We start from the raw sequence: 56067 nt of genomic DNA on the forward strand, positions 1-56067 counted from the left end.
TAACTAAAATCACTTATAAGGTGTCCGTTCGGGATGAAACTTTGTCATCTGGTTGTAACCTAGCGCTACCTTTTGGCGGATAATGAGCGTTAAATGATGCGTAGTTTATTTTTGAGGTAAAAAAGACTGTATCTTTTTTTTTTGTGGCTCCTGTACAAGTCTTAATTTGGTGATTTGGTGATTTATGCGCGCAAGTAGTGGTGTGCAAAAATGAAAAAAAGAAGCAAACGGGTACAGTTTGACATTGTATAAAATATAGTGTAAGCACTCACATGTTAAGAATGAAACAGCCCTACATTTTGCACTAGCGTTGAGTGTATCGAAAGTTAAGGGTGCATCAAAAGCTAAAGCTTGTACACATATACTGCTCAGGCCATTATGTTTGAAAGCTCATAGCACTTTATTACCATCAGATTCGGTGTAAGTCCTTTCCTCATTGCTTACAAGAAAAAGAAGGAAACATTCTAAGCTTGGGTTGATAGAAAAACTTCACCTGCTGACAGCTACCAATGATCTCGGCGCCGATTATGAGTATTCACTGCATGCCGACGGTCGCGTGCTTAGAACGAGTTTTTTCCCACGTGATTTCATACAATCACAATTGTTTTTGACAAACAACAATGTTTACTCAGGCAAGCGGGCATATGTGAAGCTTATAATATTTTGTATTGATTGTGGCACACGTGGCAAGTTGCATAGGCTTTTTTACAATCCGCGAAATAGAATGCTCCTGGGTTACCTTGGTCTCTAATGCATGTAGCACACAAAAGAACACGAACTGAATTGCAGTGGGAAACGAAAATAAATTATGATAAACAAGCATGTAGTCACGCGAAAACTGAGGGCATCACACATATACAGGAGATAAGGTTTGTTTCACTAAATACATTACCAGTAAAGTATTTGGTTTTACCCTGCGAGCGAAGCGGAACATACAAGTGCGATTATACTGCCCTGAACTATACTTCCAGTAAACAAACGCACCATCCAAAGCATCGAGTTCGTTTCTATAGCTCTTGGTACGCTCAAACCTTTAAAAACACTATAATAATCAATTCTCTTATTTTAATTATTTTTATTAGGTGCGCCTATATGTTTGTTTGTTTTTTCTTTTTTTTTTTTTTTTTTGTCTGTTGCGTTCACGTGCCATTTTCTTAGATATATAATATTTTTCCAGAAGTCCGACACCTATAGTCTGGTTCATCATAAGGGCCCAGTAATCAAAGATGTAGAAAAAGAAACAAAGAACGCGAACAAGCGAACACACATTAAAATGCAATGTAACGGCATATTCAAAACTAGTCGTCAGTTTTTTAGAGAGCAGCAGTTTCGTGCGGCGACATTGTTACCCGTTGAAGGTTATAAAACGTGCAGTACAACTGTTAGCTCGGGGTCTTTAACGTGCATTACGCATATATATGGTACACGATCGCATGACGGTAGGATGCAGATGGGCGACTGAACCCAGGGTCCCTGCTAAAGCCCCTTGATAAAGGCGTTTTTTACAAGTACCGCCAACCATTGTTGGGGAAACGCGCAAGAAACGTGCCACGAGCGGGTGCTCCGCCGCCATTCGCTTTCAAGGGGCAGTCATTTTAGTGCTGCGCCGCCATTTGCCTCCAAGGGCCACTTGAGACGCGGGCCTCGTGCACTGGCACCTTTGAGGTTATTTGAAAGACCAACGCAAACACATCGAGGGGATTTAGTCCCTACACGTTCCGCCAACGCTGGGTTCCGAAGCGTGAGCTCCGTGCTTTGAGCGGAGCTCGCGCTCGAGCATTTCTCCACGTGCTCTGATCTGCGGTGCCACACCACACTCGACCAACGGTCCCCCGCCGCACTTGGTTTATACTTCGTTTCAGCTTGGGTCCAGACGCAGCCAAAGCTACAAGCGCGAGCTCCGGGCTTTCAGCATCCCTGCCAAGCACGCGCGCTCGTGCAGTTCAAGCACTGTTCTGGGCCACATGCGCGCGCTTGTAGCATCGGCTGCGTCTGGACCGAAGCTGAAACGAAGTATAGCCTGTGAGCTAAACCAAATTAGCTATGCTTAGAGTATCGGCACTTTTTCCCCCAAAATTATTGTGGGTGCCGCCATCTTGGTGGTTAGTAACCAATCAAACGCAACTGCCGATCGTCATGATTCAAAAGTTTCGGTGTCAGGCAGCTCGCGTAATATTGCTTTGCTTTGTCACAAACTGTTTAAACATTTGTGGAAGACGGAAAGGCGTTTCCTCTGATTTCAAAAGCTTCAGATAACTTACAACCATTATTTTAAGCACCAAGATGTCTATGAAGCGCAACTTACTTAGTTGTTCTTGTTTAGCCCGACCGCATAGGCATAGAAAGAGAACAAACAGCTTGACCTTGCGCTCTTGGCGCTGCTTCAGTGGCTTTATCAGCCCGTAGCGTTGGCTGCGTTCTGAACTAAGGTAAAGCAAAGCAAATATTAAGATCTTACGGTTTCACAAGACAAACCAACAAAAATCACTTAACTCACCCCCCCGAAAAAAAAAAAATGCGGGTTTATTTTGACTAATTGGAGATCTTTTGACGTGCAACCGAAATCTCAGATTGTCCTCCTTCGGATTGCGGGCAACAACTATAGATTTATGGGCCAGCGCGTTGGCTCAGAAATGTCAGTCAGAAAACGTTTAATGTCATAAAAGAAAAGAAGTAAAAGAAAAAAAAAAAAGGGAAGAAAAGAGGGAAGGGGGTATGAGGGAGTGCGCCGGTGATATCAAGATCTGGACGCTGGCACTAAGGAAAGGTAACTAAATCTAAATGAATATGTCCAGCTTGGCCTCATAGATAAAATCCAGGAGACCTTTCAAGACTCTTCGTCTGTCACTCTCGGAGCCTGGTGGATGTGTCCACCCCTCCATAGATGCGATGTCTGTTGGTCGATGTCTTGCCCTTACGTCTTTGTACTCTGGACACTCCCACACCAAGTGAAAAATGTCTGCCTTCACGCCCATATTGCACTTGGAGCAAGTTCCGGATCGTTTTCCTTGGCTCCAAGATGCGATGCGCGCTGGTGTTAGTGCGGTGTCCGTCCTCACTCGAGTCAGGAGAACTCTCGCCCGTCTTCCAAAACCCGTGCAAGGGAGCGGATCTGGGTTTTCGGGGAGCTTCTCTTCGAGTTTTGCTAGATAGTCTTCTCTGATCTTGGCCCGAACCTCGCCTGGATCATATTCTTGTGGTTCCCAGTTGGCCTGTGCCCGATCGCGAGCGTGGCCGTACCCGTGGTCATGTTGTGATGCAGGTATGTCGTCTGAACCGCGGGGAAGAATAAGCGACGCGCGGGCCAGGCGATGTACCTGTTCGTTGCCGGGTATGCCCGCGTGACCGGGAACCCATGCAATTCTTGTGGAGGTGCCTCTTGAAGCTAGTTGAGAAGCAAGTTTTTTTATCGAGCGGACTATCCGGCTTGGACTGTTCCTTATTCTACATTCCTTCACCGCCTCTTGCGAATCTGTAAATATCCGGAGATTCGTTGTTAGCGGGTCGGGGAGTGCGAGGACCGTCTCGAGGGCGAGGCGGATTGCTGTGAGTTCTCCTCCTTTGGTCGAGGCGCCTTCGGGAAGCTGCTTGGTAGCGCTGATTTGTAGGGCAGGGATGGCTGCAGCTGCCGTCTTCAGGGTGACGGGGCCGTCTAGCGATGCGGTATCCGTGTAGGCAGCCATGATGCAACTCGGATCCCATGCTTCTACCATCTTAGTGTGCGCCTTGGCTTTACGTGTTAGCTGCTTGGTGTCCCCCTTGCGTGCACTAGGCTTGTTGTCGGTGATCTCCGCGAGGTCTTCCCATGGTGGAAGTTGCTCGGGTAGTTCTGGAAGGTTCTCCGTGGGTCTGTGGAGAAGCTTCATAATCTCTCTGCCTGGTCCAGTAAGCTTGAGGCGCTCACTGTGGGCAACCGTGCGGGCCGTCACTATGTCATGGAGTTTGTTGATACCGGCTTGTTCCCGCAGTTTGCCGAGGGGGGTAAACTTAGGAAGGCCGGTAATTACACGCATTGCTTGATTGTTTAAGGTTTCTAGTTTCTGCCACTGTCCCTTGTTGAGCCAGTAGTGGCGGGCTCCGTAGACTACGCGCGAGGCTACGAGGGCTTTGACCATCTGTTTGGCTACGTTTTCAGTCGCGCCTCCTCTTGCGCTGCATATACGCCTGATTGCGTTGAGCGCGGAGTTGCAGTACTTGATTGTGTCTTGTAACCAGATGTCTCCCTTGCCCGTTTCTTCGATCGTAATCCCTAGGATCCTGACTGAAGGGGAGGGTTTGATTCTTTTACCCGCGAGTACGAGATTAAATCGTTCTGCAATCTTGGCATTTCTGTGTTTTCTTGGTGCCACCACGGTGTAGTGGGTCTTTTCTGCAGAGGCTTGCATTCCTACCCTGGCTAGGTGAGCGTCGACTGTGTCGAGGCCTGCTTGAAGTGTGTCTTGCTGCTTTGCAATGTCTTCTCCTTTCGTCCACATTGTGATGTCATCCGCATACACGGTAAAACCGAGTCCAGGTATTTTGGCGAGCTCATGCGGCAGGGCTGCCATTGCGAGGTTAAATAGTGTTGGTGAGAGGACGGAACCCTGAGGGACCCCAACTCGGTTCATCTTCGGTTCACTGTCGTGTGTGCCGCAGTGGACCGAAAACGTCCTTCCTTCTAGAAAGCTCTTGATGAAGTTCAGCGGCCTTCCAACTATGCCAAATTGTCTGGCTTCGCTGATGATGGAGGTGTGGGGTACAGAGTCGAACGCTTTTTTGATGTCAACCGCCACGACTGTTCTTATCGCCGCGCGGTTGAGTCCAATATTTCTTATGACTTCTGCCGAGATGAGGGCGAGGCTTTCCTGTGTTCCGAGGCAGGATCGGAAACCAGTCTGGGAGGGATGGAAGGTGCCAGAGGATTCTAGGTGCCAGTCAATTCGTGCTAATACCATCCGCTCCATGACCTTACAGGTACATGAAGTTAGCGAGATGGGTCTGTAGTTACTGAGTGATCCCTTGTCTTTTCCGGGTTTTGGAATGGGAACGACAAGTGAATGCTTCCACTGCTCAGGGAGCTTTCCGGTGACCCAGATGTGGTTCACCCATTCGAGGAGCTGTTCTTTTGTGTTTTCTGGAAGGTTCTTAAGCATGGTCATGGTGATTTTATCCGGCCCGGGCGACGATCGGGATTTTCCTTTGTGTAGCGCCCACTCGAGTTCTCCCCTCGTAAACGGTCGGTCCATGCCGTCGTCCGGGGCCAAGATTTCTACGTCGTACAGAGAGGGGCAGTCGTTCACGTCTGGCTGTGGGAAAAAGAGATCCCCCGCCATTCCTGCGAGCTGTTCTTCCGTCTTATTCATCTTGAGAGCGAGCGTGAGCGTCGCTCCTTTTACCTTCTTCTTTCCAAGCAGAGCCCGATTTGTAGCCCATAGCTTTGTAATCGAGGTTTTGTCGGAGAGCGAAGAGCTGTAGTCTAGCCATCGGCGTGTATCTAATTGTTGGGCGTATTCCTTGGCCTCTACCGTAGCTCTTGTTATGGCGTGTCTGCCTTGCGGAGTTTTGCGACCCTTTCGGTACTTTTGTACCACCTGCAGCCGTTTAGCCCAGAGCCGTAATAGGTGGAGGTCGGGATTTGGAGCGTCTTCATCGACGTTTGCAGTAATCGTAGCTCCTTGCAGGGCGCTGTTTAGGAGGCTCTCGAAACTGGACCCTTCAAGGTTACCTTCTTCCAGCGTTGCCCTGAACTTGTCCCAGTGAATGGTTTTAGCCACTCTCCGCTTGGATTTGTCTTTGATCTTCTTTGTAGGCGAGAATTCAAAGAAGATTGGGAAGTGGTCGCTGCCCCAAGAGTCCGGAAGGCACTTCCACTTGTGGTGATATGTGTAGATGTTTGAGGTCCATGTGAGGTCTGGGGTTGTGTCCTTCTGCCTGGCGTCTCCCAGCCTTGTCTTGGTCCCGTGGTTATTGACTAGGATGAGTCTGAAGGTCTGCATCTCACCAAGCAGCTCTTCCGCTCCTGTCGATACGTGGTTGTATCCCCAAGCATGATGTTGGAGGTTGAAGTCTCCACAATAGAGCTTTTGTTCTCTTGGGTACAGATTGTGCAGATGAGCGATCCAACCGTGGTTTCTTTTTGGTGTCTTGCTTTTAAGAGGCCTGTAGTATGCGGATGTAAATACGATGTTTTGCTGCCGGACCGTGGCTCTCACTGCAACGATTTCTTGATTTTCATTACAATAGGGGGTTAGATCTACTTGGTGCTGGGGCCAGTCGCACCTTACATAGACGAGCGCTTTCCCTGGCGGGGAGGCAGATTGCCCCGGCCGTTTACTAGTTATGGACGGGCTTGAGTAGGTAGTGTAACCATTGAAGTTGATGCTTGTAGTATTAGTCTCCTGAAGCAGTAATACATCAGGACGCTCGTCAGGCTTGTCCAACAGACGTACTCGGAGCTCGGCCGCCCGCTTGCGGAGCGCCTGGCAGTTCCATTGGAGCACCCTTATCATTAGTGTTAAAAAATATTCGCTGTAAGTGCCCTCATCTGACTGAGGGTGGACTTGTGGTGGTTGTTCTCTTCTTGCTGGGCTTGGACAATGGCCTTGAGCCTGTCTAGCTCGGCTTTGAAGTAGTTGCAGGTGTTGCGTAGTTCTTGGATCTCCGCCTGTGACGACGGTGATGGTGGTGGAGCGACGATGCCATGTTTGACTCTGTCAGCCCACGAAGTGCCGCTGGGAGGGACCGGGGTCTTGACAGCCCCGGTTGCAGTCTGCTCCTGCTGCTGCTGTTGTTGTTGCTTATGTTGTTCTCGGAATTTTTTTACGTCTTCCCGCATTCGCTTGTTGGTCTCTTGCCATGTGGGGCATTTGCGGTCCGTTCCCAGGTGGCCCTTCTTTCTGCACCCTTGGCAGTAGGGTGTGGAGTCGGGGCATCCGGGTCCCTGGGCAGGATCCGTAGAGGCTAAATGTTGAGTTCCGCAGATGGGGCACACGGCAGCATTTGGGCAGATGTCCGGTTTGTGTCCCAATCGGTGGCAGTTACCGCACGTCACCGCTTTCGGCTTGAACGGGAAGACCCGCATATATCTATTGCCGTACAAAACGGACCTCGGCGTCTTTTCTCCATCAAATGTGAGCATTGCCGTGTTAGACTTTCCCAGTCTACGAGCAGCGACCACCTGGATCTTCTCAGATTCCAATTCAAGGTTCAAGACGTTGTCTTGGGGATCCTCTTCTTTTGAGTAAATGTCGTAGATGACCCCTTTGCAATAGGCGGTTCCGTACGTTCTAAAGACTTGTACAGAAACTGCTTGTCCGCCAATGTCGACCTCGGTTATCTTCTCGAGGGTTTCGGCCAGCTGTTTCGAGACCGTGCGGACTGAAATAGTGTTGGCCTTGTCTAGTAGATGCATTGTGAATGCTGTTGAAACGCTCGAGAGGTGCGTTTTCAGTCTTGGTAGTAGTGGCTTTATCGAGACTTGGGATCGTGTTAGGCGGATCTTGTACTCGAATTGCCAACGCCGGGAGGGCTTGGCCTTCTCATTATTTTGTTGTGTCGGGTCCTCGCGAGCCCGTTTCCTTTTCTTCCTGCTCGTGACGGTGGTGAAGCCGTCCTCTTCTTCCGTTTGTTCTGTAGTAGGTGGCGCGGCGGCCGCAGGCTTTGGTGCCGGTAGTGTCTTAGCAGGCACTGAGCTGTCGCCCTGGCTCCCTGCTGGTTGTGGCGTCTTGCCAGATATAGGTGCAGCGCCGGCTGGCGCTGGCAGAATTGTTGTTGTGCTGCTTTTCAAGGCTTTCTTAGAAGTCGCAGACTTGTTCTTCTTTTTCCCCTTGGTAGTTGGCACGATTTCGTGAGATTCTCCAATGACACTTTTGAAAATATCGATAAGGCTCTCTTTCGATATGCTCGAAAGGAGAGCCCTTAAGACTAGCTCGACAGATTGGGCTGTGTTTGGGACTGTGGAGGGCTCACCAAATTGGAAGACTGTTGAGCACCCCATCGTCGATTTGTTTAGTATCGAGGCTGGAGCAGGTCCTGCTCCCGTCGTGGTAGTGGCGGGACCGGCGTTACTCGCATTCCTCGTGTCCATGGCTTCTGGTTGACCGTGGCTGGTCGATGCGTTGCTCGAAGTCCTGGCCGCATCTTCCGGTTTTACCGAGGGACAATCCCCCGAAGATCCAAAAGGGGGGCCCGAACTTGGCAGCTCGGGGCTGGGCTTAGCGCCGAGCATTTTCGAAAAAGTCGAGAGCTTGAGAAAACACGTCCGAACACATCGGTGGCTTCTTCTTTGGCTCAGAAACACTGAGACGATTTAATGCTTTGTGTTTTGTTTTAATATGATTGCCACTTAAGAGCCACCGAGGTGGTTTTTAAAACAAAATATAGTCAAACCATTCCGACAAGCATAGTTTGATTGCGAAAATGGTGTTTCCACGAGATAAAAACATTAAAATCTTTTTGCATACATGGCGGAATCTGAAATGGCGGAATGCATTTCATGGCGCCCATTTCATTTGGATCGCGTCCGGAATGCGTACCGACGCACAGTAGAACGCGCGCAAAAGTAGCTGTGGTGCACCCGCAGCCTCGCGCTCTCGTTTCTGACATTTCTGGCTCGCTCACTGCGGGCATCCAGGCATCTGACACCGTGACATCTGGCGATTTTTTTGTCTTTCACGAGGCGTTCCAAGCGGCACACGACAGAAGATGCACATCAATCTGTTCTCGAACACGTGTCGCCATCTGTACTTTATATTAAAAAACTACAATTTGCCGTAACTGAATGGGAAAAGTTTGAGGTCTTATAACGTTTTAACGTGTAATATGTCAATATGGAAGTTCTGGAAAACATAATATTGAAGGATGCTTCATAATTTAATGTCTCGTTATTTTGATTAGTCAACGTGATTCCGTTTTTATAGCGCCTTAAAATGATGCCATTTTAAACTTTATTTTTTATTCTAAAATATACACTATCTGTACAGCTCGTTGCTTACTTTTTTTATTTCTTACATGCAACCAAACTCTCACGTAAATTATCGTGGACAATGGGACGTTGTAACTCGAGAGATAATTTTTTCGACATTAGAGACTGCGGTCTATTAAAAGATAAATTATTAACTAACAACTAAAAGTAATCGTAATTTTGAGACATTAAAGGATTGTCGAAAACCAGTTCTTTAATTTGACATTAACTTTATAATTGTAAGTTACATAGAACGAGTTATAAGCCGTCAAAAAAGCACAAAAACGTCCTGCACGGTGGGGTTGCACCTTAAGGCTGAGCTAGCTCACAGGTTCTGCATTGTGTAGTCGTGCCTCTGCAACATGCCAGTGTACTGAAATGCCACTATAATGTCCTAAGTGAAAATAAACTGGAAAAGGCGTCTTCAGTGCCGTTGCACCTGCGAGCATAACACATCCTCAGTCACTTTAAAACCCTTCCCTTCACGTGCACTGAACACACTTTGCGAGATGGGATATATAGTGGAAAGGTGGCAGCGTGCCTGGAAAGTAAATGTGACGACTCAATCTGAAGTAGGGTGCTCCCGATTTCGAATGAGCATGCATACAAGCAATCTTTATTGTGCATTGTTTCTGAAATACCCTTTCTAACAAGTCTAACCTCTTTGGTCCATGTTCACATGCAGTGGTATCCAAGTATCTTGAGTTGCAGATGTTTGACACCGATGAGGGCAGCGTGTACGCTCCGACAGTGAACACGTACGACTTGCTCTGCTGGCGAGTATGTCACTGTTGACGTGCACAAGTTTGTGAATGTGTCATCAGAAAGGACAGGTAAAGCTTCTAGATTGTTTCACCACATGCTACGGTCTGACTTCGGAAAATGACATTGTTGCGTCATTCTTCCAGCGGCCTACACGGTTGATCAACGCGCCAGCACTGCTCTCCGAGTTCGACCTAGCAAAGATGGCCGATCGGATATACGTGCTCAGTGCTGCCAGATGTCCGAGCGATTTCACATATCTCCTTTTCGCCATCTGTCACTCCAGCAGGAAATTCAAACATTGTTTTCTGAAATTGCTTGGCCAGCTTTCTGAAATGCTGATTAAGACATTTGCATCAGTTGCGTTTTTGTGAACCAAATCCACAAGGACACGGCAACAAACGTGACTCATCATTGCCTCACAAAGCTACCTTTTACACTGCTTGTCACATTGTTCACAGTGAACACTTGGCCCAGTGATTCCTCCTCCCCCTGCTCCCCTCTCCTCTCTCTCTCCCTCTCTCTCTCTCTCTCTCTCTCTCTCTCTCTCCCCCCCCCCCCCCCCCCCGTTGTTAATATCGTTTCTTTCTGAAACCATGGCAAAGGCTTGAACCGGACATGTCCATACAATCAATTTCACACCACAAGGAGGCTGCTTCCATGAGTGAACTTTTACACAACTTTCCTACCTCAATTTCTTGACAATGCAGAAAGACATTTGCTGAAAAAATATTTTTTCTGAAGTCAAAAGAATGGACTCCGTGGAGTGAATATGCCGTGGCACATTTGCTTTGAGCACGGCGCACTAACCACTGTCCCCATGCCATGCAGGAAGCAAACACTGCCAGGTGAAATTCGTCACTTTATAGCAGCAAATTTGCTCCATGTAGTCCCACCGTTAATCCCGGAAAAAACATATAATCCAGATTGCCACTGAATATGACAACAGCTAGCACTAAGTAATCAAAGCATAACTGATTGCTCAATGAAAACTTAACATAATTACGAAGACACTCTCGAAAATTAATGACGTGTAGTAAATATGTTTTAATCATGCCCTCATTCCTTTCAACGAACTAATGATGTTGACTTCAGGGTCAAGTGACATGTGTTGCAGCTAAGGGCAGATTTATGTGCCAGGCTTGGGAGGGGGCAGTGGGGAGGGGAGGCGGGCGGGAGAGGGAGGGGAGGGAGGTATGCAGAGATATTTAGTGTCATGGACAGATGTGACATCACGGGCAATGCGTTGCCCATATCCATTTTGTTAACTTAATATTTGCCATCACAAAAAACAAAACATTTCTTGAAAAAAAAAAAAAAAAAAAATCTGTGTGCATTTGAGGAAAGGGGGGGGGGTTGTGAATTTCCCCCTGGTTGCAGTATTCAGAGTAAACCTTCCCTCCAGCACCTCTTTTATGGTGTATCCACGGCGGCGTTCAAATCAAAGCCGTGGAGCGGTTCCGCTCGTTTTTATTATCAGATGAATGCGAAGAATGCATATGATAATACTGACTTCTGCCAAAGCATGCCGGAAGGCAGCCAAAGCATGGCGGAAGACTGGGGGACGTCGGGCATCCAAAAAAGCCATTCTCGTTCAGTCCGCGACCTAGTCTTGGATAGGTCTTGGGTTCAATACCTGGACCAGGCAGAATGTTTTTTTTTTTTTTTCAGTGGCCACCGGACGTTTAGAGGGTGCGAGTTGCACTTAATTTCAGGTGGATGGATGTATATATTCTTACGTAAATCTTCTCCACCTTGGGGACTTCTCCTAAACCATCATACTAATTGACAGCAATCTCTAAACATCTTGAGGTGGAGCACAGAGTAACCCCACAAGAAACAAGGCCTCCTTTTAGAGAAAGACGACCAGTTCGCGCTTTCCACTTTTCGCCCACTTCCTCCTCTTCCTACTTCTAAACTGTTCACCCTTGCCTGTTTTCTCCTCCCTCATGTGTGAGGAGGATCTTCTGCCTTGCAGAATCTTGTGTCTGGTTGTCAGGCTTTAACACAGTCTGTGCCGCTTAGCCGACTCCCTCGACATTTGTGGCGACAGAAGAACACGACACACGGGTACTTTGGAAAAATGATACTTTACTATCGAAACAATATAATAGTTAGGGCACAATGAAAGATGGGGGATAAGAGGAAACACAAGCAGCTGCATTTCTCAGATCAGCAACAAAAACGCACGTACGAGCACAGTCCCGTCCCTTGACAGACGATGGATCGTAGCAGACGACAGATCCTAGCAGACGACGGACCAGAGGTGGCTCGCCAATTTCCCCGGAAACTCGACGCTTTTTTTATCCCACTTCTCGCCTTTGAGCAACAATTCTTCGGATGATGTTCTTTGTCGTTTTTTGACAAGATCTTCCGTTGTTTCACCTCTGCCAAGATTGCGACGAGAAAAACAAAGCGCGCGCAAAACGAGAAGTTATCGCAATTGCTCGTTGTAAAGTCTGAAAATCCACGGAAGGATTCCTCGTGCATTAATACAGAAGTTTGCGCTTGAAAAAAAGGGGTACAAAATAAAAAAAAAATACAAATGTGACGTAACATCAAAACTCAAAAGCAAAAGCTGCCCCTCGGCAGCAAATTGTCGAGAAAAAGAGAGGGCATTCATATCCCAGCTGCAACGGACGCTGACAACAAGCTTCTAAACCTGACCCCGAAAGCGTACGACTGGGCTGCGTATAATAAAAAGAGCTATATATGTAAATTATTGTTTTGCTAAGTAGTAGTCTAAGACATTACGGTGCAACCCCTCGGCTACGTTTCTCGCAAAAAGGAATGTCTTCTCTTCAATGCCCCTTCGGAGCAACGTTCGCCCCGGAGCGCGGCTGCGATCAAATCGCCAACGCGGGACATTAGTGCGAGTCAAAAAAAAAAAAAAAAAGTAAGCAGTCCTCAAACACAAAAAGGCTAGCGTCTCACAGGGCAGCACAGGCCTGTTGCATGCGAGACCCTAAACTCTAGCCGAAAGCGGGACAATAACGAGGGAGTGAGGCATGAACCCGGCTCCTGCAATCCCCGCCGAAAGCTACAAAGAATACAAAAGAAGCTCGAGAGATCAGCAAATTAAACAATGGAAAGAGTTCTCCACCGAGTTGTATGCGTAACCTCCCGGTGTAATCTGAAGCCCATCCCCAAAGAGCAGGTGCCCAATCGTAGATCGGCTCGCCCGAGGAAGCAGACGTCCAACGACCCCCTTCCCCTCCTCCCAAATTTTAAAGTCCGCCCCGTTCTCGCGACTCCCATAAGATGTCACACGCGCTCCGTAGCGGACGCTTTGCAAACAAAAAAAAAGGTTCCAGACGTGGCACACGGAGATAGCCCCAAAGCAAAGCAAGGCACAAATTAGAAAACAAAACGACAGGGCACGAGTCGAGAAAAACCATTCGCTGTGGGACGTCGCGCCTGCTCCCCACCGGTCAGATCAAAGCGTATCTGGGCGGACCGACAGAGAGACAACTCTTCTGCGCGTGGCCCAAGAGCTACGTCTGGGATTATCAGCCGCAAGGCTCTTTTGTCGGGCACTACCCTATGTACAGTGAAATGGGGTCACCTGACCCCCACCCCCCCAAGACCGCTCCCAAAGGTGTTTCCCCCCGCCTGACGTAAAGGCTTCCAATCCAGGTCGTTTCCTTTCTTTTTCGTCTTGCTCTTCCAGACTGCTTCATCCGACTGCACACTGGAATGCTCGGCTGTTCCCTTCCTCTACTATTGCACGACGAGGTGGTTAGTACCTGGAAAGCAATGGGAGCCAATCAGTCAGAAAATTAGTGACTAGCGATGAAACCTGTCCAATCAATTGATCAATCATTGATTTACTGGTGAAACGGAAAAATGGTTTGTCGAGCAATCGTTGCATTCTTGATCAAACACATCAATGAACAATCGCCCAATTCATTAGTCATGATTAGGTTGACTAACAATAAATTGACAGACCAGTGAGCAGTTAAGTAAATTGTTAATGAAACCAGTGAATGAACAGTGGTTGGCTCAACGAGAGCCAATCAAGCAATAAGTCCATCAGTTGTTGACTCGCTATAATAAGACATTTAATTTACCAGTCAATGATTGATTCATAAGTAAGATTATCCCACAATTCAACAAACCAATTATTGATTGCTTGATTGAACCGTTAAGAGAACAAACACTTAATATGAATCAGTCAAATAAACTGACTTACTGAAAATAAATCAATACACCACTGACTGGCTGAAAAGTTTTCATGAAACCAATTATTGCTCGACTAAGACATTCATCCAACCGAGCAATCAAAGCGACCATCAATCAAATGAAAAACTTTCAGCCCAAAGCAAGCACCACGCAACTAACAAATTAATTAATTTAGGGAGGATTCAAAACGATCGATCGAGCAAGCCAAGAGAGTGCAAGAAAGTCTGGGAGGGTTTTAAGAGAGGGACTGTGGAAAAGCATCGAGAATGGCAGAGAAACAAGCCTCTAGGGGACACTCCTGGGGTTAGCAACTCTACAGTGACGAATGCAACAAGAAGCAGTTTTGGTTACAACGGGGCTGTGACAGGGGGTTCTGACAATTAGGTTTCCTATAGGACAATCAACAGGCCTGTTTCCTTGCCAGACACGACGCACTCGGGAAGAGTTGCTGTGCTTGTAGGCTTTTCTTCGCAGATGTTTTGGTCTTCGGTAATAGCATCGAGGCTGAATGCAATGAACAACCATATGTATATGTCCGATTCTTTTGTAACTGAAGTTGTTCTTACATCTGTGAACGTGTGTGTGCTACCAGACAGAGCAGTACTATCATTATTGCTTAACAAATCAATTCATCAAAAATTTCTTTATCTGAGTACCAGCACTGTTCAGTATAAAAAAACGCATGTTTTGCTGCTTTGCAGTTTGTAATACTAATGTGACAATTTTCGAGTAGTCAAATGGCACAAATAGCAGGTTAAAAGCGCTGCATTAAGGGCATTCCACGCATAATCTGCCACAAGCCTGGTATCATTTTGTGAAATGACATGCTGCAAACTTTCCACATGCACTGTGGAAAGTTTACAATTACAAAACCAAGAAAGAATCACAGTGGTCAACTTAGCACAGAGCATCACACCTGCAGTTGAAAGTTTAATGCGAACAAAGTTGGAGCTCTGAAAAAGTCGTAAGCACTTAAATATCAAGCCTCTGCATTACAGGCAAGAGTCATATCCTCTCACATAAATCTAAAATGCTATATGTGCACTAGCCTATATGCTGACCTTATACTCAAAAACACACTCCGTAAGTTGGAGTAACCAGATTTGTCTAACTTGACAAAAAAATAAAGCTTGCTCCAGCAAGAAAAAAGTTACATTCTGTGCAGTGGCCTTAAACAAGGGGGAAAGGTATATCAGAGTATGAAATTGTTTTATAGTCTCAGAGAAGTCCTGCAACAAGCATGCATTGGTAAATGGCCCAGGATATCTTATTTACCCTAATAATTCTTGGACTATTAACAAATGGCCCCTGCATTCGCTTTTTCACAGATTATGCATACAGGCAGGACAACCTCGGAACAATCTCCCAAACGGTCCAATTAAAAAAAGAAGCCAATGACATTAACAAAAAAAAAAAAAATTCAATCTGTACTGCAACACAGATCTTGGCATTTTACACAACAATCCAATGCAGATTACTTTTTAGGAACAAGCAGTTTTTTGGTCGTAGTTTTAGCTGGGCTTATCAGATTGTAACGACCAGCTACACTTTACAGGAAAGCAGAAATGTAAGCCTTTTCTCAACAATGTGTAAATTATTCAGTTGTATGCACGGTAGAATCGATGCCCAAGATCACACCTCAAAATTAGAGAATCTTTTGTGAACAGCCTAGTAGGGCGTATGCTTCTTGAGCTCTTATTAGATCTAGATGCAAAGAAACTGGTTGGTTTTGCTTTGAAGAGTGGCTCCGATTTTGAACTGCCCTAGGTTCATGTCAATATGGGGATACAAGTTTGGAGCTCAACTGCTCTACAAGCTTGTATTTCAACTAAAGTTCCGTGTTTCCGCGATCCGTTTTCTTCGAAACTGAGGGTGTCTTTTCATGGTTGGTTTTTTCCTACAGATTCAGTGTTTCTCGGTGTCTACAGGGTGTCCCAGGCGAACCTCCTGCTGTAAAACAAGCCAGAAAAATCGACGCCTACACATACAAAGCTCAAACTTTCACCGAATGAGCAGCGAGGAGGTCCCTTTTACCATGCAAAATTTCAAGGTGCAGTTCTTTTCCTGTAAAAAATTAGAGCAAAGATCTTGCCAAAGTCAAGGTTGGGCACGTTCGCAGACGACCGACTTAGCGAACGCCATTTACTCGGGGTGCCACCTCCCCATAGGTGCAGCAAGCAGACAACAGTATGCGTCGTCTGCTCACCGCACCCATCAGGAGATGAGGTTACAAGTAAATAGCGTCGCTAACTCGGTCGTGTGCAATCGTACTGAACATTGACCTTGTTGGCAAGGTATTTGCTCTCATTTTTTTACAGGAAGAGAACTGCACTTCAAAATTTCGCACGGTGAAAGTGACTTGCTCAGTGCAGATTCGGAAAAAGTTAGAGCAGTCCATGCACGGGCACCAATTTTTCCAGCTCGTTTTACAGCGGAAGGTCTACCCTGTACACCCTATATTTTCGGGGTTGGAAAAACATTGGCATTTGTCGGGGTTTGTATTGAAGAAAACAGGACATGGGACTCCCCAACCTCCAGGGTATGTGCATGTGACCTAAACACTTAAAAAAGACCTGGTGCCGATAAGAGAAGAAACAAGAGAAGGGGCATGCTTCCCAAAGAAAGCAGCAGCCCTGCGGACACCTTAGTGGGAGTAGCGTTCCAGGTCAACACAAAATACAGTCACAGAAAAAGATTTCTTTCCGTGAAGCTTGGCTTTTTCGTATTAATTAAAGAACAGCTTCTAATCAGGGTTCTCCATTTTTCTTCCCAATTTCGAGAAAACTGCCATAGGGAATTGCTTTCCGGAGTTCATCGGTATGTATACCAAAAACACGGAACCCTAATAATGCCTCAAGGTACGGTTGTAGCTCGAGCGGACGTGCGAGAGGGCTGGGACGGTACCTGTAGTAGTTGGGCTTGAAGGGACCTGCTTTGTTGAGGCCCATGTACTTGGCTTGGTCGTCGGTCAGTTCGGTCAGGTGGGCGTCAAAGGTCGGCAGGTGAAGGCTGGCCACGTACTCGTCTGCAAAAGACGAGAAAACCTCCCCCAGGTCACTTTCGTGCAAACAGTCTTGTCTCGTTAATATGAACCCCATTAATATGGGCACCCGCATAGTATATAAACACAGAGGATGAACTGAGTAAATACAGTATTTACACGATTGTAAGTCGACCCCCCCACATTGCACATCAGCAAAAAAAACAAAAAAATCTTTATATGGGTATTTGACTGCGAACACGTGAGAACGGCAAAATATCCGTTTCGAAAGCAGAGCCTCCAACACGCGATCAATGCCTTCTGGCGTGCTTTGGCTACGCATGCACACGCAAGGTGCATAAGATGCCCAGGCGTTATCGAAATTAGGAAGTTCACACAGGAGACGGGATAGCTGAAGCTGTTCACTGTCATTCTCACTCCGTCCGCGACTTGACTACGACTCGTCCGACTCGTCCACACTGGTGATGTCAGCCCCGTCGTCATCACTGCTACGTTCTCGAAGCACGTCGTCTGCGTTGTCCAACGAAATCTTGCACTTCCCAAATGACAGGATGAACCGTATCTTCCGCGCTTGCTCGGCAATCGCGATGAACGTCACGGGTAGGGACCGATTGCACACTTGCGGCGTACGTTGCAAGCCTGACCTCTAACTCTGGAAGGCACCCTCGCTATCCAGACTTTGGCCTCCGAAAGCCTCTTCGTTTGCCATCACAGTTTAAGATGCCGCACAACTGCAGACTCCACTGGAGCATCACCCGCTCCGACTAGCTCTGACAGGTCGAACTTCCGTCCAACAGCGCAGTTGTTGGTTGCTTCCGAGTGAAGAATAGCCATAAACAAGCACCGAAAACCTAAACTGCCCAGATCACTCGTTTAAATCCAAAACAACGTTTTTAGCGCTCCAGCATTACCTTATCACTCGATCAAACAATGTACGACCGTGAATCGTGCAGAAAACTGCGAAGAGAAGCCGCGGCAGGAGTACGCAGGCATAGCCTTCCCAAGCGAAGCGTACCAGACACGTGATTTGTGACGTATCTCCATTATCTCACGTAGAGATTATTTTCCGCCTGAAAAGCTCTATAGATGGCACTAGCTGTACCCAAACACGCGTGACGCACGCTCGCCCAAACGCGTACTGCTCTATTTTCTTTCTTTTTTTCCTTGCTTCATTTGTCGTTATTTGGAGAGTTGTGAGTACTCGTGTATAGTCATACTTAAAGTGAGCCCATCAAATATATGTTTCAAAAAGAAAAAGTACCTTGTTGTCTTTATTGGCACTTAAAGTGCAACAAAACATATGTACACTGTTTTAGGGCATGTGAAAGTCCTTCAGAACGAACTCTGGTCCTAAAGATTCGGCAAACGAGAACAGAGATCGCTTGCCTTTTTGCCAATTCTTCAAAGAAGTGAATTCTAAAAGCCTCTCTTCCGTAACCACAAAAAAAAAAAGGTGAATTACAAGAGTATGAATTAACGAACAAGTTTCAAATGAAAATAGGTGAAAAAATAAACAACTGTCAAACTATAACGTTTATGAGTGCAAGGTTTCGAAAATCAATTTCTATCTGAGGTAAAAAAAACATTATGCATTTTAACAAATAGGATAGTTCAACTTCAACGGTTAACATGACATCAAAAAGAATTGTGATATGCGTATTCTTTCTGAGACAGTTTCCTTTGGGCTCCCCAGTTAAAAATACCCATTGACTCCAATTGGAATTTCAATTGGTACCAATTGGTATCAGTGGGATCCAATTGGTATATAGACAACCAATTGGCCATTCCAATTAGAATGCATTTTCCCAATTGGTCACACCAATTGGAAATATATATACCAGTTGGTCTTAATCAACCAATTGGTCATTCCAATTGGAACACATTTTGCCAATTGGTCACTCCAATTGGAAATATATATTCTAGTTGGTATTAATCAACCAATTGGCCATTCCATTTGGAATGCATTTTTCCATTTGGTCACTCCAATTGGAAATATTTATTCCAATTGGTACAAAACAACCCATTAACCATTCCAATCATAGAGTTTATGATTCCAATTGGAAATTAATTTTCCAGTTGGTATTAAGCAACCAATTGGGACAGTTTAGACTCTCTAAAAGAAAACTCTGAAAAAACATGTTTTTTTCAAAAATTTGTTTTTCGAAAAAAAAAAAAAAAAATTTCGTGTTTTTTTTATTTCTCTGGACTTAATATATATATATATATATATTATCTATTATTAATTTAATGGCTTTTCGTTTTAGTAATTCTTTTTTTAGTTTTACTAATAGTTTCGATTTCAAGGTTGGAACGCCCCATCGCTAGTGACACCAATAGTAGTTTGTTTTTTCTGAGAGCATGTGTGTGGAATTCGACTAAGGGGGATGTGAAAATGTGACATTTTCATCAAGTTTACCAACATTTGACGTTTTTTTTTGTTTTAATCAATGTGTCCAAGAAAAGCCTGGGGGAACCGCAACATGCTGGGGTTAGCCAGCAACTCCGTTCTGCGGCAGCTGCGGTGAGCGCGATTTTTCTCTTTGTCCTTCGGACTCCTGAAGCAAGTTCTGAATATTTTCACGTGGTCAACCTTGTTTGCTAAAGTGTTCTTTTACCTGCTTTGTTTGCTTTTACCTGCTTTGTTGTTTTACCTGCTTTTATGCTTGGAACTGTTGCCGCACGTCCGCGTTAGGGAAAAAGTTAGCCATGCGGTGCACACATCGCATTGTAAAACGCTTTCCATTGCAGCAAACAGTTTCTAGTGTCTCACTATTTCCTCATTCAGTAATTGAGCCTTCAATATATTTGCTGTTTTTCTTTAGGTTGCTCTTAACACCCTTTTTATTGCCACGTGTTGCTTGCAATATTTGCAAATTATTAAATGCTTCCATTGTGCAGAATGCAGCTAGCATGCTATCATAAATATTCATTTGAATATGGACAGCTGTAAGAATAAAGCTAGCTCTGCTCTCTTTGCAATCAAAGGCATGTGTATCCTCACACATTCAAATAATGACAATTGTATCCTTTCCGAGACCCAGTGTGCACAGAACGAATAGTTCTTTGCAGTCAAAATTGTTGAAACGAATGGTCGCACTGCAAAGCCTTGGCTCCAAGGCAAAGCGCCGGCCTACGGATGCCCAGGTGGCGGGCTCGAATCCCGGCCGAGGTGCCCGCAATTTGATGGATGCTTATTGCAGAAAAGGGTCCGTGTGACCATGCTTTCGGTTACATGTCAAAAGATACTAAGGTGGTCCCATTAATTCTCAAACCTCCACTGGGGCGTGCCAGACGCCCCATTGGTTGGCATGTAAAAACCCCAAATTTGACTGACTGCAAAGCTTTGGATCCCCTCTCAGCTGATAACAGCATAGTAAATTTCTCTCACCAGGTATGTAAAAAGGGACTAATTTTGATGTAGAAGCTCAAGATGGCAGAAAACTACCGAATTGAACAGACAACACACAACTCTCTGCTGCCAGGTGTGTTAGACTTGTGAGCCATTTATCCTTCCAAATTTTTTGACAAGCCTTGGATCACTATCATAATTCAGAAGCCCATACTAACTTATTATCCTTATTATCTAGCTTTCATTGATTTCTATGCTTTCATGTTTTACCCACGTCATGATACCGACTGGCATTCCTGCTAATGTACTCCTTGTTCCATTGTTCATTTCAGAATTTCAAGCCTGAAGAATGCAGCTCTGATTTTAATAGATTAAAATCCAGTTTGTGCCTATTTACAGTGTCTGCAGACCATCCAGGGAACAAGTGTTGTCCAAGAGCATATCTGCATAATAACTGCGGGGGGAACGCTAAACAAATGCTCAAGGACGTCATAATGTCTCTCAGGAATCGTCCTACTCTCGGTAGAAGGAAAAAGAAAACTCCTTTTAATTTTGCTTGTTTCTCATATCTTGCAAAGGTGTTTGGCACCATTTAGTGTGACTGCAAAGAACTCATTAAAAAAAAAAACTAGAAAAGATGTGTTTCTAAAATAATGTGTTATTTCAGAACAAGCTTCAAATGTTTTGTATATAGTAAAACCCTATTTGTTAGGAACATATCAAACTGGCATATCTAGACGTACTTATGTGAGACATGCTCAATTTGAAATTTCATTTGGGAGTTCTACCTTTGGCTGTGTTAATTGCTAATGCATCAGAAAACCAATTTCTCTTGCTAGCTATCTTTCTAATTGGTTATAGTTTGAATTAAAAGTGTATGAACTGGCGGTTTTTCTAAAGGGAATCTCAGACCAATTGGAGAAATACCAATAGGTGACATTCACTTGACGTCACTCGCTAGGTTCGCTGCCATCGCCCACCGCGGTCGCCATCTTCGAGGTCTCTTGCTATCGCGAATGCCATCTGGCCGGACCTTTTGAGCGTGGTTTAGCAGTATTTTACAACCTTAAAGGGTCTTTTTGATCGAAACTAGGGGTTATTCTTATACTTTGGTACTTCTGAAGCGTTGTGGGAGTATGTTTTGTGTGTTTTAGTTTGTTTTTGTCGCAATCGGACTCGTTTACCGCGGCCGCGTTGCTCCCTCGGCTCCATGAAGCGCTCCGTGTCGCCCGCCGTGCCGACGGCGGTAGCTCTTGCAAGAACTAATTTTTCTACTTGGGTGCTTTTGCAGCACGGTGTGATTACTCTTTGTTATGTTTTGCTAGTTTCATTATTGTTTTTCTCTAGCTGATTTTCTGTACTACGGCCGTGTAACCGTGTAGCTCCATCGCCGCTGTGTCGTACATACGTCGTGCCCTCGGTGTTCGTTCCTGTGCAGAAACATACCGTGCGGCTCACAGGGTGCGCAGCTTATAAAAAATGCGGCGCATTTTCATTAGCCCAAGCGATTTAAAAACCGCATGTAAGCGATTTGGCGCGCGGGGAGACAAGCGACGGCGACCCGCTTCGCTGCCGCTCGGTCACTCGCGCGACGAGGCAAACCGCATGAAAGCGACGGGAGGACACGACCAAGGCGAGGAGCGCTAAGTTTTCTAGAAATCCCAAAACCGAGCTACGCGACGAGTGACAGTGAAGGGTGAACCGCATGTAAGCGATTTAGCGAGCGATGGCGACAGCGACGGGAGTCGGCGACGAGCGACGGGGGTCGGCGACGAGCGACGGAGATTTCTCGCGGTCGGTCGTCGCGTCGCTTGGCTTTTGGATTTCTAGAAACGGTCGCTTATCGCCTTGGTTTGCCACGTCGCGCGAGTGACCGAGCGACAGCGAAACGGGTCGTCGTCGCTTGTCTCGTCGCTGTCGCTCGTCTCGTCCCGTCGCTCGCCAAATTGCTTACATGCTGTTCAGCCTTTACACACGGTATACTTGGCGGCAACAAGGAAAACGGCCTCCCCCCCCCCCCCCCCCCCCTCCCCGAGACCAACTTTTCTTCTCTCGTCTGTTCAACGAAGCTTCAACGATAGGAAATTAGCACACACTAGCAGCGGACGACTGCGTAGCGTACCCAAGCCAGTCAAACCGAGACCTCGAAGATGGCGGATCGACGGTGGCGCTCCCTGGCAAAATCGAACCTGCAGGCTCAGTGAATACCACCTATTGGTGTGGTTCCGATTGGAACCATTCTAATCGGAACCACAGCAATTGGTATTTTTCCAATTGGGCGTTCCAAAACACAGTCGGTTATGATTCCAATTGGAAAAAAAGCAATTGGTACATTTCCAATTGGGTGTTCTAAAACACAGTTGGTCATGGTGCCAATTGGAAAAAATCCAATTGGTAATATTGAACCAATTGGCATTTTTTCCAACCGGGCGTTCCAAAACACAACCGGTTTTGGCAATAGGTACCAATTGGAAAATCCAATTGGACCCAATGGGTATTTTTAACTGGGTCGTGAAGATGACCAACTCAAAATGAGCCACACATATCCCCTTCTGCAAATTGTTTTATCCGAGTCTTGAATAGGTAAATCCTGGTGTGCTTCAAGATCCACTGACCACTCCCAGAAACTTGAGCATACATATTCGTACAAGAAATCATCCTTCGGTAATAAGCGCTAAGAGAGAAACTTTAAGAGCTAAATTGGAATCGCCACTCTACTTTGCAGCGCAGTATCTACACAAACCGTTAGAAAGCTCAATCCCATTTCTCCCTAGTTTTAACAGGCAACCAAAACAGTGCGGGCATCGCACGAAGGCCGTTGGTAGGGGCGAGGAGCAGACGAGCAGACGCCAGACGCCCCACGCGCTCTCGCCAGAAGCGGCGGCAGGCATCGGCGCGACCTCAGCGCCTTCGCAGCCTTTTGGTGCGTTGCAGCGGATGCGAGAACCCTTCATGTAAAGATCGAGGGCAGAACCTCCACCAGGGGAGAAATAAGACGCTGTCGGCCTCTAGCGACATTCGTTTGAGCCGTGAGGCTGTTCCAGCGGCCTCCGGAGTGGCTCTTACAAGAAGTGCCGCCACTCTCAGGAGTCAGGCACGCACGGCGCGCCGTGCGCTGTTCATTCGGGTCAATTTGAGAATTGCTATCAATAATACTCGTTCGCGCAAATAAAAAAAAAATTATTTTGTAAAATGAGTGCACAAAATAGCGCAATGCTAGAGGTATACCCGGCTGAACTTGTAAGAAGCCGAGGTGTTCATGATATCGTGATTGTTTCGTTTTTGCCAGCGGTGGAATGCTTTGGTCCGATTATAAATCAAACCCCTCACTTCGGATTTTCAAAAATTGAAAAAAGGGTCGCCCTATGTTTGTGTAAATACGGTACATGCATTTTTGTCTAGTTATTATGAACTACTCGCATTGGGGATGCTTGTCTGGAGCAAGGGAGGTGTTCACATTATTTAGCGTATCTATCATCGCCTATGCCTCACAACGAGGGCGGCACATCCTCGCGTTTACTCGATGCAAAAGTTGCAGCATTCTTGCAGCCTTTCTTCTACGTCTGCAGATGAATATGACCGAAAACTTTCCCACACAGCATGCAGAGAGCCAATCGTTGTGATTTGTAGAAGAAAACCAGTGAATGATGGGACACAGGTCATGTCTGGATCAAGACTGCATTCTGTGCTCCGATTTGGAGCGTGTCAATGCCGTGCCTAGCATATATTGGGCCAGATAGGTCACTGTATGACTCCAAATGTTACCTGGGCCTTCTCTTTCTTGGTTCCTTCAATAGATTTCAATGACTGGCTGTTAACTTACTACGCAGGCATACAAGCTCAGTTCAGGAAAGACAATGTGTGAATTACTAGTTAATGTGGTGCCTAGCTGCAAAAAAGAGTGGTGTGTTTTTCAGAGGTCGGCATTTTAGGTCGCCCTCACTCACCCTCACCCTCGCAGCCACACTCACCTAGGCCCCTCACTCACCCTCACCCTCACAGCTACACTCACCCTCAGCCCCTCACTCATCCTCATCCTCACAGTCACACTCACCTTCAGCCCTTCACTCACCCTCACTGAACCTCACGGCCTTCACGCACTCACCGCCCTCACGGCCCTCACCGCCCTCACGCCCCTCACTCACTCATGGCCCTCACGCCACTCACCGCCCACACGCCACTCACCGCCCTCACGGCCCTCACCGCCCTCACGGCCCTCACGCACTCATAGCCCTCACGCCACTCACCGCCCTCACCGCCGTCACGGCCCTCACCGCCCTCACGGCCCTCACGCACTCATAGCCCTCACGCCACTCACCGCCCTCACCGCCCTCACGGCCCTCACGCCACTCACCGCCCTCACGCTACTCACCGCCCTCACGCTACTCACCGCCCTCACGCCACTCACCGCCCTCACGCCCCTCACCGCCCTTGCGGCCCTCACACCCCTCACGCCCCTCACGTCACTCATGGCCCTCACGCCACTCAGGCCAGCTTCAGATGGGGCAATTTCGCCCCAAATTTTTACGTCACAACACCAGCACCACGGGCCGCCCGCGATCACACGCAGCAACCAATTGCTGCAATTTGCCATCGTCATCATAAAACTTTATTTTTCTTGCACTATTTAGACACAATTACGCGTTATAAACGTGTTTTTATGCATTTAAATCTCGTTAAGAATACTAATGCACCTTTCTGAAACAGTTTATTTCCAAAAAAAACGATCTATTTCAAACCAAAACCAAGTCTTTGGGTGTCATCACCGTCACCAGGTATCACGTGAAAATTTTGCGTCCCTGATTGGATGCAGCCGCTTCAAACGTATTCGAATTGCTCCGAGTTGCTTGCTTATTTCGAGCCGGACCCGATCTCAGCAATTCGTGTCGATCTAGGGAAAGCTAGAGAACAACCCGCCATTAACACCAAAATTGCTGAGAAAGATGCTCGATCTGAAGGGCGCCTCACGCACTCACCGCCCTCACGCACTCATGGCCCTCACGGCCCTCACCGCCCTCACCACCCTCACAGCCCTCACCGCCCTCACGGCCCTCACGGCCCTCACCGCCCTCACCGCCCTCGCAGCCCTCACCGCCCTCACCGCCCTCACGTCCCTCACCGCCCTCACCGCCCTCACCGCCCTCACCGCCCTCACCGCCCTCACCGCCCTCACCTCCCTCTCGGCAATCACGGCCCTCACGGCCCTCACCGCCCTCACGGCCCTCACGGCCCTCACAGCCCTCACGGCCCTCACCGCCCTCACCGCCCTCACCGCCCTCACGGCCCTCACGGCCCTCACGGCCCTCACTCACCCTCACTCACCCTCACTCACCCTCACGCTCATGAATTTTCCTGGTTCAGAAACTCACTCACCCTCACCTCACCTGTGAAGATGAGGGTGAGTGAGGGTGAGTGAGGGCCCTCATGAGTGAGGTTTGCCGAGGTATGGTGTTTTTATGATTTGCCTAGTAAAAAAAGATGACAAATATGAGAGGAGGAAGAGGGAGGGGCAAAAAGAAGAAGAGGATGGAGGTGGAGGAGCACTCATACCCATCTTCTTCGGCAGGAGGTAGACATCGCTCTTGTAGCGGCCGTGAGGGGCGTTGTAGAGCTCGATCAGAGCCAAAGCTTGAGTTGCCGCAGTAATGGACACCACAAAGGATGGGATACTGGAGCAGCTCAAGTTCACCAAACGTCCCTGCACACAAACAGCACAGCATGCCCTCATTGAATATGGAGTGGTGTGCCACATTTCACAATGGCTTCTGCTCACTGATGGATTCAAAGGTAAACTTGTTCATTCAATATATTAATTTAATTGAGGTTAATAAATGCAGTCCTGAAAAAAGGGCCCTCTTCCATGTGTAGGAAGTTTGTAATATGTTTACTGTCAATTGCACTTTCGTGCATACAAATAAGACTGTTCACTTGGGCAGGAATTTTGCGTACCACAAGTAGGAAAGATTGGTCATCTGTAACAGGTATTAGTTGCTTTTGCTTTTTATTTAAATTAACATGGTTTACATTTCATGATAAAAGCACCATCTACAGATTTTAATTTACCCAATTATGACTAAAGATTTTCAAAAATTGTATAGCAAATTGCTGGGCAATTGTGTTGCTTACATGAAACGCTCTAGCATCACGTCACAACAGGTCACATAACATATATTTCCCCGCTAAATTTAGCCGGGAAACTGAATTGGTCTGTAGGCCAAGTGACATCAATTTTCCCACTAAATTTAGAGGAAAAACTATAAAGCCGTATAGGTCATGTGCTTCAGGTCACGCGACGTCAATTTTACCACTAAATTTAGCTGCGAAACTGCATTGGTGTGTAGGTCACGAAACGTTAATTTTCCCGCCAAATTTAGCGGGAAATTGACATCACATGACCTATACACCAACTCAGCTTCCCTGCTAAATTTAGCGGAGAAACTGAATTGGCATGTATGTGTCTGTGACATCCCATAATGCAACACTGCATGCATTGCATTATGGGACATCACAGACGTACACACCAATTCGACTTATACTAAATTTAGCGGAGAAGCTCAATTGGTGTGTAGGCCTGTGATGTCCTATAATTCAACACTGAGTGTGCTGCATTATGGGACGTCACAGGCAACGGCTTCACAAAATCTGGCTTCACGAAAAGTGGCTTCACGAAATCCAAAGCAACTAGACAAAAACGTTTCAAGTTAAAATGTATGGCAAATTACAAGGCAATTGTGTTGCATACATGAAATGTAAGTGTTTAATCGCTCAGTGCTTACACTTTTTAGAAAAGCATGTTGATGTTACTCCATATAGTGTGGGATTAGTCTCTGGAGCTCAAACTCAAGTGTCTAACATCTTTGCTCACGCTGCCCATCACCGAGATTCCACACAGCTAAACGCCTACGTTCACAGCGCTCTTTGTGAGATAACTTAGCACTTATAGCAGTTCCTGGAATGATGAGTTACCATGTACCATATTAACTTATAGCACTTCCTGCAATGAATCTTACCTCGCTCAATCATGTAAACACCTCCCCTTCACCCACCTTTAGCGATGTGACCTCCCCCGCTAAAGTGTTAAGCTTGCTCCATCGGTGCGCAGGGGGTAGAACTCCTCCTCACCCACCTCTAGCCATGTGACCTGCTTGGTTAGCTACTCAGCTTCGAGCCTCCTTCGTTCTTTCTCTCCCTCCGTCAGCCAATCAGCGTCAAGCTTTGCAATCAATTTACTTTTTGGGCTTCACGAAATGCTGAGCAACTAGCCAAAGAATGTTTAATGTGAAAACAAACAGACCTACAACTTCCACTATTGCCAGTAACATTAGTTCAGTCAAGAGCTTCACCGAAGATCATTATATGCCACTCGACAATGCACCGCATGTTTTCAATACCATGAAACCAGACTGCTTCTGGATACAGCGAGCCAGTAAATAACCGGCACTTCAGAATGTCGACCCTTCAGCCTTCTTGCTGCTAAATGTCATGTTTTGGCCCTTACCTAAAGCTGTATCTGAAATTACAGGAAACAATTCTCTTCCCAGACATGTAAAAATTGCTGCAGAAATCGCTATTGTTGGTTATCTATGAATTGCAACAGCATTTGTCTAAAACAACCTCAAGGACAACGTCCAAGATGACGTCAAGGGCATCAAAAATGACCTCTAAGACGCTTTCAAGGACACCCTAAGGACGACCTCCAAGGCGATCTTAAGGACGACCTCAAGGATGACGTTGAGGATGACATGCCAGAGGACGATGCCAAAGAAGGTGTCATAAAAGAAGTCTAAAACCTCTAGAGTAATGTCAAGAACGACGTCAAGGCCCTTCGAAGAGGGCGCTAATGTGAAGCAGTATGGGAATGCGAGCTGAAATGGACTACTGCACATACCTGCTGTGCATTAAGACGCCATAAAGTTCAAGAAATCCGGGCAAAGGGGGGAGGGGGGGGGGTAAAGGGTAGCTAAAGAATGCTAATGCATATTAAAACAGTCCATGGCAGAGAAAATCTATATCGCCCCAGCTTCCCAATGCTGAATCTCCAGCTCAGGGAGTTGGACTTTCAAGTATCAACTATCACCGACTGCACCTGCTCTGTACTTACTTTGAAGCTACGCTTCAAAGTAAAGACACTTCAGACACTTTGGTGCATAAAAGGGGGGTGCAACAATTTTAAAATTAAAAGAATTTGCATCTCGTCATTTATACATTGTTTATCGTGTCCCGGAGGATAGAAAAAACATCTGCTTCATTGAAAAATGTTGCAATTTTGCTGCATAATCGCAAAGCGAAAGTCTATCTTTTTCCAACACCTGCAGCCGCAAGTGGCAGCTGAAGGAACTATGGCGAGAAGCCTACATGACCTTGCTCCACTCTAAGCTGGATCATAACGCCCGCTAATGTCAGCAGAGAGAGGAAGAGGAAGCGTCCTCCGAGAGAGCACACGGGAACATACACGGCACCCCAAATTACGTCACTAGGAATGCAACCAGGTGTGACCCTGGAAACTGGGAGCGAGTTGAGGGGTGCCAGAAATGCCCATATTATCTTTTCTTTTTTTTACACAACAACTAGGACACGCAGGCGAAATCGGTTTTCTGTTCTTTACTTCAGAATTGTCAGAGGGCAACTTCCACAAATTTTTGACCGAAGTCCAAAAATCGTTGCCCCCCTTTAAAATCGTGGCTGTCACTTATTCGAGACTTTATCTGAAATTGCAGGAAACGTCTTTCTGTCCTCCAGAAATGTTAGAACAGTTTGCAACAGAGCGAAATGATATGATCAGAGTTTCCTACCACCATTCTAAAGCTGTGGAAATAGCTTTTAATTATGTCCATCGACAGTTGCGCCTGCTCTGCTCACCAAGATAGCGGCGCCCACTAGCAGACTGGGTAACGGAGTGCCTATACCCTAAGCGTAGCTCATTTAGTGGCTCTAGTGGTGCCCACAAGATAATCAGGGAATGATGTGCCAATAATCTAAGTGTAGCTTATGTAGTGGCACTGGGTATAACATCTCTAAAAGTAGCTTATGCAGTGGCCCTGGGTGTAACTCTGACAGTGAATCGGAACGGTAAAAAAACTCACTGCAGCAGACAACCACTCACCTCAGCAAGCAGCACAATACGCTTTCCGTCAGGCCAGATGATATGGTCCACCTGCGAACGCACCTTCTCCCAAGCCAGGTCGGGAGTGCGTAGGCTTTGCTGCAAGGGGCCAAACATTTGCCTGAATAAGCGTGTAATTGGCAGAAAGCACTAAAAAAACTCCAATGCAAAATGGCATTAACCCCTTAACCGTATTGGACGAGCCTAGCTTGTCATTGTGGAGCCGTCCCCAAAACCGTTCAGTATAGCTCGTCTGCTTTCCTCAGTTCACGCACTCAGCTGTTTTGGACGAACCAGGCTCGCTCATGGCTCAGTTTGCGGCTCCGCCAAAAGATGGCAGCACTAAATTTTCTCAAGTTTTGCTCCTATTACGTTTGTGGCTAGAAATACGATTTTGAAGGCAACAAATTTGATTTTGAAGACAATAATTAACCAGCTGAGGGTCAGAAACTTCTAAAAACTAAAAAAGGTTAACCCGAACGCAAAATGGCACTAGGGAGTTTCAGTAAATCTTTTAGATAACTCCGATAACAATTTCTGTTAACGGCGCGATGTGTGCGCAAAAAACATTGAAGTACCTGGTACCACTTTCAGAGCTGTCTGCATTATCCACTAAAACTCCCTATTAACTCTAATGCCAACAGGCATTCATCTCTAATGCTAAGAGGCATTATTATCTCAAAAAGTTCAAGACAACGATATTACGGAAACAAACAATACCAGATATACCAGTGATAATATACAAAGCACGACAAAGTATAAGCACAAAATCGCAGCCTTTGCCCCCTTCATTTCTCGGAACGGAAAGGCCGGTATTAAACTACTATAGACCACGACAGCTTAGAAAAGCACAGGGTGTGGCTTACTGGGCTTATGCTTCTCGCTTTGCGGTTCGTTTCTAGGCATTCTTGTCTGCCAACACCGCAATTTAGTTGGCTGTACAACAATAATAAAGTGCTCGGGAGTCGCCACGCCTTTCCGAAGCCGTCAATGACTTTAGTGTACAAGTTGCAGGCAACTCTCGGTGATCCAAAGCATCTGACTGCCTCCCAAAATCCAGCCGACCCTATAATACACACATGCACTTTTACCCCCCCCCCCCCCCATCCCTCCCTCCCTCCCACCTGCACCCCAAGTCATGGACATCCCAGACACCTGAACTCCTCAAAAGAAAAAAAAAATATTCATGGCTGTTCTTTTGGTAACATAACAAAAGTGTCGTTCATAGTATCCGTTTTTTTTTTTTTTTTTTTGTTTTTTACAAAACTAATGAACTGAGTATGGTTCTTGACAATCTCTCTACCTTACCTCATCCTGTCACTAAAAATATTTCCTGTTACAATTTATAAGGACTCCCAAATTAATTTGTTTTAACCTTGATCAAAGAAAAGAAAATATGTTAGCAAATGTGTGAATGCTGTCCCAAGCAATCATTACCCAAAGCAAGATTTGCTAAGACTTAATCTAAGACATTTTGCATTCAGATTCTGAGTGAAATTCCTTAACTACTGGGGATGTGGACCACACATAAAATATGCTCTTATATATATACGAGTTTTTGCACACCACATCAATTTCCGTGTTGGAGTGACCCATGTTGCAAACGATGCAGCTGTTCTTCATCTTGTCCATATGCTCTCGCAGGACCACATTCTTGTTTCCTGGTGAGCAGAAAAGAAGCAAAATCGGATCATGCTTTACTCTTCAAATACTACAGCTTAGAGAAACACTGTCCATTGTGATAACTAGAACGTAAAGAAAACTGCTTAGCCATACCTACGCAAACGCAGGTAAAGCATGGCTACTTTCATACAGGGCATACGGAGGCCGGTCATTTATGAAAGAAGACCGCCCAACGACCAACCACCAGTATTGTTGAGGCTCAAAAATGTACAATCTGCTCTTATGAAATGCCATGTTCGTTGTCAGCTCCTCGTTTTACAGACTTGTTTTACAATAGAAACATTCCTTATAAACATGTCACTCGAGTTTCGATTGAAAACGTCCGATTTATCTCCAATGTACGTATATTTCACTTGTCGCAACTGACTAACGTGGTGCCAATAAGCCGGACGAACTGTGATGGTGTATTTTTGTTTCTTTTGTCCAGGGGCTCCGGAAGTCAATTCTGATCAGGGGGCAGGGGTCAAGGTACACATCCTTGCAGTGCAGATTCCCCCCCCAACTTTGAAGATCGTACGCGCGGAAAAACCGAAATGGAGGAAGCGACCTTTGTTTAGCTGAAATCTTTTCTGAGTAACAAAAAGAGATCTTCAAAATCTCTAGCACGCAAGAGCATTTCCGTGGCCTCTCCTGTCACACTGAACAAAAGTATGAAAATGATTGACGGATGGCAGAAATGCTTTTCGCGACTAGGCGTCGTGCAGAAACTTCAAGGGGCGCCTCCCATGCTAGGCCAGCTCTGAACCCTCTCCGACCATTATGGGATCAGTCCGCTTAATTGGCACGGTATTGGCATGGCCGAGCTTGAAAGAGCCGATCCCAAGCAAAACTCGTCGAAGAGAGTGTGCAGTCCCTCCAAGGACATATGCTCCAGACTGCTGTTCGTCGAAGCGCTCTGCCAGAGACCGATTCCCCGCGGCAAGAGGTTTTACGTTTGGGAAGGCTTATCCAGAGCCGGAGGGAGGCCTCCTCCCCGCCATCCTTTCTGATGACAAGGAATGGTAGAAAGGTGCCTTTCCTAAGCTGTCCCCGTCCCGCTGCCAGTGATTAAGATGTGACCAATACGCGCGCCTCAAGGCTGGCTCAGAAGAAACGTTTACTCCAGCGCTTAACAGGGGTATCAGCTTTACTACCAATTCTCGTCCCAACAAAACGTCGCTGTCCTTTCTTATTCCGCTTCAAGCTTGGAAGGCGCGGCCTTCAGCGTCGGGGGGGCATGACCCCTACGAAAAAAACATGAGGGGGGGCAGATGCCCCCCCTGCCCCCCCAGTTCCGGAGCCCCTGCTTTTGTCCACGACTGAACCCGGGAAAATATGCGACACCACAAAACTAGACGTAAATATTGTGGAAAGAGGCAAAGTTTAGAAAATGTATGGAGATCACGAGCGACAGTGTAGTTGTGATGTCCACATTAAAACAAATTTTAAGGCCCCAGAAATTATGGCAAAAAAAAAAGTGTGCAACAAAAATTATTTCAAAATCAACCAGTACCAGCTCTATGGTAGAAAACTTTACCAAAGTGATTTTTGATCACAGCTTCGGTATGAATTTTCCCACAGAAAAAAAAAGTCACACTACAATGTTTTTCGAGAATAATTTGAAATAGTACTCAACTAAGCAAAAAGACACTTCATGAATTTAACAACAAATTTCAACACAAAATATGCAAAAGATGAGAAATCAAATCGACTCACCAGTGGCAGTGATGAGAATGTCGATGTTACGAACAACTTCGTTGATCTTGACGACACGGAAGCCGTCCATGCTACAAACATAACAAGAAACGAAAAGACCAGTCGTCAGAGGGTTTTAGAGTCAATGTGATGCTGCCAACACTGTGGGCTTAACAAGCAAATCAGAACACGCTGTAAAACAAATGCCAGAACGTTAGCTGCTGGCCACAAACTTAGCCAGAAAAGCTTGCACACTAGCATGGCAACCATGAGCCTGTTTCAGCGAGGCTAGAAGACCGAGAGGTGTATGCGCACTATTCAATCCTCAGCCCGAGTCTCATTCTTAAAACATAAATTCGTGCTTTCCGACGTGCTCCCCTAATTGTTTTCGTACGTGACTCCTCATCCATCCTCAAATCGGGAGTCGTGTGGAACCATGGTGCCTGGAATGAGTCTCCAAACTGGGAGTTGACCGAGTCCTAAAAAGAGGTGCCTCTATTTGTGCCCATGGTCATGCTGTCACTGGTCACGATTGTGGCCGTGTCACCGCAGCAGTGGTGGATGTGGCAGTCCATGGAAACTTTGGCAGCTGGGAGTCGAAACAGCGCAACGACAACAACACTCGCGTTACCTCGCGCTTTTCGCCGGAACGTCAACGCCCAACCGCCGGGACCGTGACGAATGACAGCACGACGCTCTGGCTTTTGCGACGTCGTCTGTTGCCACTTTGGGACCGCTTCCGACGCGTGGGCGGAACGGGATGCCAAACATGTCGGTCGGTGATGCATTCCAGGCACCCTTAGTGGAACGTACGGCCAACCCGAGTCCCGGTCTAGGAGAGAAACTTGGGGAACCTCACCAGGCCTGGAGTGCACAGATGGGGTCGATCTCTGTGACGTACACGACGGCGCCCATTCCCTTGAGCGCCGAGCAGCAGCCCTTGCCCACCTCCCCATAGCCGCACACCAGCACCTGCTTTCCGCCGAACATGACATCCGTCGAGCGCTTCAGCCTGCGAGGAAACGCGCCAGTCGACGACGCTGAACGGATGCATTGGTGATGCTGCAAAAGTCTTTTGACGAGATGCTCTTCGAGCCTTACTCGCACTAAGGCACCGATACATTCTCTTTGCTCTTTCAGTAATCAAATCTAATGTTCATTGTTCTTCAACAGCCCTGCAGCCTGCTCAAGGGAAAGCTATGTGGTTCTTTGCAGGTAAAGCTGCCCGACGAATCCGATTATGACGACAAGTTGTCCCAGAAATACTATTAAATGTGAGAAAAACATACGAGTAAAGTCGCCGACCGTTTTTTCGGACTCCGATAATTCGGACTTGTTCGATATTTCAGACCTAAAGGTGGAACCGTGACTTACCCCATAGAAATAGTGCATATTCACGACCAATGTTTCGGACAGCTTGAAGTCCAAAAGTTTGATTATTCGGACAAAATCGTCGCGAGCGATCAGCGGGAAACACCACCAAGATGCGGTCATTTTGAATTCTATGTTGGCTGCAAATGGATTGGCTTGGTTTGGCAGCGCTACTTGAGTACTCCCGAGTCCTACCGCTAGGTGACGCTATGCCAGCCCTTTTTTTTTTCCATTTAACTGCACGTCACCACCATCATCATTATCCTTTTGCTTTGTTTCCTTCCATCCCTTCGTGCCTTCGCCCCACTTTCGCGTCGCCAGTCGCCATTTTGCGCTCGTGGATTTGCGCCTCTCATCTTGTTCGGACAACGCTGGCTTGGACATCATGGCCCCCCCTGTTCTTCTGCCACCGCGATGTGTTGTTAAGAAGCGCTGAAAGTACTCGACCATAACGCTAGAAAAGAAGGCAGCGATTCTCAAGCTAACAGAAAGTTGTCGACCGCAAACGGAGGCATAACCTAAAACAAGGCACGCAGGCGTAATCTGAAGCAAGGCATTATTTACGGCTTTTTTAAGCCCATTTAGAAGTATAAAGGCAAGTTTTTCAATCTGCTGATTTTTCGGACTGCTCTATTATTCGGACATTTTTTCGGTCCCTGCAAAGTCTGAATAATCGGGCGGCGACTGCAATCAATATGTACTCTTGACGGATTTCATGCAAAAACATCTGGGCCGTTTGGAGTGATGGGACTTTGGATTTGAAGAGGTTTGCTATTTTAGACAGGAATTTTGTTTCGCAAAAATTACTCAACGATGGCACTTGTTTGGACTTTTTCTGCTTGGCCTCTGTGACGTGCATGCAAGCATCTCACCCTTGTTGCACTGCTCTGTAGTGGATGCTTGGGAAGTATTCGCGACTCCAGCGAAATCGACGCCGCGTAGCGGCAGCGCCGAGAAGCTCAGGAAAGGAGGTCGTTTCGACTCTGTCGTCTGCTATCTCTGCTTGGTTTTCGTAGGCAGCATAGAAACAAACATCGTTTCCAGTAATTATTCTAATGATTCCGCCATGTCGTTCCTACGCACTGACTAGAAGAAGGTTTCTACCGTCGAAAAATCGCTTAGCTTTCAAATAAACACTGATTTTACGCTGCTGTGCAGGAATTTGTGGTGGTCCACGTGCTGAACAATGAAAACGACCTCCTTTCGTCCGCCATTTCGCCTGAGCAGCGCGCCCTCTATAGTTCGCTGGAGTTGCGAATAGTATTGCATACAATGCAGCATCGTGCACCAAATTCATTTTGGATCATGGCCGAAAAGCACTCCTAGTAATGCATATGGCGATACAGAATGTGAACTACACCAACGAAAGCAAACTGCTGCAGTGAATGCGCCCATGGCTACGACTGATCAAAGGCAAAAAACTCACGCATCGAGGATTGACTCTCGGCAGCTGTAGAGGTTGTCAAATTTTGTCTGCAAGGGGGAGCAAAGAGGTCAACAATCAGTTCAAAATTTCTAGATGTGAAGCTTGAAAATTTAAATTTTAAAGAAATCTGTGTTCTTACAAACGTGTTTTCCATTGCAGTTGCAAGTCCTACCCCCCTCCCTTACCCCTGCCCTCTCTCCCTTTAAAGGAACCTTTGATTTCACTCCATACTTTTTAGATGGAATCCCAGATGTTCACAAAATGTAACGAAGTATGCACCAATTGTTACAAAAAATACTGGAGAAAATCCAAAAGCGTTAACCTTCTCAATTCGTCGCCAGAAAACAATTGTCGAATGTTCTTTCATCGGCTCGTGTGCCACCAATGTTCATTAAAGTGAAGGGCCTCCGTTGGGAAAGCACGGAGTACGAGCTGTGTTCCAGACATCATTAAAGTTCAGGAATTTCCATTGTCTTTCCACTTGGCCACGAACGCAAATGTGAGCGCAAGGCGATAAAATAACTGTTGCCGATCGCGAGGCTCTCTGTCCAATTAGTGAGATGCATTCAGTCGTGACGCGTCTGGAACTGTTCGTACCTGGGCAGATCAAGAATAAGGTAAAAAACTAATTTTGACGGCGAATCAAAAAAAAAAAAAAATCGCCCAGACTTGGACATTTCCTGAAATGCAGTGAAGGTCTGATATAGGTGAGTTTTTAACGAGCAGCACTTTATATCAGAATTTAGCATCTATATCTCCCCACCAAATTTAAGGGGGAAAATTGTGGTGTCTTATAACGTGACACTGTGGCATTATATTACTCAGAAATGTCACATGACACCATGATTTTACTGCTACATGCAGCGGGGAAACTGACGTTACATGATCAGACATCACGTTATGTCGGGTTACATAACACCGTGGCGTCGTGGTATCGGGTGACGACACAACCTGAAACCGAAGTAAATTTCCCCACTGAATTTAGCAAGGCAATTGCTGTCGCATGACATCACGCAACACTGACGTCACACAATCAAACCAACACATGCAAGAAAGGCCCCTACGGGGTTCCCATGCAAAACAACCCCTTTGAAAACAGACTGTTCTTATTTTAGAAATGTCAGAGCGGAAATAGCATTTCTGGGTTGTTACACACAGGTAGAGACAGTTATCTTTTTTCACTACACCGTATGCAGTTACGAAACCTTTTAACCCAGTATTGTTTCATGGTCCCTTTTAAGAATAGCGAGGGGGCAGTCAGACCTTGGTGACAGAGTCGTTGACATTCATGGCAGGGACGGTGAGCTTGCCGGACTTGGAGAGCTGGTAGAGCCGGTGGACGCCTGTTACACTCTCCTCCACAATGCCTTTGATCATCTTGAACATGGCCGGGTACTTCTTGAGCATCAGGTGAGTGGCGTCCCCGCCATCGTCCAAGATCTGAAAGCCATCCACAAAAGAAAGGTTGGGGCCAGGTGGCAAGGTCTGGAATTCATATTCACAAAGAGAAAGTTGAGGAAAGCTAGATGTGTAAGTCATCCACAAAAAAGAGGCGTAGAAAGCAAGATCGGCAAGTCATTTACAAAAATAAAGATTTGGAAAGCAAGATATGGAAGTAGTGCACAAGAAGAAAGATGTGGAAAGAAAAATCTGCTGGTCATCTATAAGAAAGGCGTGGAGGAGTTGCAACATTTTCAAGTCACTTGCACAAAGAAAGATTTGGAAAGCAAGATCTACACATAATCTGGAAAAAGATAGGTATAGCAATCAAGATGTGCAAAGTCGTCTACAAGAAAGTCATAGAAGGGTTGCAGGATTTTCAAGTCGCTTGCTCAAAGAAAAGTGTGAAATGGAAAGAGATAGCCACTAAAGAGAACCATCGGGAATGGTGCATCAGAATTCATACAATACCATACCAAGCATGCATCCAAGTCAGAATAAACAAACCCCCCCAACACCTATAATCTATCCACTTATGAAACAAAAGACAAATAAGCAAATTTGATATGGAGCACTCACACCAGACTTCTGAGTCCACCATATATTGTTTCACCTTACAATGAACAGTAGCGGATGCTAAGAGACATCGGAGCCAACCTAGTGCCGTGCAATTGTCAGGTGACCTACCAGAGTGACTCAAAAATGTTCAGAGTGCAAAGTTACGCGTTTTTCTCACAGCGCTGGGTTCACCAAGATGGCCTGTAGCGTCCCCTGCAGTCCAACATGAGTTGAAACCGAGAACGGCTAACCAAGACGCTCCTTCATGTCAGCTGCCTCTCCAAGCATGCTGGTGCAAAGCACTTAAGACCACTCTATCACGTGTCCCTTCTGCATTTTTATGCTCCACTTCACTTAACCGAGAACTAACTTCAAAGCACTTAGTTCTCGGTTAGCTCAAGTTAAAATACCATACATTAGTATTGATCGGGGAAAGGTTTTTAGAAATAATTGACAATGATGATAATATGCGTTGTTCGTGACTGCTTGAACTATAAGTTGTCGTGAATGTGGGTAGGCATACGTACCATGTTTGGCTGCCAGTTTTCTGAATGCACACATCTGTCTATGCACCACCAGAAGTCATCCTCAGACTCACCCTTCCAGGCAAAAACAGATATGTCTGCAACAGAAGTACACACACATTTCCTCATTCACACAAATCAACAGATGTTAACCTTCTGCTCTGCTACACATTGAAGCAATACAATCCCGTTCTTAATGAGGTTAACTGTCATAAAAAGCCTAGTCTGCATGCATTTCATTCAGCATGTCAGCAATGTCTTTTAGCACTTTTGCAATTAAAGGTTAAATACAATTGCTACGTAACACATTCCACATTATGCATAGAAACTAGAATTTCTCTGCTTCAGTTTTGCACTCTCAGCCCATTTAAAAAATCGTGCACCTTTGCATAATATGACTACCCCTCAAAATAAGATGAACAAAGTTTATAACAACCAATGCCCTGTTTCTCCCGTTTATCACCCTTTCCTGTTAAAAAAGCCAAACTTTCATTTTATGTGCCAGCCGCCTGGCATATGCTCATACAGTCGAACAAGGAAGCAAGGAGCACGCTTGCCAGCTGTGCTAAGCAAATAAAGAAAATGAGCCTGCAAGTTATGGCCGACGGCTCCTAAGCTGCAGCTGCAGGAATGACTCACAAGGAGAACCTTTCATATAGTTGCCAAGCATTTCTTGGTGTGACTTAACTAAACCTGCTTTGTCTGGAAAGCGAGCGATATAAAAAAAATACTGATTGTGGAGAAATTCAGCCTGCTGCTGCATCTGGTCACTAAAAGTTAAAACTAGTTAGTTCATAGTTTTCATATTATAATCACTACTACAAGGAGATACATGGTTTACACACAGTGCAGCAAATGTATAATAGCACCGATTCATAGTGAGCTACAGTCGCCACAAATGTATGTGGACAAACTTCATTTTGTAGCCAGCTGACCATAACAAGACGTCTGCCATTTGTGATAAAGTACCAACGTCGCCAAAGCCTGGCAAAAAACAGTGAGGGCTTGCTGAAGGCAGAGCATCTACTGCCATACACAGAACAACCAAAAAAATAAGAAGGGACACTGACCGGCTTCAGCAAGAGCAGCTGCAACTTCATTCTAGAAAAAATTAAACAATGGTCATCAGCCATGAGCACAATTCAAGAATGTGATTGCTCAGAGCAGCACCCCAAGGTGCGGCGTCTCACCTGGGTAGAGTAAATGTTGCAAGGAGCCCACCTTACGCTGGCACCAAGTGCAACCAGCGTTTCAATCAGCACCTGAAAAAAATAAAAAAAATGTTTACTGTAGTTAGCTTTAAGACTAACATTTGGTTATCACTGAGAGCAACCTTCCAGTGATGCTGCACTCAAAAACTATGTTGGTTGAAGCAACCGAGAAGTTTACTATTGGAGATGATTCTCATGAAATTGAAACCTTTTCTGGTCATGCACAAGGGTCAGCTGTGCCTTCAATGAGGTTGGCTGAATTAAGGCTTGCACAAAGGTGCATTTTAAATGAGACTAATACAAATGAGTGAGATTCAAACAATACCTCTTCAAACTAGATTATCCAAGATTAGGCTGTTTTAATTTCAGCTTTCTTCAATCAGTATGGTTCAAGTAAGCTTCATCCAAATTAAGGTTCAAAATAAGATTTGCTAAAGTAGAATTTACTCAAATAGTGGTGGTTTGAATGAAAGTTGGTCAAGCAATACTTGTTCATGCGAGGATGGTCAAAATCAGAATGTATCATCTGTAGCGCATAGGGTTTGACAAAGCAACTCAATAATGAATTAATGAAGTCATGTTTAGAAATCTCTTCATCAGCCACCACCCTTAAAATCATGACCAAAAAAAGATTTACCTGGAATGCAAGCATTACCACCCTATCTAAGAAGATTGACCCTTCATCCCTTGATGATAAATAAGTCAATAGTATTGCAGTGTGTTATAAAAGGCTTGCACTGATGTCACATCAGCCGACATTGTGGGGACCTTGTGGATGAGCAGTATGTAATGCGGCACACATTTCACACCAGCAAATTTGTTTTTCCCAGCAACAAGTAGAAATGACCACCAGCACGGTGTGATGACCTCACGTGCAAGTCATGTATACTGATAATGCAATTAATGCAAAGGAGAAGGGGAAAAAAAGGGGGCAAAGGACAAACACAAATCTCCACAGTATAGACTGGTGGCAGCTCTTAAAACCTGTTTGCACTAGTGACGCCTAACTCCTGGTTAGCCCAGTTGGTAGAGCGCTCCACTGGAAATGGAGATGTCCCTGGTTCTATACTAGGACCAGGCAATTTTTTTCAGTCGTGCACCAGTCAACTAGCTGTGTTTAGAGATCTGTCTGTGCTTTGTCCACCTTTTTCCCCTTCTCCAGGAATTATCATTATTCCTGTATACTTGATATTCCCCAAAACCATCTCCTAACATATTTTGTTGAAGATAACTAGTCAGTGTTGAGCGAATATATGAATTTTCGAATAGTAGTTTCGAATAATATACTATTCGATATTTGCTTCGAAATCAACTGCAATATTTGTATTTTTCTAGGTGTTGATCGCGGAGGGCTAGCCCCGTTGAGTGCGCTTCACACCGAACAGTGGTGCACTGCGGGGAAGCAATACCCGCGGAGCTCCACGAGAATTGCTTCTCCGCAGTACATCGGAACTTGGTGAGAAGCACACTCAACGGGGCTAACCCGCCGCTATAACGCAAGAGTATACATGTTTGAGAGCGACGTCTTGACAACCGGTGATATCTTTCGCGCATTTTATTTTCAAATCTGAAATTGAAGAAAGCATGTATTTATATAATAAGCAGATTTGTAAATTACCTCGATTAGAATAGCCGCGACAAATGTGTTGTTAACATGCCACCAGTTCATAAAGTTATAATAAAATTAACTGAGCTTAGAAGTGGACAAGAAAAAGGTAGGGAAAAGCATTGACGAGTTCAGCTGAATTTTCGTTTAATAATAGTGCACGGTAGTGCAAGGCTTCGGGGAACTATTCGAAGTTCGATTTGACAAGTATCTATCCCTACATTGTCTCAAGCGAGCAACAACGTTTGATAACCAATCCATACTTGATTTAACCTCGAGAACTGAAGTACAAAAATCCCGGATCCTCGCGGAAGATTAGCCATTTCTTAATTACTGCGTTAAATCGAAATATATATGTACGTGTATCTTAGGTTAGATTTATGGTATTTTATCAAGACGTCCAAGTTTCAAGCCCGAAAGGCAATGTTTCATCGACCGACAACAAAATCGTGTAAGAACTACTTCCCGCAGCGCATGAACGATGCGCAAAACTTCTTTTTCTTGATGTAACAAGTACTGTCGAGTCCGGTTATAACGAAGACGGTTATAACGAAAGAGCGGCTACAGCGAAGCAATCACAATTTCCCATTCCCTTTTGCACAACGTTATAACCGAAGTCGGTTATAACGAAATAGCGGATATAGCGAAGTGATTTCCAATTCCCGTTGACTTCGTTATAATAGGCCTCGACGTATAGCTGCCTTCCGGGGGGGGGGGGGGGGGGGGGGGGGGACGGGGACCACTCACAGCAGTCTGGGCGTTGATGTGGGTGCAGCCGACAATCTTCGCCCCCTGAAGGGGCTTGTCCTGCTCGGCGCGCTTCCGTAGCGCCATGATGCCGGGCATCTCCTGTTCGGCGATCTCGATCTCGCGACGCCCAAACGCCGCCTGACTGATGTTCTTGACGCAGAACTCGCTGAAGCCCTTGGAGTTCTTCTGCACCTTCTCCCGCGGCGACACACCTTCCTCGTCCGAGCTGGTATCTGTGTACGAGGCTGCAACAACAAGGACGGTTCGTCCAGCTCAATTGGAATTCGGATTTTCTATGGGACAAACTGGCGAGCGACTAAGAACAATGCGACAATCGTATATACACGGCTTGCGCCGACGTCACGTATGTGCAAACCGTCCGTCGCCATGAACTCGCATCAAAAGAACTACATTCATGCACAGCAACATGCGACAAGAGTATTACAATATGCAGTAAGAAAACCAGGGCAATACACTAGGTTTCTTTTTTTTTATATTGAAATCTGCACACACTTTAGCTAAATCTTCGCTCAAATAGAGGCTCATAAACCACTCTATAACAGTCGTTTCTCGTTTGCTAGGCTAAGCAAGATGCCGCCAATGCCCAATGGGAATATAATCATATGAAAACAGGGTAATTGTTATATCAGATGAGTGTTCTGCAAGATAAAAAAACTATATGAACTGTAAACAACCGAATTTCCATTCAAGTACATGTCGCTTCCTATAACTAATTAACGTGACTTTCAGGCAGCGAGGAGGAGAGCGAGGGTAAAAATATTCCACAAAGGGTGTTTCTTTTTTTTTTTTCTGAAACTAGAGAAATGAGCAAATTGGGGCTTCGCTACTAGTTGTCCACTGTTGTAAACGGATGTCTCTCCGCGCCCCCCCCCCCCCCCCCCCCCCCCGCTGTCCACCTCTGCTGCACAAAGCAGGGGGTGAAGAGGAGGGAGGGGAGGGGGCTGTAACGCAGTCGTTCGTTCAAGCCTTGTGGGTGGTGACACTATGGAAAAAAAAGAAAAAGGGGGATGAACGGAATAAGCTGGTAGCCGAAGGTTTTTTTCGCCTTCGAGAAGTGAGCTTTTTTTTTTTTTTTTCTTTTTTTTCTTTTTTACTGTGACGGATGCTGGTTCCGTGCAGCGATAGGCTCGTGCAGGATTTTGGATAAGCTCATGCAGGATTTCAACAGTTTGGGTCAAAAGTAACTAGTAATGAGTAACGAAATTTGAGAGCCGATACCGTAAAAAAGTAACGGAAATACTTTACTCGTTAGTCATTCAGAATACTCACGAGTACGTTACTGCGTTAGCGAAAAATGTAACGCGTTACCAGTAACGTCGTTACTAGTAACGCGTTACCTCCAACACTGCGTCAACCCCTCTGTGGCGATACTTAATTTTCACAGAAATGATTTGGCCCGCGTTTTGTGAAACACCCTGTATGCATGGCAGAGATTCTCTCAGGGACATGACTTTCATACGTTCGTATGTCACAGAAATATATTAAAAAAATCGCTCGGACCATCACTGCATCAACTGACAAAAAAAAAAACAACACAAAATCAATGTGGTTATCAAGCTCCATCTGTATTCCATTGGGCACGCATGGATACTTAGAAAGGGTCGGCTGGTTTGTCGTCACACAATGCTGAACGCCAAGATACCAACTCCCCAGATACCCCTTCCCTCGCCTTGTTTTCGCGGCGATAGACCTTCCTCGTGTGAGGGCTTTGGGTCTGATGGTAATGTGCAGTGCATACAGTTCTCTACTTCCGGCAGCAGTGGCGTCCGTCGACAGTGTTTCGTGAGCTAATGGTCCGTGGAAGGGTCAATGCAAGAAAGCGCAAGTATAAAACTAACTAAGCTATAGGGACAGCACAACTTTCTATACCCTATGATAGAGCAGTACCCTTGTGCAGCCTTTGATGTAAAAAAAAAATAAAAAATTAGCTACTTGGAGTCGACGCCATGCGGCAAAGCCCTTATAACGAAGACAAGCTAGCTCAATTTCAGTGAAGGTTTGTTGTTGTTTTTCTCTCAGGGAGGCTATACGTTACTCAATATTCTACTACCACAAGTTAGTTCAAATCACTGTTAACGGTTAGGGAGAGTTAGAAAATAAATAAAACGTGGAGTTCTTTAAACACTGACGTGCAATTTTGCCACATTTAGAGAAATGAGGGGGCGTTTCTGCATTAATAAAAGAACTACATTAATGGCCAAGCTTGCTTTTCTTGTATATTCGTAAAATGCATTTAAATATGATTCTTTTTCCTATATATTGCCTTGTTTTATATAAAGTAGTTCGTTTTTTAATAATTTGTAGATGTGTCACTAAAACGTGTTTATTTGACGTGTTTCGTAAAGGTTTTTACATAAAGGTATCTTCTTTTAATATTTAATATGGTGTGCTTACGTCCTAAGCCTTCTATAAAACAAGCATTAAAAGTTATTACTCCGTGCATGCTTTGGTGTGAAATTGACGGCTGTGCAAAGTACCATAACAAAACATTGGCGATCTCGACATCTCGAGCTTCGAAATTTTATATCTGCGGAGAAAATAAAATACGCCGTTCACATATAGCTGAATGGTCCTCCCAAGAACATGGCTTTAAGATATATGTTTACATAAATACAAAAAAAAATAATTACCCAGACCATCATTGCAGGATCTGACGTGGAAACACCCAGTAGTATTTTTTTTATTTATGTACCATTAGGTTCTTTGTGCCACGTTTTATCTAAGTATGACCACATAAGAGAACATGCGATTGAGGCAGCTGTTATATTTTAAAGCAGAAAAAAAGGCCCGGTCTTGAGTTATGCGAAGAATATCAGTTGGTTGAAGTTGCAAGCAAGGTGACGCATGGAGCACTTTACAATTTACTGTGCATGCAAAAATCACACTAAGATCCCCTAAAAGCATTTGCATCTGAGCTGCACCAGCAACAATTGAGTAATCATCCAAACCCAAACTGAAGAAATAAAAATAAAACAGATGTTCTACCAACAATAACCGTTTTCAGAAAGCCGTTTCTCAATATTAATCTGACACACCTAGATTGCACTCCACATGATCTAGTAATCATTTATTAGTTGAACATATTAACGCCAAGAGTTTTCATAAGTAACTCAAAAACCAAAACACAAATACAATAAATTAAAACAATTCCCACCCTCATTTTCCCACCAGAACTAGTCACAAGTTGCCAGTACAAGAGATTGGAGTGTTGGCAGTGTAGCCCTCCAGAAATGTTTTGTCTACTTAGCTTTTCTCACGGTTAACCTGCAAATAGTTTGAACGTTCAAATTTAAAGTTCAAAAACCGCGTACCTGAATCTACCTTGGAATAAATTAATGGCGTTCGAAAGTGTCGAGTACTTGCACGCCCATTAAACGGGTCTTACCACCGTCGCACGGAAGCACTGCGGAAAAGCTACTCCCGCGTTAACGGTGTCGTGGGCGCTACTTCCCCGCATTGCAACAGTGTTCAAGGAGAAGCTCTCCTTTTGGGAGAGTTTGCACGTGCGTTGGTCATTTTCTGGACAGAAGACCAATGGTCATTTTCTGAACAGAAGACCAATGGTCATTTTCTGGACAGAAAACCAATATCAGTCTCGTTTTTTTTTTTTTCGTTTTTTTTTTTTTTTTTTTTTGTGGTAATATTGCATTTCGATGTACTTCTTCAAAATCAAAAGGTAGGACCGCGGCTACAGTGTAAATGGATGAGACACGCCGTGCTATACCTCACGCGCGGTTTACTTTTACGATTGACATCGACTTCGTGATACGTTGGTATTCACTGGACGCACACAGTCAAGGTCGTCGTTGTACGGCAACGCATGCTCAGATTTAAGCTATCGTGTGTTGTCTGCTAAAAAGAGAAGTCTCGGTGATGTTATGCGCACGTTGTGGAAAGCTTACTTTGAAGCTTGTCGCTAACACGCGCTCAGGAAAAAGGGACTCGTTTATGGTGGCGTACCGTTCGTTTCACTTCGTCTGCGAGCGAAGTCGAAGCCAGAAGCACGAGCGCGTTGCCCCGGACGACGATTGCAACACGCGAGCGCGCGTGCTTGGCAGGAACGGTGAAGGCTAGGAGCACGCGCTCTCTTAGAATATGCACCGTCATTGTCCACCATTTTGTTTTTACGAAATGTCTGGTGCGTGCAGAAGGCAGCGAGCATTGCCAGTGCTTCGCACCATCCAATATGTCGTGCACGAACTCTCACTTTACCACCCGGAACAACAAAATGGCAGGCCGGACGCCGTGTGAAACTGCATCGCACGAATCGTGCCCCATTCGATACCGAAATTCACTTCCCGCACATGTTGGTTCGTTAAAGCGTGCTTCGGCAGTTACAGCGAAAACATTTTATGCTCTTCACACGGGTCCGCGCACATGATGTGGTGGACGAACAAACCGATCAATCGGTTATGGGCCACAAATTCGTTAAAACGCTCGGTCGCGATTGCGTGGGACGAGTGCAGGGGCTTACTATTGCTGCGGTATCTTGCAAGCAAGGCCGTGTCGGACCAGCGATTCGTTTCACCCTTCATCTCCGAGAGATCGCTTAGGCCCGCAGCATCGACGCCAGATTTCGCGGCGGAAGACACATTTTGCAGCGGTCTAGAACCGCGTAGAACACTTCGTGCTTTTGTCATCTTCGTCATCTTCACTAATTTACGACACACCAATAGACCATTTACTATATTACCCAAGAAACAAAGAGAAAAAGGATTGGTGTTCCACGCGCCACACGCGCACGCCTTCCCCGTATAAAAGGTTTGAAGTAAATAACCAAAACAAAGCGTTGACGAACGCGCGTGCAAGATTCCATTTGTTTTAGGTTTTTGCTTTAGAAAAAATACTACTGCTGAGCCAGCACGTGCGGCGGGTGGAACAGCAATCCCTGCATTCTCCTTGATGCTTGGGTAATATTAGCGGCGAGATGTTTTGGTGGCGACCTCCTATGGTTACCTTTCGTGACGTCATAACCATTCAAACAACAAGTTCGATGGTGTTTGTAATTTGTGTGGTGGAAGCTTGAAATAATAGCGCTCTCAAAGCAACAGTGCCAACACCGTCGAAATTGAAGTTCTTACATTAATCTTATTTCCGTCGATGAGACATCCTTTCCTGACGTCATAGTCAGCATTCGGCCTATCGTGGAAGGCCGACCACAGCGACGCTTTCGATCGCTCACGTCGCCAATAGCAATAGGTCTATTCCGGGGGGATCGGTGGCCGAGTGGGCTAAAGCGCACACCCAGCTCGACGCGCGTGGAGCGAAAGCTCGCGCTGCAGAACCCAGGGATCCTGGGTTCAATCCCCACCCCTGCCCGTTTCGATCTGGATGAGCATCGTACTGGCGTGCGGTCGCGTAACGCGTGGTGCACGTTAAAGACACCAGGCTAGCGGTTGCACTGCACTGGCTTAATTGCTCATCTACAGCGTGTGACTCGTCGCAACCCTAATGGCTGACCAACTACACGCTGTATAAATATCCCCACAACCCAATTATTATTTAGGTCTATTCCAGCCGGATTCAGTTTGGGTTCAGTAGGCTTCGGTTTGGACGGGCATGCACACTCCCTTCGCCCTCAAGCTGAGATGGCCAAACTCTCTCAGTATAAACGGCTCTGATTAGCTTGGACATGGGCGGACACCACTCGGTGGTGCATCAAAGGACGTCTTCATCGTGAGATCAAATTAGTTATAAGTTTAGAAAGAGTACGTAAACACAAAGGACGGGACAACACATAGTCCTGTATTTACGTACATAACTCTTTCTAAACTTATATCATTACCAACGCGCTCACTAACAAGTATCAAATTAGTGTACTAGAATACGGGCGCGACTCGGCAATGGGAACTTATGAGGCTGCGCGTGTAGGCAAAAGTCTCAGCTCTGCAGTCGACAGGGCAGCAGAAAGTCGTTGCAATCCGCATGTGCCGCCGCACGTGCGCGTGCACGCGGTGCACGCGCGCAACCAGTACACTACTACCTTACTGCCGATGCGCCAGTGTCGACACCATACGCCTCACGCTCACCTCTCCGGTGCCAACCACCGTGGTCCCAACACTACCCGGTATTCTAGTACACAGTAATAAAGTGCCGTCTTCTATATTCATTTTCTTCTTTTCAACGAACATAAATGTTGAAGTACGGCGTTGAACCGTTGACGCAAACGCTCAAAAAAAGCCCCCCGGAGTCTTCCGCAGGACAGAGTTTGTCCTGCGGGAGACTCCTTTCTTGGCAAAGGAAAGGAAAACAGCACAGCACCGGTAGTAATGCGGACAAAAAGAAAGTAGAAGACGAAAATTTCGATATAGCTCTCGTTTTCCGGTTGACAGACGGAAATGGGTACCTTCAAGATGTCGAGGGTTTGGCGTAGCTCACCATCGCTGCTGCCACACTGTTTCTTAGGGTCCTGACGTTTCCAATTTTCTCCCCGCATCTCCCTCTAACAAAAAAAAAATAATAATAATAAGGGAAGAGAAAGCTCGTTTTTGTTCGCTTGCTTTGACGCTGTTTCCGCTGCCTCGCGGCAAATTCGACGGCTGACGCTTACAAAGCAGGGAGGAACCCACTCCGACCAGCGGACATTGTAAAACCCTTTACAAAAATTCGCGCCTTTTTTTTTTTTGTTTTTCTTTGAAAAGGAAAGGGGAAGGGGGGGGATTATTGCAGCCAATCAAAAGTTTCTCCCGAAAACTCAGTGCGACAAACGCCACGACCTCCACACACGCAGGAGGAAGACGATCGAGACCGCAGAAAACTAAAAGAAAGGATATTTTGTCCTTTCTGCGGCATTCGGGGGAGGAAGAGGGAGAGTGAGAGGAAGGAAAGGGGAAAAGGCCAACCAGAGTGAGATTTCGGCATTGTGCGTCGGAAGTAAAGAAAAGGTATTATAGTCCGTTGCAACGCAAGAAGGTAGGGCGAGGGAGAAGGCCGGGGAAGAGGAAGCAGACGAAACGCTGGAGAGGAAAGGGGGAAACCTCCTCCTCTCTCTAGCGTTCCGCCTGCTTTCTCCTCGCCGGCCTTCCTTTCCCTCGCCCTACCTTCTTGAGCTGCAACGGACTATAGTAGAGTTAGAGTAGATCTTTCCGATGACTCCAATAACGATACCCGCGACACCCCGCCGCCGCCCTTGCAAATACATCGTATCGTTATAGGGAATATCGGAACGATTTACTAAAACTCTCTCATAGGTAGTTTCCGTAGATGGCTTCCGCCGACCCAAAACGCTCCCTCTCTCCGCAACCCGCTGCAGGATTCGAATCTCTGCAGACATAGCTAGCGGCGCGCCTGCGCAGTAACCGAGTCTTCGTTGCGGACAGCGCTGCGCAGATAGGGTCACCCTAGCGGAAGACGGAAGAACGGTCTACGAAAACTCTCAATGCATGGCTTGCACGTGCCGTCATCGCACCATGCTGGTGGCCATTTTCACTCGTTCTTGCCGAGGAAAACAAATACGAGGGTGCGAAATGTATGATATAGAAAGCACACGCGCTCAGTGGAAAGCTCACCACAATGGCCGCCGATGTGCTGTCAATGCAAGCATCGCATAAGGCGAATCAAACTCAAAGTATAGTAGGATGTCAGGGAAACAATCGCACACTGTCCCTGTCTGAACCTTTCCCAGCAAACTTTATTCACCGAACCCGAAGTTCGACGACAATCAGCTCTGGGTTTGGCTAATGGCCATATTTGCTATATTACCAAAGCATCAAGGAGAATGCAGGGACTGGTGTTCCACGCGTCACACGCGCACGCCTTCCCCGTATGAAAGAGTCGAAGTAAATAACCAAAATAGATCGTTGATGAACGCGCGTGAAAGATGCCATTTGTTTTAGGTATTTGCTTTAGAAAAGTTAATACTGCTGAGGCCAGCACGTGCGGCGCGTTGAACACCAATCCCTGCATTCTCCTTGATGCTTGGGTAATACAGCAATAGGTCTATTCGGCAAGTCCCCGAAATTTTAACCCAGGTCGGGAAAAGTTCCACTTCGGTGGCTACAGTCTTTCCAAAAGAGTAAATAATGCCGTTCATTTTTTTCTTTTCGATTTTATTTTAATTACATTTTCTTAATTGGAGCCAGCGGCGGTCAGAAGTGACAGGTCGCCATCTCATTCGGCGTCATCAGACCGTGCTCAATTAACAACTTGTCAAACATTCTGAACCGGCCGCGCCTGTCGTAGGGGAGGCGCCTCTTTCGACGCACTTCGGCGGTTCCGGACACGTTTAATCCAGCACGAACGCGGCCGGCTCCAAACCGACAGCGAACTTGACAGGCAAGCGCAGACCATGCTAACTCAAAACCCGCCAGCGTCCGACGAAACGCCGGCGTCCCTAGAGAGAACGGCGAGGACGCACCAACCGCTTCGAGCTCTTGTCTAACTGAGCAGCTCATGTTGGATTGGCTTCCTTCCGGTTCTTTCCAACTGGCTCGCGTCGGATTGGCTTCAGGCTCGGCGCCGCCGTCACCGACCGAGACGACCGACCCGTGCCCGGGAATATGGATTTCGCATCTGGCGCAGGAAGACATCGTGCTGACTTTCGGAGCTTTCTCTAAGCCCCTCCTCCTCCTCCCTAATCTCGCTCTCTCTCTCTCCTGCATCTTAGGGAATAACGGCATAAGAGCACTCCTGTGAAAAATTGATTGCAAGTTACGTATAACGTCGTTTTTTGAAGAAAAAAATTATATATATATATATTAGAGTGTTATAACAGCAGTCGCGGTCTATTACAAACTTGGAAAGAAAAAAAAAAAAGAAACGGAATGCATCTGTCATTTTGAATAAAGGCAGAAAAGTATTTTATTTTTATTTTTTACACCCAAAATTGTACATTACGTAAATTTTAGGACGCCGGTATAATAAGCCCTTCTTCAAAACCCTCATCGAGCAACACTGGAAGTCGCCATTTCTTGGGCACGAAGCTTGTGATTGGATCCGAGTCCTCGCCGAACACTGACGTCACACTCGTGTTCAATACATGCTCGGGGTGCGTCATCAAAGTAAGGCGGATTAAAGCAGATACTAAAAAAACGTAATAAAAAAAAACGGTTTTTTGCGGTTTTGACGTTACTTCAAGCCCCGCGAAAGTAGCACTCCGCATTCCGCCAAAGACCACCCGGACAAGTAATTGGTATGCTGTATCCCTGGATGAAGTAAATCTCAACTTCCTTCGTTTCTGTGTGGTGTGTTTTTTTGTTTGTTTTTTTTTTTTCTTTGGTTTAAGATAATTTTTGTATTGCTAACGTTCCCCATCTCATTACCTCCTCCCCGCCAGGAAATGGTCGGTAGTATTGGCGTACGTCCCAGATGCCATCCAATGACGCCAGAATTCCTATATCAAAACGAATTTTACTTTTTTGACAGACACCCGACAAGGCATATATTTTGACTGCGAGTTTTCTCTACGTCAACGCCGGAAAGAACGTGGTTTCATAGCTCACGCTAGAAATAGTAATGAAGACGAATGAAGTAATCGATGCGCTAGTTATCTCCCTTTTAATGAAAAGGGGGAAAAAAGGTCGACAGTCAAAGGATAAGTAATACGTATTAACGATGGAGCGATATCCGTGGCAAGTCAGCTTCGAAGGTCATTAATCGTCATTCGTTAACTCGTTAATCATACTTGCTGAGTACCTCGACAGACTAATACAGAACGATCCCCGTTATAGTTACACATGACATTGCAGCATTTCCAGCGATAGCGCGTTTTTTCTTTTTATATCTGTAAGCTATCCAGGATGTAGAGACAGTGTCTTGCGTACAGGCAGTGACGTTGCAAAATGTGATTCGGCGTGCTTATCGGCGAACGCAGCAATCCGACGCCGGGCATTTTCTAAGCCATCAGGAACCGTTTATTTATACATATAAAATGACTGTCAGGATGTAATCTGCTGAAATCATCGGTTAATAGAACAGCGGCCTTATCCACTAGGAACCTAGCAAGCGTACGCGCGAGATAACTCGGTAAAAGCTTACATCTTCCGCGCGTAATTAGCGGTAGTTTTAACACAAATTAGATTCAAACTCAATTGGGGTGAGAAAAAAAAAAAAAGAACAGATGAATAAAAAAAATGAAATATAAGTACAGAGTTTTCACTACCAGATACGTGTTCAGCGATTTAGGAGGAGCGGTACTATTGATTTTGAGTTTGCGCATAAAGAAACATAATCAAAATATCCAAAGTAAAAACTCTAAAAAAGAAAAAAAAAAAAAGAGTCGTACGCAACGGAGGAGAAAATTTAATTAAGGCCACAGGAAAAGATAAAAAAAAAAATAGCTTAGTCGTCGGGGGCTGTCGCCTGTGAAGTCATTAGCACCGGGAGAAGAAAAGGTAAATAAAACAAAAATTCACGGGCTATCCTCAAGTATAAAAATGTCAGATGTAATAGCCCAGCTAATTCGCCTAAATATACAGGGCGAACGAAGATCCCAGTACTCGCATAACAAAAAAGAGTTACAAAAAGAAAAAAAAAACGTAACAGCTTTTTTACTTTTACTTGTTATTTGGATTTGGCCAAATAGAAGCGCGTTACTTAATGAAGCATGCGAAAACAACGACCAGTTCCATCTTGTGTGAGCAAGCCCAAATGTTTTAGCCATCTCGAGCCAAGACCAAGCCACCACTCAACTGTCAAGATGACACGAGGAGGACGTTGCACTTTCGGCCACCATTTACAAAACCAGTCACCGTATTTTTTTGAAATCCTCTTTTCTCGGCTTCGTCCAAGTTCCTTCCGTCGTCGGGTGGTTACAGAGTCTGCTGCTGCAGCTTTGAGGCACGAAAGCTGCCCCCGAGCATACTTGAGCAGCCAAATGCCTCGGTGGCGCCCCCGTAAAGGTTCTGTGACGTCCCGAACAAGACATGTCTGATTGTTAACTACCCTGGGTACTGAATCAGTTGCAAACAGTGACCAACTTGGAAACAAGGAAAAAGGGGAAGGGGGGGAGGGGTTCCTGACGCCCCCCCCCCCCCCCCCCTCTTTCCCTATCTCTCTCTCGAATTCCACATATGTAACGAATTAGGGCGGGGGAAGGGGGGTAAGGGTGTTTTCCCAAAGAAATATTTGCGTCTAATATCCCCCCCCCCCCCTTTCCCCTCGGAAACAGCTGCATCCGCCCCTGGCTCTAACCGAAGATATCGATGGCCTAAGTAAGGAGCACGATGAAAGCTTGTCTTCAGCGTTCTCGCGCGCTGCAGCAACGTCAAAGTTGTAGTGTTGATATGTGAGTTCGATAAGCGCAGAATAAATCTTACTAAAGACGTCCAGAGAGCCCTAAAGGCCCCTACGCACAGCTGCGTTTGAGAGCGCTTGAGCGTGTTTGACTGCTTTGCGTCGAGAAACGAAAGTGAGTCACCGACACAGCTGTGCTTCGTATGAAGCGTGGAATCCAATTCAAGAAATAGCGGTTGGCACGCGACCTAAGATGCAGGGATGTCCCGGTTTCTCGCAGCCGCAACGCAATCAAAGGCAACTGCGCGTAGGTGCCTTTACCCGCTCGTCGGCGGTCCACGCGCCGACGTCAGCGACCGGAATTTGTGTAAGCAAAAATCTAAGAGCAAATGTCACCTTGCAGCCCGTTTCGTCCTTATTTTAGTTGTTTCTTCAACTCCCCTTCGACAGAGCGAAAACGTGCAGCGTGTGTACGAGTGTGTTGACGCAGCGCAGCTCGGGAGCCTGTGGAACGACAGCTTGCGCTGCAGAGCGCAATGGTCCTGAGTTCAATCCCAACCTTTGCCCACTTCTATCCCTGAACGGTCATCGTACTTATGTGTGGTCATGTATCACTACTCCGGGCTGGATGTTAAAGACCCCAGGCCAGCTAGCAGTCGCGCTGCACTGCGAAAATTTCTCATCCAGAGCGTGTAACAATGTCGCCAAAAACCATGCAGACTATACTGGTTTGTTGCAAGGGTGCAAAAAAGTGAGTGACGTCATTCATTTTGAATGACGTCACTCAGCGTGGGCGAAAACATTGTTTTGCCGTCGCCACGCCAATAAAAGACATTCAGGATATAAGCGTAACCGTCACCCATGAATTCTCGTTTTGCCTCACCTCAGATATTTCTTTTTTAATAATTGCAGGTTGAAATGTTTTATCATTTTTCCGTCGCCTATACTGCTGATGGGACCAACCAGGCAGCGTTAAAAGAGCGCCATCATGGTGCTCGTCTTGTTTCTGTAGGTGTTCTATCATCGCTGAACCAACCAAATAGAAAAGGCCCAGTGACTCGCGTTTTTGGAGTCACCTTGATTGGTGCCATTAGCTCGTAGCGTCGGCTGCGTAAGTGGCTGAGGACGAGAGTAAACGAAGGTGTATTCTCCACTCCAGCGACTAATAGGGGACGCCACTATCGGGCAAATATGGCGGCCTAATACAGGTCGTGCCGCGCCTTGTGCCAGCTCAACGCACAAGCTGGGGCATCAGGAAGCAAGCAGTGAACTCGGAGTGGTTTGCCCCGCTCTTTTATCCTCTTCGTTTCGAACCTGCGGCGATGTGTCGGCCTCAGCTAGCTTCCAAAAACGTTACTTTTTTCTTTTTTTGGAAGCGATGAAAGGACTGTTTACTGTCCTTCAACGGTGCTGATGAGCGTTCATAAACGCAGAATGTCTGGTTTTCGCCGTTGCGTAGGCTGCGGGCAGACCAACCTGGGAGCAAGCTCACACTACAGTTACGACAGAGGCACCGGAAGAACTGTTCTATTGCCCGATCTACCGACAGCACGTAATCACGGAAGCCACAAGAGACGAGCACAAATCGCGAAAGGACCTGTTTTGGCCTGTTCACTGTTTTTCCGCTAGGTGCCGTCCGATAACCCTCATGTTGTCAAAACATTAACAACGAATGGCGTACCTACAAAGAGAGCCTCCACCTACTGTTTCAGCTATTTAGAAGAAAGAAGAAGAAAAAAAAAGGCGAAGAAAGATTAGGGAATTCATTTCCATTCATCCCACACCGGGTGTCCCTCCGCGCCCGTTCCATCGAGAGGGCAAAGCAGAATCACGTCGGAAGCAGGGTGCGCCCCGGATTCCCCCCAGTTTCCGGCACCGCTCTTCCAAAATCAATGAAATCGATAAAAAGGGGAGGACGAAGACCTTTAAAGCGAAGAAGGCAAACGCGAACGCACGGCACCTCCTCCGGAGCATGCGTTGGACCGAGGCTCTTTCAAAACTTTCACCATCAGCAGGAATCACAGATCACGTATTTCTTTCTTTTTTAAATCTTTTCCTCTATTTTTATGGAGTTGTAGAAGTTATCCGATCGTCTCTCAACTGAAAAAAATTAAAGATCCTGTTTGCTCTGGGAATTACGTCAATTAATTTGATTTGAGTTAACCAAATCTGTTATCTCCCTTATTTTTTTTTTTTTTTTTTTTAATTTGTAAAAAGCTTGGGCGCGTTTTTAGTTTTCGGAAGAGAGACTTCAAAAGAGTCAATAATCTAGGATCGAGGAACGAATTCCCAGTGGGAATTCCCGGAGTTAATATTAAAAAAACCAAAATCAATATTTATTATTTTCTTTTTTTAATTTAAACACATTTTTTTACCAAGGTATGCGAAGAAGCTAAGCCGGATAGAGTTCGCGGATCGACGGGGAATTTCAAAAAGGTAGCGCGAGGTATGGGCTCGTACCTCCATCCAATATTAGAGAGTTCAACATAAACACGAAACGAAATGGTGTCGTCTGCAATCTCGCTCGCAAATCGAAAGTCGCGCCTCCAGCTTACGCGAGACTAAATGTCAGACACGCCGCGTGCGTCCGTAGATGAAAAATTCTTTTTAAAAAAACAAAAACAAGCACAACATTTTTTTATTTTTTTTTTTTTTTTTGGGGGGGGGGGGGGGGGGGGGGACATTTTACTCGGGCATTGGCAGACGCTAAATGTCACCACCTTCTCGGATTTTACTCGTATACTGCCAGACGCTAAATGTTACCGTCTATGGTGAGTGACAGCTTAAGAAAACACGGGGCGTGGCGAGCCTCGTGCATCTTATTATCGCGCAGCAGCCAATCAGATTGCGCCATCGGCGGATCAGGACGCGTTAAGACCAATCGCGACACAGAAAGCGCGAACGTCACGAAGCCTGCCCACTCGGAGCAGCACTCGGGTCCTGGAATCTGCATTTCTTGAGCTGAGCTGAGAACGGCCGGCAAATACGAGCATCTCGAAGTCTATAAGGAAAGTTTTCGTAAATCACTCACTTCTTCTTGCCCCCCCCCCCCCCCCCGAAAACGCCGCTACTGCGCATGAACTGCGCATGTGCACCAGTGGCCTTGCCTAGGGAGGTCTGGATCACGTAAGGAAAAACGTCGGAAACGATCAACGAAAGCTCCCCAACGTTACTGGCATAGGGAGTTCGCGCTGTACAATTTCGAAGCGTCCTTCGAAAGCGCGCAACCGACGTCGGTCTCAATCTCGTGAAAAGGGTTCGCAAAACCTTCCTCCAATAACCCATTTTCGATG

General features: G+C 46.1%; 1 protein-coding gene across 1 annotated transcript; it reads right to left on the reverse strand.

Annotated features, from left to right (window-relative positions):
- Positions 1-11774: 11774 nt before the first annotated feature.
- Positions 11775-41830, reverse strand: LOC120838883 (adenosylhomocysteinase-like 1). Its single transcript, XM_040209006.3, has 13 exons — positions 41579-41830; positions 39205-39276; positions 39085-39115; positions 38018-38112; positions 36756-36932; positions 35493-35539; positions 33555-33707; positions 32717-32787; positions 30905-30999; positions 29339-29437; positions 25786-25933; positions 16790-16910; positions 11775-13449 (listed from the first exon to the last, which is right to left on the reverse strand). The coding sequence occupies exons 1-13, from the start codon at positions 41675-41677 to the stop codon at positions 13443-13445; spliced, it is 1215 nt and encodes a 404-aa protein (XP_040064940.1). The 5' UTR covers positions 41678-41830; the 3' UTR covers positions 11775-13442.
- Positions 41831-56067: the final 14237 nt, after the last annotated feature.

Source organism: Ixodes scapularis, unplaced genomic scaffold, assembly GCF_016920785.2.
Source record: "Ixodes scapularis isolate PalLabHiFi unplaced genomic scaffold, ASM1692078v2 ptg005194l_1__unscaffolded, whole genome shotgun sequence".
Taxonomy (NCBI): Eukaryota; Metazoa; Arthropoda; class Arachnida; order Ixodida; family Ixodidae; genus Ixodes; species Ixodes scapularis.

Excerpts from the sequence above, each read along its gene's own strand:
- LOC120838883 (XM_040209006.3), bottom strand. The coding sequence starts at position 41,677 with ATGCCCGGCATCATGGCGCTACGGAAGCGCGCCGAGCAGGACAAGCCC. Across the intron at positions 38,113-39,084 it reads AGCTGCTCTTGCTGAAGCCG|ACATATCTGTTTTTGCCTGG; the intron begins GTCAGTGTCCCT and ends CTTCTGTTGCAG. Across the intron at positions 36,933-38,017 it reads AAAACTGGCAGCCAAACATG|ATCTTGGACGATGGCGGGGA; the intron begins GTACGTATGCCT and ends GATGGCTTTCAG.